This window comes from Arachis ipaensis, chromosome B10, assembly GCF_059453495.1.
Source record: "Arachis ipaensis isolate K30076 ecotype BB chromosome B10, ASM5945349v1, whole genome shotgun sequence".
Classification (NCBI taxonomy): Eukaryota; Viridiplantae; Streptophyta; class Magnoliopsida; order Fabales; family Fabaceae; genus Arachis; species Arachis ipaensis.
The window spans coordinates 84254743-84326831 of record NC_142435.1 but is presented as its reverse complement, the minus strand read 5'-3'; the positions used below and the strand labels follow the sequence as shown (position 1 = coordinate 84326831).

Below are 72089 nucleotides of genomic sequence, written 5' to 3'. Positions count from 1 at the left end.
CTGCGAATCCGCCATGTATCATGTGGACGTGTCTTTCTGGTGTCCAAGGTGACCGTTCAGCTCGTTCATCATCTTCGTCTCTCCGTCTTTTTCTTTGGTCATCATCTCGGGTGGCCAGAAATCGATCTAATTTTCCTTCTCTTACCAATTTTTCTATGATATTTTTCAAGTCGAAGCACTCGTTGGTAGAGTGCCCTTGAATTCGATGGTATTCACAATATTCCTTCCGGTTTCCTACTCCCCTTTTGCCTTTGAGTGGCCGCGCTGGGGGGATTTTTTCTGTATGGCAGACTTCTTTGTACACGTCGACCAGGGATGCTTTGAGAGGAGTGTAGTTGTGGTATTTTTTGATTTTCTCACCCTGTCGATCTTCTTTCCTTTTGGAGTCCTTGTCTTTGTCTCGGTAGGAGGCCCCAAATTTTGTAGTTGTGGTATTTTTCTGCTCGCTCCTGGACTTCGTCTAAGGAGGTAGGATACTTTTTAGATATAGATTGGCTGAAAGGTCCCTCTCGTAAGCCATTGATAAGCCCCATGATGGCGGCCTCTGTTGGTAAACTTTGTATGTCCATGCATGTTTTGTTGAATCTTTCCATGTAGTTGCGGAGGCTCTCCCGATCTCCTTGCTTGATCCCTAGTAAGCTGGGTGCGTGCTTGGCCTTATCTTTTTGGATGGAGAATCTGGCCAGGAACTTTTTGGCCAGCACGTCGAAGTTTGAGATGGACTTCGGAGGTAAGTTGTCGAACCATCTGATCGCCGTTTTCGTGAGAGTTGTTGGAAAAGCTTTGCAGCGAACGGCATCTGAAGCGTCGGTAAGGTACATTCTGCTTCTGAAATTGCTGAGATGATGGTTGGGATCTGTAGTGCCATCATACAAAACCATATCCGGGAGCATGAAATCTTTTGGGATTTTGGTCTTCATGATTTCCCTGGTGAATGGATCTTGTTCTTTGTGTGAATTTTCCTCAGGAGTGGTCCGAGGAGCTTTTGATTTGAGGTCGGCCTCTAATTGCTGTAGTTTTTCTTCTAGTTCTCGACGTCGCCGTACCTCTCTTTGTAGATCCTCTCCGATCTCCCGTTGTTGCTGTATTTCTTTCTCAAGTTGCTTTAAGCGATCTTGAAGTGCTTCCATGGCTCCCGGATTTGGTGAGTTTTTGTCCCCGTTGGATTCCGGAGTATCCTTTAGCGTAGTGTCCGCGTTCTTGTGCGGTGTTCTGTTCTCCAGATCCGAGTCGTGGTCGTTGGCATGGCCGTCCGCCATGGTTTTGGGATGACTTTCAGGTTCCCTGGCAACGGCGCCAATGTTCGGAGGGTTACCTGAAACTGGAGGTCGATCTCGGATGAGATCCTTGGTACTGGTCGGGGATGACGTGTCCGGCCGGCTGGTGGCGGCCGGAGCTGTTGTGTCCGACTTGTTGGACTTGTTGCACTGCTGATCCTTGGCCACCGGAGGGTGGGGGGTACCTGCAAGAGACTCCGATGCTTAAGTTAGCACGGGTATTAAGCAGGTTTTACGTAGAATCAGAGTATGAGTTATACCTGGGTGCTCCAGTGTATTTATAGTAGTGTGGGCTGACCTTTCTGATAAGATAAGTTAGTTATCTTATCTTATCTTATCCTATTTTGGATGAAGTCAGCTTATCTTCAAGGGAACCGCCTTTATCTCTATAGGCTGGGATTGCCTTTGGATTTGGGTCGTGTTCCTCTATTTGAGCCCTTTATTGGGCTTTCCTATCGGATAGCTCGACCCAGGGTATGAACAGAAAGTGAAACCATGCAATTTACATGAATAAGTAGGTGAAGGATTGAATAAATCACTTAAATTGAGCACAATATATATCATAAAATATGGGTTTATCAACCTCCCTACACTTAAACAGTAGCATGTCCTCATGCTAAGTCCAAGATAAAGAGTAAGGTAAGGTTAAAGTGGTGGAATCTCATGCAATGCAATCTATCCTAAATGCAACTACCTAAATGAATCATGCAATTCTAATTGTTATTCACTTGTATATAAAACTTACATGTAGTTAAATTAATTCACATTCTCAAGGAATCATATATGCATAGCCAAACCCTAGATAATGTTGAAGCACTTTTACAATTGAGATGGGTAAAAATATTTTGCAAACTTGCAAGACAATTAACAATTTAAGCAGAGATATATGGTGATGAGCTATTGAACCCTCACTGGATTTTGTGTTTATTCTCTAGTCACTCAGTGTTTATTGGGTTAATCACTCTATTCTTCTTTTTATCCTTACTTTCTATAACCTTGTTCTTCATCTAACCAATCAACAATTATAGAATACAGACATAGAAAAATCATGAGGTCTTTTTCAAGGTTGTAATGGGGCCAAGGTAAAGGTAAGGGTATATGTATAAGGCTAAGTGAGCTAATAAGTGAATCCTTGGTTAGTCTAAGATCTCACCTAACATACATATTTTGTAATTCAAAGTTTCTTAACCTATTTGCCCAACTTTTCTCACCTTGTATTGCAAGCTCATGCATTAACTTTAATTTTTTTATCCCATGTGCATTGATCCTTTTTTATTTTGCAATTGGGAAATTTTTGTATCCCCTTAATTAAATACCGAAAATAAATTTTTTTTAATGCACATGGTAATTCAATTGCTTTGATTTCACATGAGCATGGTTCCCAAATTGAGATATATTTTGAAACATCTTTATTCTTTTTAACTTTCTACCTTTGTTTCTATCATCCATGTTCCCATAAAGTTCCCACACTTAAACAATACACAATTTCTATCTTAAGCTAACCAAAGATTCACTTGGGGTTTTTATTTTATTTTTCTTCTTAAGGCTAGTAATGTGGTTTATAGAACAAGAGGGGATTAAAAAGCTCAAAAGGGCTAACAAGGGTGATTTAAAGGGTAGACTTATTTGGGATAAGTGAGCTAAACAAGTAATGGCCTCAATCATCTCTTAGTATGTATCTATACTCTATAATTGGACATATAGACTAAAACAAAGTAAAGAACACCAGAATAAAAAGGAAGGGCAAAACACACAGGAATAAAAATTATGGTTTGAATGTAACCATACAATTAAGCTCAAAACTCACAGGCTGTGTGTTCTCTAGCTCAAAAATCATATATCAATTATATATGTCATGCAAGTAGAAATTAAGAGTTCCCATTGTTCTCAATGTAAAATTTCTTGGGTGGCTTTAAAGTTTTAGTGTTCCTCCTTGATGAAATGTTGTTAACTAACTAACATGTTATGCTATATATACAAGGTGTGTGGATTGTTTTAAATTACTAAAGTCTCTAGTTTACTTCTTTTACTTCCACATATTCTATAACTAATAAGTTTAGAATTGCAAACTAAACTAAATGGCTAAAATATAAACTAAAGTGCAAAATGCGGAAATAAAGTAAAAATACATGGAAAAAACAATGTATAAGTACTGAAAGATAAAAATGAAGATAAAAATACAAGAAATAACCAAAATAAGATAAAAGAGTCTGTAGTGGTTCACCAAAAAGAAATATGCCAGGGATAGCGACCTCCCCACACTTAAAATAAAGCATCGTCCTCGATGCTCACTCAAGCTGGGTGTGAAGGAGTGTCATCACTGGAAGGATGGGCTGCTGGAGTCTCGGTGGTGGCCTGAGGGTCTGTGGACTGGATGAGGGTAGGAGGATCTGTCTGCTGCAGAGGAGACTCTGACTAGATAGGAATCTCTGCATTTGTAGCCTGTATCTGGTGTGGCACCTCCTGCTGTGGTGTAGTATGCTCTGGTCCTGCCAGTGCAGCCTGGGTAGGTGTCTCCTCCTCGTGATCGTCTGCCTCCACCTCAAATGTATCAGAAGGGGTGTCAGGCTGGAGGGGATGTCGCCGCCGGATCGGATCATCAACTTGACGTGCTCATAGCGTCGCTTGTTGCAACGCTCCATACGATCCAAGCGGGCGAAGAGTCGATGCACCAAATGATAAATAGGCTCAGGAGCAGGTGTGGGTGCAGTGGGTGGGGCTGGTGCAGCAGTGGAAGAAGAAGGGGCAGCTGAAGGCATGGCTGTCTCAGCAGAAGCGGTCAGGAATGGAGGTGTATAGCCTAAAGCCCGAAACTTCCTGCTGTGAGGGATAATCTTCTTGCAGTCCGCAGCAGGTGGCTTCTCATCAGCATCCTCCCAAGGCACGTCAGATCGACGGCCTAGCTGGGTGACCAGGTAAGGGAAAGGAAGGGTGCCTCTGACATGGATCCTGGCCATATAGTGCTGGATGAATCGTGGCAGATACAGGTCCTTACCCTCTAGCACACACCAGAGGAGGGTGATCATAGTTGCAGGCAGCTCCGTCTCATAAGTGCTTGGCATAACAAAGTTGCTTAGGATCTGGTGCCAGAGCCGAACCTCATCATTCAGATACATAAGCTTGATTCCTTTAGGCATTGTGGTGTTCTTACCCATGACCCATGGGACAGTAGGGTCAAGGGATATCCGCTCCATGACAGCATCCCAATCGAATCGCATAAACCTCATATCCTCTTCAACCGTTTGGTAACCGTCAGGCTGATCTGACTTAGGCTGAAGCTGCAGAATATCCTCAATGGCCTCTTCAGTGACCAATATCTGTTTCCCTCTGAGGTGCACTGCATCCAGGGAGGTCTTGAAATAATTGCAGTAAAATTCTCTTACCCAGGAAGCATTGACCTCTGTCAGGTTTCTCTCTAAGAAGAACCAGCCTCTTTGTTTGATCTGATCGGAGGTGTACTGCTGTAGTTCTTCTGGAATTTTTAGAGTTCGCCGCAAGTACGGGTTTCTGGAGGTGGCAAACACTAGATACTTCAGCTCACAGTATCGGTTTGCAAACATAATAGGATCATTGGCAGGGAGGAGCTGGTCAGCCTTCTCCTGCGGGGTAAAGTATTTTTCTCGCCAGGAGTCATCATGCATAATGTCCAGAATGGACATAGAGGATTCACCTCTTTTCCTTTTACCAGTGGTAGCCTTGCCCTTTCCTTTTCTTTGAGGGTTAGTGATGAGCAGATAATTTGTACGCTTTTTGGCATTGTTTTTACATAGTTTTTAGTATGATTTAGTTAGTTTTTAATATATTTTTATTAGTTTTAAAATAAAAATAACATTTCTAGACTTTACTATTAGTTTGTGTATTTTTCTGTGATTTCAGGTAATTTCTGGCTAAAATTGAGGGACCTGAGCAAAAATCTGATTCAGAGGCTGAAAAAGGACTACAGATGCTGTTGGATTTTGACCTCCCTGCACTCAAAGTAGATTTTCTGGAGCTACAGGAGTCCAAATGGCACGCTCTTAATTGCGTTGGAAAGTAGACATCCAGGGCTTTCCAGCAATATATAATAGTCTATGCTTTGTCCAAGTTTAGATGACGCAAATTGGTGTTCAACGCCAGTCCTCTGCCCTATTCCGGCGTTAAACGCCAGAAACAGGTTACAAGTTGGAGTTAAACGCCCAAAACAGGTTACAACCTGGCGTTTAACTCTAGAAACAGCCTAGGCACATATAAAGCTCAAGTCTCAGCCCCAGCACACACCAAGTGGGCCCCGAAAGTGGATTTATGCACTATCTATCATAGTTTACTCATTTTCTGTAAACCTAGGTTACTAGTTTAGTATTTAAACAACTTTTAGAGATTTATTTTATATCTCATGACATTTTAGATCTGAACTTTGTACTCTTTGATGGCATGAGTCTCTAAACTCCATTGTTAGGGGTGAGGAGCTCTGCTGTGTCTCGATGAATTAATGCAATTATTTCTGTTTTCTAGTCAAACACGCTTGTTTCTATCTAAGATGTTCATTCGCACTTCAATATGATAGATGTGATGATCCGTGACATTCATCACCATTCTCAACCTACACTACAAGAAAAACACCCATTCAAGTACACTTGAAAAGTGTAGCCAAAAGTGAAAAAAAATGATGCCTTAGGCTACGGCTATGCTTTTTGGGCTACGGCTACGCTTTTTGAAGTGATTCCTATTCGGCCGTTGCCTATTCTCAAAGGCTACGCTTTTCTGCACCAAGGGCTACGGTTTTGGCATTTGGGAATAGGATACGCTTTTCAAGTGATGCTGTCCAGGACCAAAGGCTACGCTTTTCAGCTTCCAATTTTGCCAGAATAGGCTACGCTTTTCAATGCTACTGCATCACCAGTAAAGCGTAGCCACATTGTATACCATGGCTACTTTTTATAAGTGTAGCCTTAGATCCCTCATTTTTTTTGTATACTATAGCTACTGTATATAAGTGTAGCCTTAGGTTTTGTTTTTTTTTTTCTATATATATATATATATCTAATAATTATTAATACAACATAATAGTTAATAATATGATTACATTTATAATAATTCTGCATTTTTATTTAAATGAGTTGAATATTATAAAATAAAAATAAATACATAATTATACTTATAATACACTTATAATAATTATAATTATAAATGCCTGGTAAGAGAAGTGGCGAATTACTACAAAGTTACGAGCTTCAAGAAATTCAAAGAAATAATACACTTATAATAAATTGCAAACCAGTATGTTCTTCTATTATCATAGAAATATCATGATGTTAAGGACATTTTTGTGTGTGTGTGTGGGGGGGGGGGACTATAAGCCAACTTGTTTAACTGTTGAGTTACTAACTTCAGTCAGCTCTTGGTCAGGGCTCCTCGCCAATAGAGACACTTCCAGTCTTGCATCATTGTTGTCAGCTAGTTCAGCTTCAAAATCTGCATCAAATGCAACTGACAGAGGTGATTTCAAATTCAGAATGATATATTGAAATTGATATTATAAAGCAAAAGATAGATAGCCAGGTAAATCAATTATACAGCAAAATAATTAAGTTTTGTACCTGAACCATAGAGAGACAGCAGCTTTAGCTCCTTTAGGTAAAAATTTATAATCCTAGGATTTACGAGCCACAATCCTGTTAAGTGCAGTGCAGCCAGACAAATTGTACGAGGACTCTTTGTTCCTTCCTCAAGAAGATTTTGAACAAACTGTTTACCAAGCATTAAAACTAATAGTCACTAGTTTCATGAAATAACATAGCAGAAGATCAGAAAGCTTGTTGAAGAGAATACAAACCCATTTCAGGGGTCCAGGTGCATTGCCTATTTGGTGCATTATTTCATCATTAAAAAACACAGGATGCAAAACAGATGACAAAAGAGCATCAATGGAAGAAAGTCTTCTCTTGTTGCAGCTTATATGCAGTATCCAAGAGGAACGGAACAAATTCCATATCAACTGATAAAAGATAGAAAGTCATTAGATCAGTGAACACTGCTTGTGAGATGTAGAGAAAATAAGCTCGCAATAAAAATACGTGTCACTCCAATAAGCCATTATGAAGCAGAAATTGTGTGCTTTCATGCCGGTTAAAAAACAAAACAAAACCAAGTTCAAAGTAACGCAATGAAACACAACTTGTCACATTTATCAGCCACATATATGCAAGGCCCTATGGGCAATCAAGCATATATGCAAGTATTGTAAGGAATTCCACATTTGGCATGGTGATTGTTAATTAACTTATATTTCAATGCAAGCTGATGTTCTTATCATTCAATAGCAATGTTCAATATTTTACTAAGACGGCATCAGATTACATGGCTACACACATTGGCCATCTAAGATAAAAACCAGGAGATATGCCATCAATATAATATAAACAACATGAGTGTCATGCTCATGCATCCTTCATGCCTTCAGTGACATGCTCATGCATCATTCATGCCTTCAATTTCAAGCCAAAAGACTTTTGCATGAGAAGTCTATGCAAGATATGCATCTGCTTAGGCTTTAATGAACGCATTGGTTGAGGAAGAGATAAACATGTTTTGATTCGGAGATCTCAATATCTCCTATACCCAATGAATTCCCCATTTCTGATTTCCACTTTCTCTTTACATTCTGCAACTCAATTCATGCAATCACCCCCATTCCCTTTTAATTTCAGCAATTTAGCTTCTGCTCTTTAATTCATGCAATTTAAGATTCCGCCATTTCAATTTCTTGTCATTTACTTTTCCCGCCAATTTTACATTCCGCAATTCTCATCTAAATCTTGATTCCGCTCAACTAGAACACACTTCTAATCCGAATTGCTCATTCAACCAATCCTTGTGGGATTCGACCTCACTCTATTGTGAGTTTTTACTTGACGATAACCGGTGCACTTGCCGGAAGAAATTTTGCCGATCGTGCAATTTCCTAAATCGTAGCATAACAAGTTTATGTGCATCAAGTTTATGGCGCCGTTGCCGGGGATTGGTTTTCGATTGACAATTCTCCAATTGGAAGTTAACTAGATTGAGCATTTTTTTTTGTTTTGATTAATTCAGTACAAGTTACTTGTTGAATTTTAATTTCTGCACTCTGTTATATGCTTTCTTTCTTTATGCCTTTAAATTCAAGCAACTAACTCACTGACTCACTAACTGTTTGAATTAATTCCTCAACTGCTCTAACCATACTCTTCCATTAACCAAGAGTATTTCACTTGTTTGTTGCCTGTGCTGTGTTCTTGTATGACAGGTAGGAGAGGAGAGACATCAACTCCTCCATATACCGAACCAGAGAGGACCCTTCATAGACTTAGAAGGGAAGCAAGAGGGAAGAGAGTACTGGGAGAAGAAGAATCTGAAGGAGAATCTGAGGACAATTTTGAGGAAGCTCTAGATCTCAACATGGATAGAGAAGTTCACAACCATGAGAGAGCTGATGGAAACAATGCCATTCCTGAGAGGAGGGTTCTTAGTTCATACATAAACCCAACCTCTGGGAATTGTGGTAGCAGCATTCAGAAACCACCCATTCAGGCCAACAATTTTGAACTCAAACCACAGCTAATATCACTTGTGGAGAATCATTGTTCATTTGGTGGGAGTGCTAATGAAGATCCCAACCAACATCTCACAAAATTCCTGAGAATTTGTGACACTGTGAAGTCCAATGGAGTCCAGGAAGATGCCTATAAACTGCTTTTGTTCCCATTTTCACTTAGGGACAAAGCAGCTAAGTGGCTGGAATCATTCCCAAGGGGGAGTCTAACAACATGGGATGAGGTGGAAAGCAAGTTTCTGGCACGTTTCTACCCCCCACAAAAGGTCAATAGGCTTCGTTCTGAGGTTCAGACTTTTAGACAACAAGATGGTGAAACTCTCTACGAGGCATGGGAGAGATTCAAGGATTTGACAAGGAAATGCCCACCAGACATGTTCCATGATTGGGTGCAATTGCATATTTTCTATGATGGACTCTCTTATGAATCAAGGAAGGCTGTAGACCATTCATCAGGAGGTTCATTGAACAGGAAAAAGACTGTGGAAGAAGCCATTGAAGTGATTGAGACAGTGGCTGAGAATGAGTACTACTATGCATCAGAGAGGCACAACACTAAGGGAGTCATGGAGCTGAACCATGTTGATACAATTCTAGCCCAAAACAAGGTGTTTGCCAAGCAACTAGCAGAGCTTACCAGGCAATTAGAAACAAAGCAAGTGGCTGCAATACACACACAAGATCAAGAGGAAGTAAGCATTGAAGGAGGTGATTGGGAAGAGGCCAACTATGTGGGAAACCAACAAAGGCAATCATATGATCCACATTCCAACACTTACAACCCAGGATGGAAAAATCACCCAAACTTTGGGTGGGGAAACCAACAAACCCAACCACAAAACCACAAGCCTTACAACCACAACCAACATAACAATTCCACATACCAAAACTCCAACCAAAGATCATACCAAGCCACACAAAACACTTACTCCCAACCATCATATCATGGCCAAAATAATCAACCTACCCAACCTAATCCAAACCAACAATTTCAAGATCAATTAAACCGGATAGAAGGAATGATGGCAACCATGAGTCAAGACATAACCGAATTGAAAAGCTTCAGGGATGATGTGAGAGCTACCTTAAGAAACCATGGTGAAAAACTCAAGAGGATGGAGTCTCAAGTAGGAGAGCTATCTCAACAGGCCCCCAAATCAACTGCAGTGTTCCCTAGTGACACAGAAAAGAATCCTAAAGGGGAACAAAAGAGAGTGAGATGGGAAGAATGCAAGGCCATCACCATATTGAAGGAAGTCTCAGAAGAAGAAGGAATCAGGCCCTCAGAGCAGGAGCCAGAAATCTTGAAGGAAGGTGTGGAAGAAGCTAAGCAGGAAAGTGGAACTGAGCAAGCCAAGGAGCTGCAAAAAGGCATGCTGGAAATATACCAACCAAAAGCACCATTTCCTCAGAGGTTAGGAGGAGGTGAAAAAGGGAAAACCTATTCAAAGTTTTTAGAGACATTTAAGTCTCTCCATATCAATATTCCCTTTCTTGAGATTCTCCAGCAGATGCCTACACATATCAAGTATTTAAAGGAATTGCTGAGCAAGAAAAGAGTTTTAAAGGGAGGACAAACTGTAATAATGAACAAAGAATGCAGTGCCCTCATCAAGAAGGATATAATCTCTAAGAAAACAGACCCAGGAAGTTTTCATATCCCTTGCATCATAGGGGAAACAAAAATTGACAGAGGATTCTGTGATCTAGGAGCTAGCATAAATGTGATGCCTCTAACTCTTATGAAGAGGCTACAACTGAATGAGGTGAGATCCACTGATGTAATCATACAACTGGCTGACAAAACTCAGAAGCAAGCTGAAGGGGTAGTTGAGAATGTGCTGGTGAAAGTGGGAGATTATTACTTCCCCACAGACTTTGTCATTTTGGACATGGAGGAAAGCTACCTACACCTTATCATTCTGGGAAGACCATTTCTAGCCACTACTAGAGCGCTCATAGATGTAGAACAAGGAGAGCTAATTCTGAGAATACATGATGAACAGCTCATTTTCAAAGTTTTCAAACCTGCATCTGAGCCTGAACCAGAACCTGAAAAGCCTAAGGATGATAGTAGCCATCTGTGTTTGGAGGAAAGTAATCCAGCAGCTGAAACTCTAAAACAGTCTTTGGAAGGCAAACAGGAGTTGCAAGAGTTAAAGCCACAAGAATCAATGGAAACAGATCAGAAGGATCCTCCTGGCATAAGGGTCAATGAAGAAAGCTTCAAGAGAAAGGGAAGAATTGTAAAGAAATTGCCAAGAGGGTGGAGAAACAAGAAAATTCCCACTGAAGGTTTTTCTCCGGGAGATAAAGTGATATCAAGTCATTATCTGCCAATCCCACCTGACCTCAAAACCATTCCTTCCCAGCTCCCTCAAGTGTTCACAATCAGAAAAGTTCTTTCTATGGAACATTTAGAGGTCATGAAGGAATCAAGTGGGGACGTTTGCATAGTGAGAGGAGAAAACGTCAAGCACTACAATCCACCCTAACAAGGGACAACCGTCAAGCTAGTGACGTTAAAGAAGCGCTTCATGGGAGGCAACCCATGTTTTTAATATCCTTACTTTTTTGTTTTGTTTTGCATCTAATAAAGCATGGTTTCTTATGCATGAACTTGAATCCTCAGGACAACTGCTGAAAGAGTGCACTAAACATTGCATATAAAATACAATTTGTCTCTAAGTTTGGTGTGCCTGAAGGCACCCCAAACTTTATTCAAAATGCATTCAATTTTTCATGCAAAGAGCACAACCAAACATTAAGTTTGGTGTTCCTCTTTGAACACGGTTCATGAAAAGCAAGAAGTTCCTCTGGATTTCGAAATTCATGACAAGTAGACCATTCGCATGTTTTAATACTTTGGTTTCAATTACTTAGGGTAGTAACTTTGTTTAGAATCAAAGAGCCAAAATGACTATGATTTATTAGAATTATGCACATTCATTAAGGACAACCAATATGGATTTCATGTCATTAGGAGACTTTACCAAACACTAAGTTTGGTGTCCAATAATAAGTGTGCATACATACAAAAGTCACGGCTATAAGCTCATGAAGTCAATCATTGATTTACATGTGCAAGTACTATTCATCATTCACATGGACCGAAAAATAATAGCAAACTTGTTTGTTTGTGCAGGTACAAAAGAAAAGACAAAAATGGAGGAAGCCACTTCTGCAACAAACCATTAGAGGCATTGCTTCTAAAATATGGAGTCAAACACAAGGTAGCCACACCATACCATCCACAAACAAGTGGGCAAGCCGAAATATCTAACAGAGAACTCAAAAGGATCCTGGAAAAGACTGTGGGAACTTCAAGGAAGGACTGGTCGATTAAGCTAGATGATGCTCTTTGGGCATATAGGACAGCTTTCAAAACACCAATTGGAATGTCTCCTTACCAACTAGTATACGGAAAAGCTTGCCATTTGCCACTGGAGTTGGAGCACAAGGCATACTGGGCCTTGAAACTTTTGAACTTGGACAGCAAAGCTGCTGGAGAAAGAAGGATGTTGCAAATTCAAGAGTTGGAAGAGTTCAGAGCTGAAGCTTATGAGAATGCCAAAATTTACAAAGAAAGAGCAAAGAAGAAGCATGACAGCAACATAGCCCCAAGGAAATTTGAAGAAGGACAAAAATTATTGCTCTACAATTCTAGGCTGAAGCTATTTCCAGGGAAGCTAAAATCAAGGTGGTCTGGACCATTCCTTGTCACCAAGGTCTCCAAATATGGACAAGTAGAAATCATGGAAGAAAAGTCACAACGAACCTTCATTGTGAACGGTCAAAGACTCAAACATTACTTGGGAGATGTGGAGGAGAAGGACAAGGTTAAATATCACCTCAACTGAGGAAGCTGACCGTCAAGCTAATGACGTTAAAGAAGCGCTTGTTGGGAGGCAACCCAACCTGAGGTAATACCCTTTTGCTGTTTCTTTATTTGTTTCAATAAAAAGGGTGAAGTAGTTTCTGTGCATTGCAAAGAATTAAGTTTGGTGTTTCACACCAAACAATGAATTCGTGGATCAATAATTCAAAGGGGAATGTGTGACTCTAAGTTTGGTGTTCCACCATAAAGATCAACTGAACACAACAACCTTTGAATTATATGAAAAGAACAACCATTCTAAGCAGTCACAGAAATGCTTAAAACCCTTAGCAGCAACTTCATTCCAAAGAGAACTCAAGGATTCAAAGAACAGAGAAGTAAGTGGGAGACTAAGTTTGGTGTTCACACACCAACTTAAGACTCAGATACTTACCCACACATAGTTGAGCTAACCACTCAAGTGCTTGAAGAGCAAGCAACTTCATCACTGTTTGCAGGAAAGGAAACAAGGATCTTAAAACATGAAGCAACAATTAGGAGAAGAAGGAGAAATTAAAGTGTTTCCTGGCAACAAAGAGAAAACAAGGAATTTCACAAGGTGGTATTGTTCCTTGATAATTCTTTAAAAAGGGCAAAACAAAAGCATGCTTGTTCTGGTTTAAACTGTAAATGTTGAATCTTTCTGGAATGTGAAGTTTTTAGTATATTTGTCTGTTTATTGCTTTGAATAAAGTGAATGCCTAGATGTTTGGATATAACTTCATCTTCTTAAACAAGTGCTTGCCATGCTTGTTCTGTTTCCAAAAATAAAAGAAAAGTTGAACAAAAGTGACTTGGCTCAATTAGTGACAAATCAAGTAGAATTAAGTGGTGGTATGCATGCTTGATTGTTTAAGTCAGATCACTGGAAATAGAGTGTAGAATTATCATTTTTTGTGTAGAAATTGAAAACTGTCTATGGATCTTGATGAATAAATGTCTTTGGCCATGAAAAAGAAAGAAAAAGAAGAAGAAAAAGCCACTGAAAAAGGGCAACCAAAAAGCAAAAAAATTGAGAAAATAAGCTAGGCACCAATGGTTTGAACTTCTGAGACAAATGCCTGTGGTGTTTATGTATTAAGGATATGCTTGGATGAATAGGTTCTGAGGAGTGTTTCAACACTCGGTAACTTGGGTTAACTAACCCGGGATTATCAAACAAAAGTCCATTATCAAGAGCAACCTAAATACAAAACATTTAGTCACACAAAGAGGTGCTGGGCACCAATGTCTCAAGAAGAAATGTGAACTAAAATGCCTAAAGTGGATATGTGTAGTGCACTGATAAGAAAAAGAAAATGCCAAAGGCTTGTGCAACACATGACACTAAGCAAACAAGAAGCAAAGGAGCTCTAAGAAAAAGAAAAGAAAAACAAAGAAGAGAAAAGTGCCAAGGACATAAGAATAACAAGAGGCCATAGCAGTGTTTGATGGATGCAATGAAAAAGTGATAATCTTATCTGATAAGTATGAAAAAGTGATGCTGCAACTTTCTGCATAAAACCCTTCTGATGAACTTCAAATGCTTGCTAATATAGCCAATGTAATTGCTTTCTGTTTCATACTTTCTTCTCAAATAACTCAGGACTTGCTTAGGGACAAGCAAGTATTAAGTTTGGTGTTGTGATGCCAAGGCATCTTAGGCTAGTTTCACTAGCATTTTTCTGTTAGTTTTAGTTGTTTTATGCACTTTCTTGAGCTTAAAGTAACCAAGAATGGTTAAATGAATAACAAAGCAATGAACCATCCAAACAGTATGATTTTAATGCAAAATCCATGAGTTTTAGTTATATTACTTGAATGCTATGAATGGAAGATTTCTCATGAAATTTTGCAAGACTTTGATGCAATTGTTTGGATGATTTCAGGGAAGAAGAGGCTAAGCAAGGAAGCAACAAAATCAATAAAGGAAGCTTGAATATCACATGTGGAGTTTAAGTTCCAGTTTAAGCCTAAACTGGAGCTTAAACGCCAGAATCAGGAAGGCTAAGAAATGCTGGAATTGAAGTTTAACCTCCAGTTTAACCTTAAACTGGAGGTTAAACGCCAGAATGAAAGTCTCACCAAAGAAGCATTTCCACGTTTAACCTCCAGTTTAACCTTAAACTGGAGGTTAAACGCCAGAAGTGAGAAGGACACCAAGGGGGGCAGTTCCACGTTTAACCTCTAGTTTAACCTTAAACTGGAGGTTAAACGCCAGAAAGGGGAAAAGCACCAGGGAGCCATTTCCACGTTTAAGCTCCAGTTTGACCTTAAACTGGAGCTTAAACGTGTTCGACCAAGTTTCTCCTCCAGGGTTGCTTTCTCCATTTCCACGTTTAAGCTCCAGTTTAACCTTAAACTGGAGCTTAAACGTGTTCGACACCCCAGGGCTACCTTTCTCAGCTTCCACGTTTAAGCTCCAGTTTAACCTTAAACTGGAGCTTAAACGTGTTCGACCTCCAGGATGCCTTCTTCCATTTCCACGTTTAAGCTCCAGTTTAACCTTAAACTGGAGCTTAAACGTGTTCGACCTCCAGGGCTGCCTTTTCTATCTCCACGTTTAAGCTTCAGTTTAACCTTAAACTGAAGCTTAAACGTGTTCGACTATATTACCCTCCAGGGCTGCCTTATTCCATTTCCACGTTTAAGCTTCAGTTTAACCTTAAACTGAAGCTTAAACGTGCTTCCACAAAAGGCATCACTGGAAGTGTCTGGCGTTTAAGCTGCAGTTTAAGCTTAAACTGCAACTTAAACGCCACTCTTGGAAAAGGGTTTCTGGGCCAAAAATATTGCGGTTTAAGTTAGTATTTGAGCACAAACATTAACTTAAACTTACTCTGGTATGAAACCCAATTGAATATCATGGTTTATAGGATTGGGCCTGAAGGATTGATGAGTCTGAAATTTCCATTTATTGAGTCATGTGTCATTATTTGATTATCACTAAGTTGGCTCAATGAATGTTACAGAATTTGGATCAACAGCCTCATCAAGATTATGGATCATAAACCCAAGGCAAAAGGAAAGCAGGAAGAGGCCTCAAAGCCCAAGAAACACAACAGAAGCTCAATATAGAAAGTGTATAAATAGGATAGAATTTAAGTTAGAGAGAACTTTTACCTTTTCATTTGGCTAGTTTTCATATCTTTGTAATTGAATTCAGAGCTATGACTCACTAAACCCCCTTTCATTGGGTTAGGGAGCTCTATTGTAATTCAATGAATCAATAATAGTTTATCTTCTTCTTCAATCTTTTCTCTTGAATTTTGTTAGAAAGCTTCTCGATCTAATTCCATTGGGTAGTTGTCTTGGGAAAGAAACTACCCATAATTGGAATCCTTCGGAACCTTGGGAAAGGAATGGAGGATTCATGCTAGAGAAGCTTTCTCACAGTGAATTGGATTGGGGTTTGGATGGATATTGTGACATGTAATCCTACCAAATTGTGGTTCATGAAACTGTGTGGTATAATCAGTGATCGAGCATCATCTCTTCTTATGAACATTTAAACCAAGGGATTGGGAATTTGTTTGTTTTTAGAGAGAATTGGTGAGCCAAGGGATTGGGATCCAATCATATAAGATTGCCAAGCAAAATTTAATGAACGCATTGGTTGAGGAAGAGATAAACATGTTTTGATTCGGAGATCTCAATATCTCCTATACCCAATGAATTCCCCATTTCTGATTTCCACTTTCTCTTTACATTCTGCAACTCAATTCATGCAATCACCCCCATTCCCTTTTAATTTCAGCAATTTAGCTTCTGCTCTTTAATTCATGCAATTTAAGATTCCGCCATTTCAATTTCTTGTCATTTACTTTTCCCGCCAATTTTACATTCCGCAATTCTCATCTAAATCTTGATTCCGCTCAACTAGAACACACTTCTAATCCGAATTGCTCATTCAACCAATCCTTGTGGGATTCGACCTCACTCTATTGTGAGTTTTTACTTGACGATAACCGGTGCACTTGCCGGAAGGAAATTTGCCGATCGTGCAATTTTCTAAATCGTAGCATAACAAGTTTATGCGCATTAGTTGGACCAAATAAATACAAAACAGAAGAATCTATTGCCAATATCTGACCTGCGATAGTGTCGCGTAGTTACGATCAGCAGTGGCAATGATTAGCACCTGACATGTTACGTAAGTGAATAAGTGTGAGTATCAAAATTGTTTAAGGTGGGAGTTAATGTCAAAAATAAAAACCAGACAAATTGATAAACATAATGACAATATTCTATTCTTTATCAGAAGGTAAGATAAACATAAAAAATCACTAATCTAACAATACTCATTAATCTGTTAAACCCATATTTCACAAATGGATGCAGGTCCACCAGATGAGTAAGAATTGACTGAGAGAGAGTAATCCAGCCGGCGAAGGAGTAGCGGAAGGTGGATCAGATTGGAGAAAAGATTCAGGAGAAGATAGAGGGACAATGAATGGCATTACAATGGTGGTTGAAGGATTTGGTGCCACAGTAGCAGCTAGACCTGCTGGTGTAGCAGGTTCAGGAACAAGGACAGCATGACCAACCTGCTTGTTGCTTTTATGAGTAGATCCAAAACACCAATATAGGCTCTACCAGCTTCCCCAATCTGCAGTTAGTGAAGAAACAATTCTAAATCAAATGTAGAAGCAGGACCAAAACATTAACATGAAACAATACAAACTAACTAACCAATCAAGGAAACCAAGATATAGAAATTGGCGTAAATCCTCACCTGAAGGAGTTCAGTAATGCTCCTCTGCCTACTCCCAAGTCCCAATCTGATCAGGCCATTGCCGCCACCTCCGCTGCCCCACTCCACTGCACCATTCCTCTACTAAATTACAGTTTCCTCCTTCCCCTCAAACCCACCAAGCTGCATTGAGAATAAAGACCAATTATTTTGCATAAACATTTGCAGGTGAATAGTAAGTTAAAAATTAAAATTTTTACAATTAACCAAAAATTCAGTTTTAAAATTACTTTTTAACCAAAAGGGTACCAAAAATTTTCAATCAATCCTACTCGAAAGACACAAGATTCTGCAAAACCACTATTTTTCAAACACAACATAATGATCAGAGAAATTAAAGCTGTATACTTACATTTTTCAGCGAGAGCTTGCTGGGCAGTCCCTTGCAAAAGCCCAAAATACCCACAGTTGTTACAGCTTCCACCACAGCTGTAGCAAGCACCATCACCACCGCCTCCTCCTCCTCTGTATCCACCACCACGTGCAATAACCGCGACCACCACTGCCATAGCTCTTGAATGGCTCTCACAAAAAGCTTTCCCTACAAAAATTTAAATTCAAAATAAGCATGATTACAAGAAAGGCATCAAGCTGATATCCATTTACATAGAATCAGCTTCATAATTCACAATGCATTACAATTTCTAAGAGTTGCATCAAAACCGAAGTTCATATTCTTTCTACAAAAGCACCACAAACAGAAGTCTTTTATGGAAAATAGCACAACTCAAATTTTATTATTTTTCTTACAACAATTATATTAAATCAAATGTAGTAGAAACACACCAGACCAGAAAAAACACCAGGCCATTCAGGATACAAATGAATACAAAAGTGCATTTCCATCCAGGATTGGTGTAAATAGAAGCTGCAAAATGAATATGAATTTTAATAACAAAAAGATAAAGCACCAAACCATGTTTTTAATTAATGCATGAAAATCAGTTCAATAGTTCATAGCGCCAGAAGTAAAGATAAGATATCCACGTTTTCTTTTTCTCTAAATTTGCTTCTTCAAAATTCAAAATGTGGACATTGCTTTTACACACATCAACCTTGATATGAAGACTATTAATCACAATCCCAACAGTTTCGATCAATGGCTTTACAAGCTTAGCAAACATCAAAATACTCATTTCATTTGTGTCCCAATCTAAACCCAGTTTTAGGACTCGCTGTGAAATACCAAGAAAATGCTCATTTCATTTGTGTCTGAATCAAAACCTAATCATGTGAAATATTCTTAATAAAATATCCAAAACTACTATTTTTCAGGTTATAATATTGAAATGTGAAGGAAGTAAAACCTGATCAACGATAATTGACCATCGCATCCCTTGAAGACCCATACTAGGAGGGCATGAAATCAATGAAAACTCCTTCAGCTCGACACTTTTCTACAGAATGATTTCCCTAGTTTAGCATGCACGTATGAAATTTCCAGCACCTATTGCTTCCGTTTATGCAAACACAGAAAGGAATCATAACAAATTGAGAATCAGAAGGCGAAACCCCCAAAATTAGAAGACCTAAAATTAGAACCCAAAACGCCCAAAAATTCATAGAACCAATTGAAAATTGATACATACCTTCTGTATCTCAATTAGCCATTGCAGTTCATCATCACTATCAAAATCATACACACCTTCAAACTACAAAGTGAGAGCGTGTTAGAGAATGAGCAAGAAAGAGAGGATGCAGAACAGAGAATATAATGCTTACCTGGTGACAGAGGATACGACGATGGTGTTGAGCAGTGACAGTGAAGAGATGAGCGGTGACGCAACAGCTTGGAGACGGTGCAGCAGCTCAACGGCGAGCTCCAGTCGACGGCAGCGCCGCGACAGAGCACGAAGGCGGTGATACATCCCTGCTTCCTCCCTTCGAGCTCCTCGGCGGGGGCACAGAAGCCCGACGGTGGCAGAACAATGACTGAAACAAGCCTTAGCAGTGGTGGTGGAGCTTCAGTGGCGACAGAGCACCTCATTTTTCTCTCCTCCATCGCGTTTCCTCTCATCCTCGAGCTCTCTCTCTCACTGGCGCTCGACGACAACGGCGATGGCGGCGGAGCCCTAGCGGCATCGTCCTCTCTTTCCTTCCTTCACTTCTCCTCTCTGATTTCTTCTCTCTTTCGTATTTGTGTATGTTGAGTGAGGATGAGAGTGTGTGCTGCACTGCTGCGTGAGTGAGGGAGAGGGCCAACAAATTTTTTTTACTAAGTGTTTATTGAGGATTGTCATATTAGGAGACATTTTAAAAGCGCACCTGAAACAGAATAAATAAGCTACTCTTTAAAAGCGTTTTCTTTGATGAGAAAAGTGTATTCATAGATATTTAGATAAGGCTACGCTTTATAAGTGATTTCTAAAATACTTAAGGCTACACTTTTTAAATGATACCATAATTGTGTATCCTTTTCTCATATAAAAAGGCAACACGGAGAAAAGCGTAGCCTATTCATAGAATAGGCTACGCTTTTCAACTGTAGCTTAAAAAAAGTGTGGCTGAATGGGTATTTTTTTTGTAGTGCTATGAACGCGTGCCTGACAACCACCTCCGTTCTACCTTCGATTGAATGAGTATCTCTTGGATTCCTTAATCAGAATCTTCGTGGTACGAGCTAGAATCCATTGGCAGCATTCTTGAGAATCCGGAAAGTCTAAACCTTGTCTGTGGTATTCTGAGTAGGATTCAGGGATTGAATGACTGTGACGAGCTTCAAACTCACAAGGGTTGGGCATAGTGACAGACACAAAAGGATCAATGGATCCTATTCCAGCATGAGTGAGAACCGACAGATGATTAGCCGTGCGGTGATAGAGCACTTGGACCATTTTCACTGAGAGGACGGATGGTAGCCATTGACAACGGTGATCCACCAACACACAGCTTGCCATAGGAGGAACCTTGCATGCATGAAGAAGAAGACAGGGGGAAAGCAGAGATTCAGAGGACAAAGCATCTCCAAAACTCCAACATATTCTCCATTACTACATAACAAGTACTATTTAATTTATGCTTTTTACTCTTCATAAATATAATCATTCTTATTATTGATTTCCTGACTAAGAATTACAAAATAACCATAGCTTGCTTCAAGCCGACAATCTCCGTGGGATCGACCCTTACTCACGTAAGGTATTACTTGGACGACCCAGTGCACTTGCTGGTTAGTGGTACGAGTTGTGAAAAGTGTGATTTACAATTTGTGCACCATGTTTTTTGCACCGTTGCCGGGGATTGTTTGAGTTTGGACAACTGACGGTTTATTTTTCTCTGTTTAATCCTTGCATTTATTGAATGTGTCTATGTTCTTGTTAATAGTTGCTCCTTTGAGTCTTTCTTTCTAAAATCTTTTCAAAAATAATTTTTCTTTGATTAAATCTTGTGTCAAGTTTTAAGTTTGGTATTTTCTTGTTAGTTTTTATTTAATTTTCGAAAATTTATTTTTGATTTTCTAAAAATTTTAAGTTTGGTGTTCTTTTTTTTTTTTTATGTTCTTGAGTCCTTTGAGTCTTTGAATTTTTGTTCTTCCTGTTCTTGTGAATCTTCAAGGTGTTCTTGAGTCTTGCTTATGTTTTGATCTTAAAATTTTTATGTTTTGTGTTCCTTGGTGTTTTTCCTCAAAATTTTCGAAAATAAGGAGCATTAGATCTAAAAAAATTTTAAGTTTTGTGTCTTTTTATTGTTTTTCTCTTTCATCATTAAATTCAAAAATATTTTCCCTTTTTATTCTAATTGATTTTCGAAATTTTCCTTTAAAAATTCAGATTTTTATTTTAAAATTTCTATTTTATCTTATCATAGTTTCAAAAATTTCGAAATTCAAATCTTTTTCAGAAAAAAAAATCATATCTTTTTCAAAAACTTATCTTATCTTATTTCAAATTTCAAATTTCAACTTCTAAAATTCAAATTTCAAATTTCAAAATTCAAATTTTAAAATTTAAAATTTAAATTTCAAATTTAAAATTTAAATTTCATAATTTTTTAATTTAAATTCCTTATCTTCTCTTACCTAGCTTATCTTATCTTTTCTAATCTCAAATCTTAAAATCAAATCTTTTTCATATCTTTTCTTTTTATTTATTTATTTTATTTTATTTTCTTACAAGTATCTTTAATTTTAAGGCATATCTTTTTCAAAACTTCCTAACCAATTTCTTTCTCTTGAATTTTTTCAAAAATCCTCACCCACATCTTTTTCAAATCTTTTTAATTAATTAATTTAGTTTTCAATTTTCTTTTATTTATTTTTCTTTAAATTTTCGAAATTATAGTCAATTTTTCATTTATTTTCTTTTATTTTATTTTATTTTAATTTCGGTTTTCAAAAAAAAAAATTATTTGCAATCCATCATCTCCCTTTCTCCATCATGGACCTAAGTGGAAATGAACAGTGTAGAAGAACTTTGGGGTCATATACTAACCCCATTACTGCTACATATGGAAGTAGCATCTGTATACCTCCCATTACTGCCAGTTTACTAGGGATCAAGCAAGGAGATCGGGAGAGCCTCCGCAACTACATGGAGAGATTCAACAAAACATGCATGGACATACAAAGCTTACCAACAGAGGCCGCCATCATGGGACTCATCAACGGCCTACGAGAGGGACCTTTTAGCCAGTCTATATCAAAAGAGTACCCGACCTCCTTAGACGAAGTACAGGAACGAGCAGAAAAATATATCAACATGGAAGAAAACGCTCGGTTAGGAGAAACCTCTAAATCTGGGGCCCCTACCGAGATAAAGACAAGGAAACCAAAAGGAAAGTGGATCGACAAGGAGGGAAAATAAAAAATTCCATAATTACACTTCTCTCAGGGCATCCCTGGTCGACGTATCCAAAGAAGTCTGCCATACAGAGAAAATCCCCCCAGCACGGCCACTCAAAGGCAAAAGGGGAGGAGGAAACCGGAAGTAATATTGTGAATACCATCGAGTCTGAGGGTACTCCACCAACGAGTGCTTCGACTTAAAGAATATCATAGAAAAATTGCTGAGAGAAGGAAAATTAGATCGATTTCTGGCTACCCGAGATGATGACCAAAGAAAGAGACGAAGGGACGAAGATGACGGACGAGCTGAACGATCACCTCGGACACCAAAAAGACACGTCCACATGATACACGGCGGATTCGCAGGAGGTGGGATCTCCAAATCATCCCGAAAAAGATATCTCAAAGAAGTATATCACATCGAGGGAAATGAGGAAGCACCCGACATCCCTGCGATAACATTCACTAAAGAGGACGCATCCGGCATCATCTCGGGACACGACGATCCCATGGTCATCACTATCATACTGGCAAATGCCAATCTACACCGCACATTAGTAGACCAAGAGAGTTCGGCCAACATCTTATTCAAAACAGCCTTCGACAAACTCGGCTTAGACGAAAAGGAGCTTAGAGCATACCCGAACAGCCTGTTCGGACTAGGAGATACCCCGGTACAACCACTGGGATACGTATCGCTACACACAACCTTCGGAAAAGGCAACCAATCCAGGACCCTCAAAATAGACTACATTGTGGTCGACGTAAGTTCAGCCTACAATGCTCTAATAGGTCGGACAACACTCAATCAACTCGGCGCAATAATCTCAACCCCGCATCTATGCATGAAATTCCTAACTACAGAAGGGATAGCTACAATAAAAGCAGATCAAAAGATAGTGCGCCGCTGTTATAACGAAAGCCTAAACCTTAGAGGCAGAGGAGAAGAGTTTCATACAATTGAACTTGGTGGAGTTCAGCAACGAGAAGAACTCCGTCCGCAGCCAGAAGGTGAGATAGAGAAGATTCAGATCGGAGACACCTCGGATAAAACAACTAATATCGGCACGATCCTAAGAGGAGACTCAAAAAAGAATTACTGATACAATTCTTACGAGATAATGTTGATCTCTTTGTATGGAAAGCCGCAGACATGCCAGGCATAGACCCTAAGTTAATGTGTCACAAGTTAGCGGTCTACCCAGGATCTCGGCCGGTGCAACAGAGACGAAGAAAACTTGGGACAGAGCGATCCCAAGCGGTGGAAGAACAAGTACAAGCACTACTAAAGGCAGGATTCATAAGAGAAGTCAAATACCCACTATGGCTAGCCAACGTCGTCTTGGTGAAAAAATCAAATGGGAAGTGGCGAATGTGCACCGATTACACCGATCTCAACAAAGCCTGCCCAAAAGATCCATACCCACTCCCAAGTATCGACGCTCCGGTAGATGCTTCCTCCGGATATAGATACCTCTCGTTTATGGATGCATACTCGGGATACAACCAAATCCCCATGTATCCACCAGATCAAGAAAAGACCTCGTTCTTAACACCGAAAGCAAATTACTGCTACATCGTGATGCCTGTCGAACGCAGGAGCTACTTATCAAAGGCTAATGAATAAAGTCTTCTCAGATCACATCGAAAAAATCATGGAAGTCTATGTGGATGACATGTTGATAAAGACACAAAGTGAAGATACACTATTGTCCGACCTGGCTCAAGTGTTCGACACTATAAGGAAGCACGACATGCGACTCAATCCCGCAAAATGCACCTTTGCAGTAGAAGCAGGCAAATTCTTAGGGTTCATGCTCACACAAAGAGGAATTGAAGCAAACCCGGATAAATGTCAAGCAATACTCAACATGAAGAGCCCCACCTGTGTCAAAGAAGTACAGCAACTCAACGGGAGATTGGCCGTCCTATCCAGATTCTTAGTAGGAGTAGCGATAAGGTCTCTCCTCTTCTATGCCACTTTAAGGAAGGGAAAGCAGTTCGAATGGACGACAGAATGTGAACAAGCCTTCCAAGACTTCAAGGAACTTTTAGGACGGCCGCCTACCCTATCTCGACCCGAAAAGGAGAACCGCTCAATTGTATCTCGCAGTAGGAAGCCGGGCAATAGCCTCAGCACTAGTCAGAGAAGACGAAAGTGGGCAACAACCCGTCTACTTCATAAGCAAAGCGCTACAAGGATCCGAGCTGAACTACCAGAAAATAGAAAAGTTTGCCTACACCCTCATTCTAACATCTCGACGACTTCGCCTGTACTTCCAGGCTCACACCATTAAGGTTCGAGCTAACCAGCCCATAAAAGGAATATTGCAGAAAATAGATTTAGCAGGCAGAATTTTACAATGGGCAGTAGAGTTATCAGAGTTCGACCTCCAGTACGAACCTCGGACGGCCATCAAATCGCAGTATCTGGCCGACTTCATCGCAGAATTCACAAATGCCCTGGAAACTCCCACAGAAAGGAATCTCTATGTGGACGGTTCTTCAAATAAAACTGGAAGCAGCGCAGGCGTGATAATAGAAAGTAATCAAGGAACCCAAGTTGAGCTCTCCCTCAAGTTTGGATTCCCGGCCTCAAACAACCAGGCGGAATATGAAGCATTATTAGCTGGTTTGAAGCTGGCTAAAGAGTTTGGAGCTTAGAAACTCAACATTTACAGCGATTCATAAGTAGTCACCTTACAGATAACAGGGAGCTATCAAGCCAAAAACCCTACCATGAAAAAATATTTGGATAAAACCAAGGAACAGCTCGGACAGCTCGAGGAATATAAGATCTGCCACATACCCTGCGAACAAAATGCCCGAGCTGATGCACTCTCGAAACTAGCCAGCACCAAACCAGGGGGTAACAATAGAAGCCTCATACAGGAAATGCTACAGAACCCGTCAATCTCGGAAGAGGAAAAAGTCCTGGCCATAACAAGTCAGGACCAAGGATGGATGACCCCCATAATCAACTACCTCAAAGCAGGAACACTCCCCACAGAAGAAAAGGAGGCAAAGAGGTTAAAAAGGGAGGCACAGTACTACACCATCATAAACAACATCCTATACAAAAGAGAAATCTCAATACCATTACAAAAATGCGTGCCGACCTCCAACACAAGGGAAGTGCTAGAAGAAGTACACGGCGGCATTTACGGTAATCATCTCGGAGCATGGGCTCTCGCCAAAAAAGTACTCCGGGCAAGGTTTTATTGGCCAACCCTACAGAAAGAAGCTACAGAATTTGTAAAGACATGTCCACCATGTCAGAAACATGCCAACTTTCACATCGCCCCGCCAGAAGAGCTCATCAGCGTGACTTCGCCTTGGCCGTTTGCAAAATGGAGACTTGATCTTCTCGGACCCTTTCCCCAGGGATCAGGACAAGTAAAATTTCTCATAGTCGGAGTAGACTATTTTACAAAATGGATTGAGGCAGAGCCTCTAGCCAACGCCATTGCTCAAAGAAGCCGGAAATTCCTATACAGGAATATTGTCACAAGGTTCGGGGTTCCATATTCAATAACCACAGACAATGGCACTCAATTCACAGATGCAGGCTTCAGAAAACTAGTAGCCGACTTGAATATAAAGCACCAGTACACCTCCGTTGAACACCCACAAGCCAATGGACAGGCCGAAGCTGCCAACAAAGTCATATTTGCCGGGTTAAAACGGAGATTACAAGATGCAAAGGGAGCCTAGGCAGAGGAGCTTCCACAGGTCCTATGGGCATATCGAACGACGCCGCATTCCACCACGAAGGAATCCCCCTTCCGGTTAGCATATGGAATAGAAGCAATGATTCCAGTAGAGAACGAGGAAGGATCGCCTAGAGTGGTTCATTACAATGAGGGAGCAAACTCCCAACTTCAGAGGGAAGAGCTTGACCTACTACTACCTGAAATCCAAGAAAGAGCTCGGATCAGGGAAGAAGCACTAAAGCGTCGAATGGCTTCCAGATATAATCAAAGGGTAGTGCCGAGAAGTTTCATGGAGAATGACCTCATCCTAATCCGAAATGATATCGGAACAACTCGACCAGGAGAAGGAAAGCTAGCAGCAAACTGGAAAGGACCCTACCGAGTCATAGAAGTACTTGGGAAGGGCTTGATGGGATATTTTTGTGGAAAAACGAATTTCTCCAAAACACCCAAATCTAACCGGCAAGTGCACCGGGTCGCATCAAGTATTAATAACTCACGGGAGTGAGGTCGATCCCACAGGGATTGAAGGATTGAGCAATTTTAGTTTGGTGGTTGATTTAGTCAAGCGAATCAAGATTTGGTTGAGAGATTTGTGATTTGCAGAATTTAAATTGCATGGAAAGTAAGGGGAATGGGTAATTGGCATGAAATTAAAGAGAACTGAAATTTAAAGTGCTGAATCTTAAAGAACAAGAAATTAAATGGCAGAAACTTAGAACGCAAGAAATGTAAATTGCAGAATCTTAAAGTGCAAGAAATGTAAATGGCTTGAATTGTAAAGGGAATTGGGAATTGGATTTGCAAAATTTAAACAAGGAAAAGTAAATTGCAACAAACAGAGAAGTAAAGGATGAATGGAATTGAACCGGATCTTAAACAGAATTGTAAATGAGTGTGAAAACAGTAAACAGGGAATGGGAAATGGGAATTCTGGATCTCAGGACCCAAGAGACTAGAAAACCAAGTCTAGATCTCAATGCCTTCCTAGATCCAACAAGAACAATTGCAAAGGAAATGTAGATTGCAAAGAAAGTAGATGAAAAGCAATTAACCGAAACTGAATTCAATTGTGCAGTAAAATAAAGCAGAGAGGTCTCAGGATAAGATTGAAACAGAATTTCTTCAATTCTCCAACCCAAGATCCAAGACAATTGTAATTGAAATTGAAAACAAGAAAACTAAGAGGAAGGGAATTCAATTCTCCTTCCCCGAGACTTAGAAATTAAAATTCACTCAATACCAAAAGCTCTCCGAAAACTCTTTCTGAAAACTCCAAGGAAAAGCTCTCTGAAAAACTTAAATCCTATGCTATTTATACACTTTCTTCAAATGGTCTTCAAGCCTTCAATTGGGCCTTTGCTCTTGATGGAATTGGGTTGATAGAGGCCTTGGTTGATTGCTCTTGGAGTTTGGAGAAGAACCAAATTGAACCGGGTTGGAATCATGAAAGCTTGAGTAAAAGTTGGAGTAAAAGTTGGAGGCTAACTTTTACTCCAACTTTTCACATCAGCCACCCTTCTTTGCTGATACCAACGTTGGGGCAAAAGTTAGGGGTCTAACTTTTGCTCCAACGTTGGCCTCCCCTTGCATACTCATGGCGCCAACGTTAGCCAAAAAGTTAGGGGCTAACGTTGGCGCAAACTTTTGCTCATCCAGGGAGTGTTTTTCAGCGCCAACGTTAGCCAAAAAGTTAGGGGCTAACGTTGGCGCAAACTTTTGCTCTCCAGGGTGTGTTTTGTGATGCCAAAAGTTAGCCAAAAAGTTTGAGGCTAACTTTTGCTCCAGCTTTTGCCCAAAAGTTAGCCAAAAAGTTTGAGGCTAACTTTTGCTCCAACTTTTTGCTTCCTGGTTCATTTTCAATTAATCCAAAAGTTTGAGCTAAAGTTTGAGGCAAACTTTTGCTCAAACTTTTTGTCCTCTCTTCCTTCTAACCATTCCTTCTTGCTTCAACCTTTCTCCAAGCTTTCTTCATCTATCATTAATCAACCAAACACATCAAAGCTATGCTCAAAATCATGAGATATTCATTCTTTCATAATATGTGACAATTATAGCATAAAACCTCATGAAATAGCATGAATTCATACATGGTTGATTAAATCAAAGGAAACATGAAAATATACCCAATTGGCTTGCTTATGGTTCAAGAAAGTGCATAATTCAATTAAAAACTAAAGAAAAAAGCTAGTGAAACTAGGCTAAGATGACTTGTCATCACAACACCAAACTTAAAGCTTGCTTGTCCCTAAGCAAGAAATGATTTATTGAGAAGAAAGAATGAAATGGAAGAGGATGTTCATGCTAGTAGAGTGTTATTGGTAGTTCATGGGGTTTTATTGTCTTTGTACCTTTTTGGCACCTTTTGCATGTAGCTTGGATCCTTTGAGGTTGTAGATGTGTGGATCCAACTTGTATTTCAGTTTTCTGGCTCTTACTTGTATTTATTTCTGGCCGTCCATAACCGATTTCTTTTCGTTGGTCCTCTTTCTAGTTATTTTTGTAGTCCTCTTTTTTGGACCTTTGTCGGGTCTCTTTCAGGGATTACTTTTATAACTTGTTTGTTGTAGGAGACCGACTTCTTTATGTCGATTTCTTATAAGTTATTTTGTAATCCTCTTTCTTGGACCTTTGTTAGGTCTCTTTCAGGGATTACTTTTATAACTTGTTCGTTGTAGGAAACCGACTTCTTTATGTCGATCTCTTCTAAGTTATTTTTGTAATCCTCTTTCTTGGACCTTTGTTAGGTCTCTTTCAGGGATTACTTTTATAACTTGTTTTTCGTAGGAGACCGACTTCGTCATGTCGATCTCTTCTAAGTTATAGCAATTCCTCTTTTATAGGGTTGGCCAGACCACTTTCCAGGGATTTGCTGATAACTTGGGTTGACTTGGTCCGACTTTTTAACGTCGGCCAGTCTTTAAGTTAATATTTAGCAATCCATAAGACTTCGTCAGGTTCTTTTTCCAGATCACTTTCGATAACTTCTTGCATTATTTTGTGTTCATCTTTGCCGATTTGTAGAAGGTGGTTTCTATCTTTGTTTGGTTGACCTTTAGATGAATCGCGTTTTCATCTCTATTGGTCTTTATCGTGATCGTGCAGTGAATCTGTTTTTCACTTTTCTGCCGATCTGTTGCTTTATAATCGGACGATGAATGCTTCAGATTAATACGTCTTGAGAATTTGTAGAATATCTAAAATATGCTTTATTTAAAAAATGCAAATATATACATGTGGGAGTTTTTCATCCCTTTAAGTCGGATAATTTCTGAATCTCATCTTGGTGTCTCATTAAAAAACCTTTTCAGGAAAAAGAGTGCATCCTATGATGAGATCTTTTACTTTTCCTAGCTATAGTACCTTCTTAGGTTGCAGGCGTGCCATGATCTGGGAAGCTCTCGTCCCTCGAGTTCGGACAGTTTGTAGTAGCCCTTCCCAAGTACTTCTATGACTCGGTAGGGTCCTTTCCAGTTTGCTGCCAGCTTTCCTTCTCCGGGTCGAGTTGTTCCAATATCATTTCGGATTAGGATGAGATCATTCTCAGTGAAACCTCTTAGCACTACCTTTTGATTATATCTGGAAGCCATTCGACGTTTTAGTGCTTCTTCCCTGATCCGAGCTTTTCCTTGGATTTCAGAGAGTAGGTCGAGCTCTTCCCTTTGAAGTTGGGAGCTGGCTTCCTCATTGTAATGAACCACTCTAGGCGACCTTTCCTCGACCTCTACTGGGATCATTGCCTCCACTCCGTATGCTAGTCGAAATGGTGATTCGTTTGTGGTGGAATGTGGCATTGTTCGATATGCCCATAGGACTTGTGGAAGTTCTTCGGCCCAGGCTCCCTTTGCATCTTGCAGTCTCCGTTTCAGCCCAGCCAATATGACTTTGTTAGCCGCTTCAGCTTGTCCATTGGCTTGGGGATGTTCAACGGAGGTGAACTGGTGTTTTATGTTTAAGTCGGCTACTAACTTTCTGAAGCCCGCGTCTGTGAATTGGGTGCCATTGTCTGTAGTGATGGAGTATGGAACCCCAAACCTTGTGACAATATTCCTATATAGGAATTTCCGGCTCCTTTGAGCAGTAGCGTTGGCTAGGGGCTCTGCCTCGATCCACTTTGTGAAATAGTCTACCCTGACTATGAGGAATTTAACTTGTCCCGATCCTTAGGGAAAGGGTCCGAGAAGATCGAGTCCCCATTTTGCAAATGGCCAAGGCGAGGTTACGCTGATGAGCTCTTCTGGCGGGGCGATGTGAAAGTTGGCATGTTTCTGGCATGGTGTGCATGTCCTTATAAACTCTGTAGCTTCCTTTTGTAGAGTTGGCCAATAAAATCCCGTCCGGAGTACTTTTTTGGTGAGAGCTTGTGCTCCGAGATGATTACCACAAATGCCACTGTGTACTTCCTCTAAAACTTCCCTTGTGTTGGAGGTCGGCACACATTTTAATAGTGGTATTGAAATCCCTCTTTTATATAGGGTGTTGTTTATGATAGTGTAGTACTGAGCCTCCCGTTTTAACCTCTTTGCCTCTTTCTCATTTGTGGGGAGTGTTTCTGTTTTGAGGTAATTAATTATGGGGGTCATCCATCCTTGATCCTAACTTGTTATGGCTAGGACTTTTTATTCTTCCGAGATTGACGGGTTCTGCAGCATTTCCTGGATGAGGCTTCTATTGTTGTCCCCTGGTTTGGTGCTGGCTAGTTTTGAGAGTGCATCAGCTCGGGCATTTTGTTCGCAGGGTATGTGACAGATCTTATATTCTCCGAGTTGTCCGAGCTGTTCCTTGGTTTTATCCAAATACTTTTTTATGGTGGGGTCTTTGGCTTGGTAGCTCCCTGTTATTTGTGAGGTGACTACTTGTGAATCACTGAACATGTTGAGTTTTTGAGCTCCAACCTCCTTAGCCAGCTTTAAACCAGCTAGTAATGCTTCATATTCCACCTGGTTGTTTGAGGCCGGGAACCCAAATTTGAGGGAAAGCTCAATTCGGGTTCCTTGGTTGCTTTCTATTATCACACCTGCGCCGCTTCCAGTCTTATTCGAGGACCCGTCCACGTAGAGATTCCATTCTGTGGGGGTTTCCAAGGTATCTATGAATTCTGCAATGAAGTCGGCCAAGTATTGTGATTTGATGGCTGTCCGAGCTTCATATTGGAGGTCGAACTCGGATAACTCGACTGTCCATTGTAAAATTTTGCCTGCTAGATCTGTTTTCTGCAATATCCCTTTTATGGGCTGGTTGGTCCGAACCTTAAAGGTGTGAGCCTGGAAGTACGGGCGAAGTCGTCGAGATGTCAGTATGAGAGTATAGGCGAACTTTTCTATTTTTTGGTAGTTCAGCTCGGATCCCTGCAGCACTTTACTAACGAAGTATACAGGTTGTTGCCCTTTGTCGTCCTCTCGAACCAGTGCTGAGGCTACTGCCTGACTTCCTACCGCAAGGTACAATACGAGTGGTTCTTCCTCTCGTGGTCGAGTTAGGATAGGTGGTTGTCCCAGGAAATTTTTGAAATCCTGGAAGGCTTGCTCGCATTCCATTGTCTATTTGAACTTCTTTCCTTTCCTTAAAGTGGCATAGAAGGGGAGAGATCTTATCGCTGATTCTGCTAAGAATCTTGATAAGGCTGCCAATCTCCCGTTGAGTTGTTGTACCTCTCTGACACAAGTTCGACTCTTCATGTTGAGTATGGCCTGGCATTTGTCCGGATTTGCTTCAATTCCTCTTTGTGTGAGCATGAAAACTAAGAATTTGCCCGCTTATACTGCAAAGGTGCATTTTACGGGATTGAGTTGCATGCCATGCTTCCTTATAGTGTCGAACACTTGAGCCAAGTCAGATAATAATGTCTCTTCGCTTTGTGTCTTTATTAACATGTCGTCCATGTAGACTTCCATGATTTTTCCGATATGATCTGAAAAGACTTTATTCATTAGCCTTTGATAAGTAGCTCCCACATTCTTGAGACCGAAAGGCATCACAATGTAGCAGTAATTTCCTTTTGGTGTCAGAAACGAGGTCTTTTCTTGATCTGGTGGATTCATGGGGGTTTGGTTGTATCCAGAATATGCATCCATAAATGAGAGGTATCTATATCCGGATGAAGCATCTACCAGAGCGTCGATACTTGGGAGTGGGTAAGGATCTTTTGGGCAGGCTTTGTTGAGATCGGTGTAGTCGGTGCACATTCGCCATTTTCCATTTGATTTTTTCACCAAGACGACGTTAGCTAGCCATAGTGGATACTTAACTTATCTTATGAATCCTGCCTCCAGTAGTGCTTGTACCTGTTCTTCCACGGCTTGGGATCAGTCTGGCCCAAGTTTTCTTCGTCTCTGCTGTACCAGCCGAGATCCTGAGTAGACCGCCAACTTGGCACATTAGCTTGGGATCTATGCCTGGCATATCTGCAGCTTTCCATGCGAAGAGATCGACATTATTTCGTAAGAACTGTACTAGTAATTCTTTTGCATCTCCCTTCATGATCGTGCCAATATTACTTGTTTTGTCTGAGGTATCTCCGATCTGAACTTTCTCTATTTCTCCTTCAGGCTGTGGACGTAGTTCTTCTCGTTTCTGAACTCCACCAAGCTCAATTGTATGGAACTCTTCTTCTCTGCCTCTGAGGTTTAAACTTTCATTATAACAGCGGCGTGCCATCTTTTGATCTGCTTTTATCGTAGCTATCCCTTCTATAGTTAGGAATTTCATGCATAGATGTGGAGTTGAGACTATTGCGCCGAGTTGATTTAGTGTTGTCTGACCTATTAGGGCATTGTAGGCTGAACTCACGTCGACCACGATGTAGTCTATCTTGAGTGTTCTGGATTGGTTCCCTTTTTCGAAGGTTGTATGTAGTGACACGTATCCCAGTGGTTGTACTGGGGTATCTCCCAGTCCGAACAGGCTGTTCGGGTATGCTCTAAGCTCCTTTTCTTCTAAGCCGAGCTTGTCAAAGGCAGTTTTGAATAAGATGTCGGCGGAGCTCCCTTGGTCTATTAATGTGCGGTGGAGATTGGCATTTTCCAGTATGATGGTGATGACCATGGGGTCGTCATGTCCTGAGATGATACCGGATGCATCTTTGATGAGCGGATAATTTATACGCTTTTTGGCATTGTTTTTACATATGATTTAGTTTGTTTTTAGTATATTTTTATTAGTTTTTAATTAAAAATCACATTTCTGGACTTTACTATGAGTTTGTGTGTTTTTCTGTGATTTCAGGTATTTTCTGGCTGAAATTGAGGATCCTGAGCAAAAATAAGATTCAGAGGTTGAAGAAGGATTGCAGATGCTGTTGGATTCTGACCTCCCTGCACTCAAAGTGGATTTTCTGGAGCTACACAACTCTAAATGGCGCGCTTTCAATTGCGTTGGAAAGTAGACATCTAAGGCTTTCCAGAAATAAATAATAGTCCATACTTTTCTCGAGTTTAGATGACTTAAACTGGCGTTGAACGCCAGTTCCATGTTGTAGTTTGGCGTTCAGCGCCAGAAACAAGTTGCAAAGTGGAGTTCAACGCCAGAAACACGTTACAAACTGGCGTTCAATTCCAAAAATGACCTCTCCACGTGTAAACATCAAGCTCAGCCCAAGCACACACCAAGTGGGTCCCGGAAGTGGATTTCTGCATCATTTACTCATTTCTGTAAACCCTAGTAACTAGTTTAGTACGTATAAATAGGACTTTTTACTATCTTTGTAGGGGATCTTTGATTAGTTTTATGCTATCTTAGGCTTTCATGGGGGCTGGCCATTCGGCCATGCCTGGACCATTATCACTTATGTATTTTCAATGGTAGAGTTTCTACACACCATAGATTAAGGTGTGGAGCTCTGCTGTTCCTCATGAATTAATACAAAGTACTACTGTTTTTCTATTCAATTCAACTTATTCCACTTCTAAGATATTCATTCGCACTTCAACATGAATGTGATGATCGTGACACTCATCATCATTCCCTATGAACGTGTGCCTGATAACCACTTTCGTTCTACCTTCGATTGAATGAGTATCTCTTGGATTTCTTAATTAGCATCTTCGTGGTATAAGTTAGAACCCATGGATGGCCATTCTTAAGATCTGGAAAGTCTAAACCTTGTCTATGGTATTCCGAGTAGGATCCGGAAAGGGATGGCTGTGACGAGCTTCAAACTCGCGAGTGCTGGGCGTAGTGACAGACGCAAAAGGAGGATGAATCCTATTCCAGTATGATCGAGAACCTCCAAATGATTAGCCATGCAGTGACAGCACATCGGACCATTTTCCCAGAGAGGATGGGAAGTAGCCATTGACAACGGTGATGCCCTACATACAGCTTGCCATGGAAAGGAGTAGGAAGGATTGGATGAAGACAACAGGAAAGCAGTGGTTCAGAGGGACGAAAGCATCTCTATACGCTTATCTGAAATTCTCACCAATGAATTACATAACTACCACTATCCTATTTTATATTTTATTTATTTTCATCCACTATAATTTCTTAAAACAATTTAATCCGCCTGACTGAGATTTACAAGATGACCATAGCTTGCTTCATACTAACAATCTCCGTGGGATTCGACCCTTACTCACGTAAGGTATTACTTGGACGACCCAGTGCACTTGCTGGTTAGTTGCACGAAGTTGTGAAGTTATGTTTGGACCATGGTATTGTGCACACGTTTTTGGAGCCATTGCCAGGGAATCAGTTTCTAACTTCTTTTCTAACTTCCTATCTTTTTAAAATTTAATTTTCAAATATTTTTCAATCAATCTTATCTTTTTGTTTGTTTCTTATCTTTTTCAAAACTGCCCAACTAACTCTCTACCTTTAATTTTCGAAAATACCTCCCTCTTTTTCAAAAATTCTTTTTAATTAATTAATTATTTTAAATTTTAATTTTAATTTTATTTCCCCTTTAATTTTTGAAAATCATCAACTCCTTTTCAAAAATTATTTTCGAAAACTTCTCTCTCTCATCTCCTTCTATTTATTTAATTACTTACTAACACTTTTCTTCATCTCATATCTCTGCTCCTATCCTCACCCTTGTGTTTGGATTATCCATTCTTTTTCACTCTAATTCATTTTCTTTTTCTACTAACAATAAGGAACCTCTTTACTATAACATAGAGGATTCCTCTTCTTTTCTTGTTCTCTTTTCTTTCATATGAGCAGGAACAAGAAAAAGGGCATTCTTGTTGAAGCTGATCCAGAACCTGAAAGGACTCTGAAGAAAAAACTAAGAGAAGCTAAATTACAACAATCCAGAGACAACCTTACTAAAATTTTCGAACAAGAAAAGGAGATGGCAGACGCACCTAACAATAATAATGCAAGGAGGATGCTTGGTGATTATACTACACCTACTTCCAAGTTCGATGGAAGAAGCATCTCAATCCCCATCATTGGAGCAAACAATTTTGAGCTGAAACCTCAATTAGTTGCTCTAATGCAACAGAACTGCAAATTCCATGGACTTCCTTCAGAAGATCCCTACCAGTTTTTAACTGAGTTCCTGCAGATCTGTGAGACTGTTAAGACTAATGGAGTAGATCCTGAAGTCTACAGGCTCATGCTGTTCCCTTTTGCTGTAAGAGACAGAGCTAAAACATGGTTGGACTCACAACCTAAAGATAGCCTGAACTCTTGGGATAAGCTGGTCACGGCCTTCTTGGCTAAGTTCTTTCCTCCTCAAAAGCTGAGCAAGCTTAGAGTGGATGTTCAGACCTTCAAGCAAAAATATGGTGAATCCCTCTATGAAGCTTGGGAAAGATACAAGCAGATGACCAAAAGGTGTCCTCCTGACATGCTTTCAGAATGGACCATTTTGGATATATTCTATTATGGTCTGTCTGAGTTCTCCAAGATGTCACTGGACTATTCTGCAGGTTCATCCATTCACCTAAAGAAAATGCCTGCAGAAGCTCAAGAACTCATTGACATGGTTGCTAATAACCAGTTCATGTACACTTCTAAGAGGAATCCTGTAAGTAATGGGACGCCTCAGAAGAAGGGAGTTCTTGAAATTGATGCTCTGAATGCCATATTGACTCAGAACAAACTATTGACTCAGCGAGTCAATATGATTTCTCAGAGTCTGAATGGAATGCAAGCTGCATCCAACAGTACTCAAGAGGCATCTTCTGAAGAAGAAGCTTATGATCCTGAGAACCCTGTAATAACAGAGGTGAATTACATGGGTGAACCCTATGGAAACACCTATAATCCCTCATAGAGAAATCACCCAAATCTCTCATGGAAGGATCAACAAAAGCCTCAACAAGGCTTTAATAATGGTGGAAGAAACAGGTTTAACAATAGTAAACCTTTTCCATCATCTTCTCAGCAACAGACAGAGAACTCTGAACAAAATACCTCTAATTTAGCAAACTTAGTCTCTGATCTGTCCAAGGCCACTCTAAGTTTCATGAGTGAAACAAGGTCCTCCATAAGAAATTTGGAGGCACAAGTGGGCCAGCTGAGTAAGAAGATCACTAAAACTCCTCCTAGTACTCTCCCAAGCAATACAGAAGAGAATCCAAAGAGAGAGCGCAAGGCCATTGATATAACCATCATGGCCGAACCTACAGGGGAGGAAAAGGACGTGAATCCCAGTGAGGAATACCTCCTGGGACGTCTAGTGATCAACAAGGAGTTTCCCTTTGAGGAACCAAAGGAATCTGAGGCTCATCTAGAGACCATAGAAATTCCATTGAACCTCCTTATGCCCTTCATGAGCTCTGATGAGTATTCTTCTTCTGAAGACAATGAGGATGTTACTGAAGAGCAAGTTGCCAAGTACCTTGGTGCAATCATGAAGCTAAATGCCAAATTATTTGGTAATGAGACTTGGGAAGATGAACCTCCCTTGCTCATCAATGAACTAAGTGATCTGGATCAACTGACATTACCTCAGAAGAAACAAGATCCTGGAAAGTTCTTAATACCTTGTACCATAGGCACCATGACCTTTGAGAAGGCTCTATGTGACCTTGGGTCAGGGATAAACCTCATGCCACTCTCTGTAATGGAGAAATTGGGAATCCTTGAGGTATAGGCTGCCAATTTCTCATTAGAGATGGCAGACAAATCTATGAAAATGGCTTATGGACTAGTAGAGGACGTGTTAGTAAAGGTTAAAGGCCTTTACATCCCTGCTGATTTCATAATCCTAGACACTGGGAAGGATGAGGATGAATCCATCATCCTTGGAAGACCCTTCCTAGCCACAGCAAGAGCTGTGATTGATGTAGACAGAGGAGAATTGATCCTTCAACTGAATGAGGACAACTTTGTGTTTAAAACTCAAGAATCTCCTTCTGTAACAATGGAGAGGAAGCATAGAAAGCATCTCTCAGTACAGAGTCAACTAAAGCCCCACAGTCAAACTCTAAGTTTGGTGTTAGGAGGCCTCAGCCAAACTCTAAGTTTGGTGTTGAACTCCCATATCCAAACTCTAAGTTTGGTGTGGGGAGTCTATAAAATTGACCTGATCACCTGTGTGGCTCCATGAGAACCCACTGTCAAGCTATTGACATTAAAGAAGTGCTTGTTGGGAGGCAACCCAATTTTTATTTATCTAATTTTATTTTTATTTTTATTATTCTTTCATGTTTTATTAGGTTCATAATCATGTGGAATCACAAAATAAATACAAAAATTAAAAACAGAATAAAAAATAGCAGAAGAAAAATCACACCCTGGAGGAAGGACTTACTGGCGTTTAAACGCCAGTAAGGAGCATCTGGCTGGCGTTCAACGCCAGAACAGAGCATGGATCTAGCGTTGAACGCCAGAAACAAGCAACATCCTGGTGTTCAAATGCCAGGAATGCACCCTGAGAAGAGCTGGCGCTGAACGCCAGAAACATGCTGCATCTGGGCGTTGAACGCCCAGAACAAGCATCAATTCAGCGTTTAAACGCCAGAATTGCATGCAAAGGTGTTTTACAGGCCTAATTGGTGCAGGGATGTAAATCCTTGACACCTCAGGATCTGTGGACCCCACAGGATCCCCACCTAGCTCCACTCATATTCTTCCCTTTTCTCAACATTCATCCTCTCTTCCCAATAAAAACCCTTCCCCAAACCCCTTCATCTCCTCCATATTTTCTCTTCTTCTTCTTCTTTTCTTTCTTCTCTTGCTCGAGGGCGAGCAATATTCTAAGTTTGGTCTGCTAAAAGCATAAGCTTTTTTTTTTCCATTACCATTGATGGCACCTAAGACCGGAGAAATCTCTAGAAAAGGGAAAGGGAAGACAAAAGTTTCCACTTCCGAGTCATGGGAGATGGAAAGATTCATCTCCAAAACCCACAACTAAGGGTGGAACATCAAGGGGACTCCATCATCCTTCATGAAATTAGAGAAGATCAAAGAGCAATGAGAGAGGAGCAACAAAGACAAGAAAGAGACATAGAAGAGCTCAAGGACATCATTGGTTCCTCAAGAAGGAAACGCCACCATCACTAAGGTGGACTCATTCCTTGTTCTTAAATTTTCTGTTTTTCATTTTTTTTATGTTAAATGTTTATCTATGTTTGTGTCTTTATTACATAATCATTAGTGTCTAAGTGTCTATGCCTTAAAGTAGTGAATATGAATCCATCACCTCTCTTAAATGAAAAATGTTTTAATTACAAAAGAACAAGAAGTACATAGTTTCGAATTCATCCTTGAAACTAGTTTAATTATTTTGATGTGGTGACAATACTTTTTGTTTTCTGAATGAATGCCTGAACAGTGCATATGTCTTTTGAAGTTGTTGTTTATGAATGTTAAATATGTTGGCCCTTGAAGAATAAGGAAAAAGGAGACATGTTATTTGATAATCTAAAAAATCATAAAAATGATTCTTGAAGCAAGAAAAAGCAGTGAATACAAAAGCTTGCAGAAAAAAAATGTGAAAAAAATAGCGAAAAAAATGGGAAAAAGAAAAAGCAAGCAGAAAAAGCCAAAAGCTCTTAAAACCAAAAGGCAAGAGCAAAAAGCCAATAACCCTTAAAACCAAAAGGCAAGGGTAAATAAAAAGGATCCAAGGCTTTGAGCATCAGTGGATAGGAGGGCCTAAAGGAATAAAATCCTGGCCTAAGCGGCTAAACCAAGCTGTCCCTAACCACGTGCTTGTGGCGTGAAGGTGTCAAGTGAAAACTTGACACTGAGCGGTTAAAGTCAAGGTCCAAAGCAAAAAAAAAAGAGTGTGCTTAAGAACCCTGGACACCTCTAATTGGGGACTTTAGCAAAGTTGAGTCATAATCTGAAAAGGTTCACCCAGTTATATGTCTGTGGCATTTATGTATCCGGTGGTAATACTGGAAAACAAAGTGCTTAGGACCACGGCCAAGACTCATAAAGTAGCTGTGTTCAAGAATCAACATACTGAACTAGGAGAATTAATAACACTATCTGAACTCTGAGTTCCTATAGATGCCAATCATTCTGAACTTCAATGGATAAAGTGAGATGCCAAAACTATTCAAGAGGCAAAAAGCTACAAGTCCCGCTCATTTGATTGGAGCTATATTTCATTGATAGTTTGGAATTTATAGTATATTCTCTTCTTTTTATCCTATTTGATTTTCAGTTGCTTGGGGACAAGCAATAATTTAAGTTTGGTGTTGTGATGAGCGGATAATGTATACGCTTTTTGGCATTGTTTTTACATAGTTTTCAGTATGATTTAGTTAGTTTTTATTATATTTTTATTATTTTTTAATTAAAAATCATATTTCTGGACTTTACTATGAGTTTTGTGTGTTTTTCTATGATTTCAGGTATTTTCTGGCTGAAATTGAGGGACCTGAGCAAAAATCAGATTCAGAGGTTGAAGAAGGACTGCAAATGCTGTTGGATTCTGACCTCCCTGCACTCAAAGTGGATTTTCAAGAGCTAGAGAACCCCAAATGGCGTGCTTCAAATTGCGTTGAAATGTAGACATCCAGAGCTTTCCAGAAATATATAATAGTCCATACTTTTCACGAGTTTAGACGATGCAAACTGGCGTTGAACTCCAGTTACATGTTGCAGTCTGGCGTTCAGCGCCAGAAACAAGTTGCAAAGTGGAGTTCAACGCCAGAAACACGTTACAAACTGTCATTCAACTCCAAAAATGACCTCTCCACGTGTAAACTTCAAGCTCCACCCAAGCACACACCAAGTGGGCCCCGGAAGTGGATTTCTGCATCATTTACTCATTTCTGTAAACCCTAGTAACTAGTTTAGTATAAATAGGACTTTTTACTATCTTTGTAGGGGATCTTTGATTAGTTTTATGCTATCTTAGACTTTCATGGGGGCTGGCCATTTGGCCATGCCTGGACCATTATCACTTATGTATTTTCAACGGTAGAGTTTCTACAAACCATAGATTAAGGTGTGGAGCTCTGCTGTTCCTCATGATTAATACAAAGTACTACTGTTTTTCTATTCAATTCAACTTATTCAGCTTTTAAGATATTCATTCCCTATGAACGTGTGCCTGACAACCAGATTCGTTCTACCTTCGATTGAATGAGTAACTCTTGGATTTCTTAATCAGAATCTTCGTGGTATAAGTTAGAACCCATGGATGGCCATTCTTGAGATCCGAAAAGTTTAAACCTTGTCTGTGGTATTCCGAGTAGGATTCGGGAAGGGATGGCTGTGACGAGTTTCAAACTGGCGAGTGCTGGGCGTAGTGACAGACGCAAAATGAGGGTGAATCCTATTCCAGTATGATCGAGAACCTCCAGATGATTAGCCATGCAGTGACAGCGCATTGGACCATTTTCACAAAGAGGATGGGAAGTAGCCATTGACAACGGTGATGCCCTACATACAGCTTGCCATGGAAAGGAGTAGGAAGGATTGGATGAAGACAGCAAGAAAGCAGAGGTTCAGAGGGACGAAAGCATCTCTATATGCTTATCTGAAATTCTCACCAATGAATTACGTAAGTACCACTATCCTATTTTATATTTTATTTATTTTCATCCACTATAATTTCTTAAAACAATTTAATCTGCCTAACTGAGATTTACAAGATGACCATAGCTTGCTTCATACCAACAATCTCTGTGGGATTCGACCCTTACTCACGTAAGGTATTACTTGGACGACCCAGTGCACTTGCTGGTTAGTTGCGCGAAGTTGTGAAGTTATGTTTGGACCATGGTATTGTGAACACGTTTTTGGAGCCATTTCCAAGGAAACAATTTCGAACAACAATTTCACATCTAGATCACAATTTCGCGCACCAGTCTTCTTCGGTGAATGTGATTGCAGGGATGTCGGGTGCTTCCCCCTTTCCTTCGACATGATATACTTCTTTGAGATATCTTTTGCGAGATGATTTGGAGATTCCTCCTCCTACAAATCCTCCGTGTATCATATGGACATGTCTTTCTGGCGTACGAGGTGATCGCTCGATTCGTCCGACATCTTCATCCCTTCTTCTCTTTCTTTGATCATCATCTCAGGTGGCCAGAAACCAATCTAGTTTTCCTTCTCTCACTAATTTTTCTATGATATTTTTTAAGTCGAAGCATTCGTTGGTGGAATACCCTCGGACTCGGTGATATTCACAGTATTCGTTCTGATTTCCTCCTCCTCTTTTGTCTTTGAGTGGTCGAGCTGGGGGTATCTTTTCCGTATGGTAGACTTCTTTGTAGACATCTACTAGGGATACCCTAAGAGGGGTGTAATTGTGATATTTTTTTTAATTTTCTCCCCTTGTCGATCTTCCTTCCTTTTGGATTCTTTATCTTTGTCTCGGTAGGAGAATCCGAATTTTGAGGTTTCTCCCAACCGAGAGTTTTCTTCCATGTTGATATATTTTTCCGCTCGCTCCTACACCTCATCCAGAGATGTGGGATATTTCTTCGATATAGATTGGCTAAAAGGTCCCTTTCGTAGACCATTGATGAGGCCCATGATGGCAGCCTCTGTTGGCAAGCTTTGTATGTCTAGGAATATTTTGTTGAATCTCTCCATGTAGTTGGGAAGACTTTCCCGATCTCCTTGTCTGATTCCAAGTAGACTGGGGGCGTGCTTGGCCTTGTCTTTTTGGATGGAGAATCTGGCCAGAAATTTTTTAGCTAGGTCGTCAAAACTTGAGATGGACTTAGGAGGTAAGTTGTCGAACCATCTAATTGCTGTCTTCGTGAGGGTCGTTGGAAAAGCTTTGCAGCGAACAGCGTCCGAGGCGTCGATGAGGTACATTCTGCTTCTGAAGTTGCTGAGGTGATGGATGGGATCTGTAGTGCCATCATACAGAGTCATATCTGGGAGTTTGAAGTCCTTAGGAATTTTAGTTTTCTTGATGTCCCTAGTGAATGGATCTTGATCTTTGCGTGAATTGTCCTCAAGGGTGGTCCGGGTAGCCTTTGCTTTGAGATCGACTTCAAGTTATAGGATTTTATCTTCTAGCTTTCGACGTCTCCTTACCTCTCTTTGTAGATCCTTGCCAACTTCTCGTTGATGCTGGCTTTCTTTTTCAAGTTGCTTTAAACGATTTTGAAGTGCTTCTATTACTCCTGGATTTGATGAGTTTTTGTCTCTGTTAGATACTGGAGTATCTTTTGGTGTAGCATCTGCGTTTTTGTGCGGTGTTCTGTCTTCTAGATCTGAATCGTGGTCGTTGTCATGGTCGTCCGTCATGGGGATGGGATGACTTCCAGGTTCCCCGGCAACGGCGCCAATGTTCCGAGGGTTACTTGAAAATGTAGGCCGATCTCGGATGAGATCTTCTGTACTGGTCAGAGATGACGTGTCCGGCTAGCTGGTGGCGGCCAGAGCTGTTGTGTCCGACTTGTTGGACTGGCTGCACTTCTGATCCTTGGTCACCGGAGGGAGGGGGTACCTGCAAGAGACTCCGATGCTTAAGTTAGCATAGGTATTAAAAAGGTTTTTAATAGAATCAGAGTATGAGTTATACCTGGGTGCTCCAGTGTATTTATAGTGGTTGTAGTGTGACCTTTCTAGATAAGATAAGTGATGCACATAAACTTGTTATGCTACGATTTAGGAAATTGCACGATCGGCAAAATTCCTTCCGGCAAGTGCACCGGTTATCGTCGTCAAGTAAAAACTCACAATAGAGTGAGGTCGAATCCCACAAGGATTGGTTGAGTGAGCAATTCGGATTAGAAGTGTGTTCTAGTTGAGCGGAATCAAGATTTGAGATGAGAATTGCGGAATGTAAAATTGGCGGGAAAAGTAAATGACAAGAAAATTAAATGGCTGAATCTTAAATTGCATGAATTAAAGAGCAGAATGTAAATTGCTGAAATTAAAAGGGAATGGGGGTGATTGCAAGAATGGAGTTGCAGAATGTAAATAGAAAGTGGAAGTCAGAAATGGGGAATTCATTGGGTTTAGGAGATATTGAAATCTCCGAATCAAAACATGTTTATCTCTTCCTCAACCAATGCGTTCATTAAATTTTGCTTGGCAATCTTATATGATTGGATCCCAATTCCTTGGCTCACCAATGCTCTCTAAAAACAAACAAATTCCCAATCCCTTGGTTTAAATGTTCATAAGAAGAGATGATGCTTGATCACTGATTATACCACACAATTTCATGAACCACAATTTGGTAGGATTACATATCACAATATCCATCCAAACCCCAATCCAATCCACTGTGAGAAAGCTTCTCTAGCATGAATCCTCCATTCCTTTCCCAAGGCTCCGAAGGATTCCAAGTATGAGTAGTTTCTTTCCCAAGACAACTACTCAATGGAATTAGATCGAGAAGCTTTCTAACAAAATTCAAGAGAAAAGATTGAAGAAGAAGATAAACTATTATTGATTCATTGAATTACAATAGAGCTCCCTAACCCAATGAAAGGGGGTTTAGTGAATCATAGCTCTGAATTCAATTACAAAGAAAAGGAAAACTAGCTAGAAGTGAAAGTAAAAAGTCCTCTCTAACTTAACTTCTATCCTATTTATACACTTTCTATATTGAGCTTCAGTTGTGCTTCTTGGGCTTTGAGGCCTCTCCTTGCTTTCCTTTTGCCTTGGGTTTATGATCCATAACCTTGATGAGGTTGTTGATCCAAATCCTGTAACATTTATTGAGCCAATTTAGTGATAATCAAATAATGACACATGACTCAATAAATTGAGATTTCAAACTCATCAATCCTTCAGGCCCAATCCCATAAACCATGATATTCAATTGGGTTTCATACCAAAGTAAGTTTAAGTTAATATTTGTGCTCAAAGACTAACTTAAATCACAATATTTTTGGCCCAGAAACCTTTTCCAAGAGTGGCGTTTAAGTTGTAGTTTAAGCTTAAACTGCAGCTTAAACGCCAGACACTTCCAGTGAGGCCTTTTGTAGAAGCACGTTTAAGCTTCAGTTAAGGTTAAACTGAAGCTTAAACGTGGAAATGGAAGAAGGTAGCCCTGGAGAGTCATGTAGTCGAACACGTTTAAGCTTCAGTTTAAGGTTAAACTGAAGCTTAAACGTGGAGATAGGAAAGGCAGCCCTGGAGGTCGAACACGTTTAACCTCCAGTTTGAGGTCAAACTGGAGGTTAAACGTGGAAAAGGGTGGAGGCATACTGAAGGTCGAACACGTTTAACCTCCAGTTTGAGGTCAAACTGGAGGTTAAACGTGGAAGCTTGGAATGGTGGCCCTGGAGGTGTCGAACACGTTTAACCTCCAGTTTGAGGTCAAACTGGAGGTTAAACGTGGAGATGGAGAGAGCAACCCTGGAGTAGAAAAGCTATCGAACACGTTTAAGCTCCAGTTTGAGTCAAACTGGAGCTTAAACGTGGAATGGCTCCCTGGTACTCTTCCTGGTTCTGGCGTTTAACCTCCAGTTTGAGGTCAAACTGGAGGTTAAACGTGGAACTCCTCCCTGGGTGGCATACTCATTCTGGCGTTTAACCTCCAGTTTGAGGTCAAACTGGAGGTTAAACGTGGAATGCTCCTTAAGTGAGGCTTTTCATTCTGGCGTTTAACCTCCAGTTTGAGGTCAAACTGGAGGTTAAACTTCAATCCCAGCATTTCTTATCCTTCATGATTTTGGCGTTTAAGCTCCAGTTTAGGCTTAAACTGGAACTTAAACTCCACATGTGATATTCAAGCTTCCTTTATTGATTTTGTTGCTTCCTTGCTTAGCCTCTTCTTCCCTGAAATCATCCAAACAATTGCATCAAAGTCTTGCAAAATTTCATGAGAAATCTTTCATTCATAGCATTTAAGTAATATAACTAAAACTCATGGAATTTGCATCAAAATCATATTGTTTGGATGGTTCATTACTTTGTTCTTCATTTAACCATTTTTGGTTACTTTAAGCTCAAGAAAATGCATAAAACAACTAAAACTAACAGAAAAAATGCTAGTGAAACTAGCCTATGATGCCTTGGCATCACAACACCAAACTTAATACTTGCTTGTCCCTAAGCAAGTCCTGAGTTATTTGAGAAGAAAGTATGAAACAGAAAGCAATTACATTGGCTATATTAGCAAGCATTTGAAGTTCATCAGAAGGGTTTTATGCAGAAAGTTGCAGCATCACTTTTTCATACTTATCAGGTAGGATTATCACTTTTTCATTGCATCCATCAAAAATTGCTATGGCCTCTTGTTATTCTGATGTCTTTGGCACTTTTCTCTTCTTTGTTTTTCTTTTCTTTTTCTTAGAGCTTCTTTTGCTCCTTGTTTGCTTAGTGTCATGTGTTGCACAAGCCTTTGGCATTTTCTTTTTCTTATCAGTGCACTACACATATCCACCTTAGGCATTTTAGTTCACATTTCTTCTTGAGACATTGGTGCCCAGCACCTCTTTGTGTGACTAAATGTTTTGTATTTAGGTTGCTCTTGATAATGGACTTTTGGTTGATAATCCCGGGTTAGTTAACCCAAGTTACCAAGTGTTGAAACACTCCTCAGAACCTATTCATCCAAGCATATCCTTAATACATAAACACCACAGGCATTTGTCTCAGAAGTTCAAACCATTGGTACCTAGCTTATTTTCTCAATTTTTTTGCTTTTTGGTTGCCTTTTTCCGTGGCTTTTTCTTTTTCTTTTTCTTTCTTTTTCATGGCCAAAGACATTTATTCATCAAGATCCATAGACAATGTTCACTTTCTACATAAAAAAATGATAATTCTACACTCTAATTTTAGTGATCTGACTAAACAATCAAGCATGCACACCACCACTTAATTCTACTTGATTTGTCACTAATTTAGCCAAGTTACTTTTGTTCAAACTTTTCTTTTATTTTTGGAAACAGAACAAGCATGGCACGCACTTGTTTAAGAAGGTGAAGTTATATCCAAACATCTAGGCATTCACTTTATTCAAAGCAATTAACAAACACACATACTAAAAAAAACGACTCATAAAAAAAACTCCACATAACACTTAAATGACTTATGATGAAAACACGTTCATAAAGACAATTCACCAATTATCATTTGATTATTAAGGAACGAGACCACCTCTTATTTATTGCTTGGTTCTTCTTAATTCTTGGGATCCTGCTTCTTCTTGCTTCCTGCCTCTTTTTGACCACTTGTGCCTCCCTTGTCTTTTCTTATGAGCTTTTTCTTTTGTACCTGCACAAACAAACAAATTTGCTATTATTTTTCGGTCCATGTGAATTATGAATAGTATTTGCACATGTAAATCAATGCTTGTCTTTATGAGCTTATAGCCGTGACTTCTACATGTATGCACACTTATTATTTGGACACCAAACTTAGTGTTTGGTTAAGTCTCCTGATGACATGAAATCCATATTGGTTGTCCTTAATGAGTGTGCATAATTCTAATAAATCATAGTCACCTTGGCTCTTTGATTCTAAACAAAGTGACTAACCTAAGTAATTGAAACCAAAGTATTAAAACATGTGAATGGTATACTTGTCATGAATTTTGAAATCCAGAGGAACTTCTTGCTTTTCATAAACTGTGTTCAAAAAGAACACCAAACTTAATGTTTGGTTGTGCACCTTGAATGAAAGATGGAATTCAATTCGAGTAAGATTTGGGAGTGCCATCAAGCACACCAAACTTAGAGACCCATCGTAATTTACATGCAAGGTTTAGTGCACTTAATCAATAGTTGTCCTGAGGATTCAAGTTCATGCATAAGAAACCATGCTTTATTAGATGTAAAACAAAACACTAAAGATTAAGGATACTAAAAACATGGGTTGCCTCCCATGAAGCGCTTCTTTAACGTCACTAGCTTGACGGTTGTCCCTTGTTAGGGTGGATTGTAGTGCTTGACGTCCTCTCCTCTCACTATGAAAACGTCCCCACTTGATTCATTCATGACCTCTAAATGTTCCATAGAAAGAACTTTCTTGATTGTGAACACTTGAGGGAGCTGGGAAGGAATGGTTTTGAAGCCAGGTGGGATTGGCAGATAATGACTTGATATCACGTTATCTCCCGGAGAAAAACCTTCAGTGGGAATTTTCTTGTTTCTCCATCCTCTTGGCAATCTCCCTATCACTCTTCCCTTTCTCTTGAGGATTTCTTCATTGACCTTTATGTCAGGAGGATCCTTCTGATCTGTTTCCACTGATTCTTGTGGCTCTAACTCTTGCAACTCTTGTTTGCCTTCCAATGACTGTTTTAGAGTCTCAGCTGCTGGATTACTTTCCTCCAAACACGGATGGCTACTATCATCTTTAGGCTTTTCAGGTTCTGGTTCAGGCTCAGATGCAGGTTTGAAGACTTTGAAAATGAGCTGTTCATCATGTATTCTCAGAATTAGCTCTCCTTGTTCTACATCTATGAGTGCTCTAGTAGTGGCTAGAAATGGTCTGCCCAGAATGATAGGGTGTAAGTAGCTTTCCTCCATGTCCACAATGACAAAGTCTGTGGGGAAATAATAATCCCCCACTTTCACCAGCACATTTTCAACTACCCCTTCAGCTTGCTTCTGAGTTTTGTCAGCCAGTTGTATGATTACATCAGTGGATCTCACCTCATTCAGTTGTAGCCTCTTCATAAGAGTTAGAGGCATCACATTTATGCTAGCTCCTAGATCACAGAATCCTCTGTCAATTTTTGTTTCCCCTATGATGCAAGGGATATGAAAACTTCCTGGGTCCGTTTTCTTAGAGAGTGTGTCCTTCTTGATGAGAGCACTGCATTCTTTGTTCATTGTTACTGTTTGTCCTCCCTTCAAAACTCTTTTTTTGCTTAACAATTCCTTTAAATACTTGATGTGTGTGGGCATTTGATGAAGAATCTCAAGAAAGGGAATATTGACATGAAGAGAGTTAAATGTCTCTAGAAACCTTGAGTAGGTTTTCCTTTTTTCACCTCCTCCTAACCTCTCAGGAAATGGTGCTTTTGGTTGGTATATTTCCATCATGCCTTTTTGTAGTTCCTTGGCTTGCTCAGTTCCACCTTCTTGCTTAACTTCTTCCACACCTTCCTTCAAGATTTCTGGTTCCTGCTCTGAGGGCCTGATTCCTTCTTCTTCTGAGACTTCCTTCATTATGGTGATGGCTTTGCACTCTTCCCATCTTACTCTCTTTTGTTCCCCTTTAGGATTCTTTTCTGTGTCACTAGGGAACACTGCAGTTGATTTGGGTGCCTGTTGAGATAGCTCTCCTACTTGAGATTCCATCCTTTTGAGTTTTTCACCGTGGTTTCTTAAGGTAGTTCTCACATCATCCCTGAAGCTCTTTAGTTCAATGATGTCTTGACTCATGGTTGCCATAATTCCTTCTATTCGGTTTAATTGATCTTGAAATTGTTGGTTCGGATTGGGTTGGGTATGTTGATTATCTTGGCCATGATATGATGATTGGGGGTAAGTGTTTTGTGTGGCTTGGTATGATCTTTGGTTGGAGTTTTGGTATGTGGAATTGTTTTGTTGGTTGTGGTTGTAAGGTTTGTGGTTTTGTGGTTGGGTTTGTTGGTTTCCCCACCCAAAGTTTGGGTGGTTTCTCCAGCCTGGGTTGTAAGTGTTGGAATGTGGATCATATGATTGCCTTTGTTGGTTTCCCACATAGTTAGCCTCATCCCAATCACCTCCTTCAATGCCTACTTCCTCTTGATCTTGTGTGTGTATTGCAGCCACTTGCTTTGTTTCTAATTGCCTGGTAAGCTCTGCTAGTTGCTTGGCAAACACCTTGTTTTGGGCTAGAATTGTATCAACATGGTTCAGCTCCATGACTCCCTTAGTGTTGTGTCTTTCTGATGCATAGTAGTACTCATTCTCAGCCACTGTCTCGATCACTTCAATGGCTTCTTCCACAGTCTTTTTCCTGTTCAATGAACCTCCTGATGAATGGTCTACAGCCTTCCTTGATTCATAAGAGAGCCCATCATAGAAGATGTGCAGTTGCACCCAATCATGGAACATGTTTGGTGGGCATTTCCTTGTCAAGTCCTTGAATCTCTCCCATGCCTCGTAGAGAGTTTCACCATCTTGTTGTCTAAAAGTCTGAACCTCAGATCGAAGCCTATTGACCTTTTGTGGAGGGTAGAAACGTGCCAGAAACTTGCTTTCCACCTCATCCCATGTTGTTAGACTCCCCCTTGGGAATGATTCCAGCCACTTAGCTGCTTTGTCCCTAAGTGAAAATGGGAACAAAAGCAGTTTATAGGCATCTTCCTGGACTCCATTGGACTTCACAGTGTCACAAATTCTCAGGAATTTTGTGAGATGTTGGTTTGGGTCTTCATTAGCACTTCCTCCAAAGGAACAATGATTTTCCACAAGTGATATTAGCTGTGGCTTGAGCTCAAAATTGTTGGCCTGAATGGGTGGTTTCTGGATGCTACTACCACAATTCCCAGAGGTTGGGTTTATGTATGAACTAAGAACCCTCCTCTCAGGGATGGCATCGTTTCCATCAGCTCTCTCATGGTTGTGAACTTCTCTATCCATGTTGAGATCTAAAGCTTCCTCAAAATTGTCCTCAGATTCTCCTTCAGATTCCTCTTCTCCCACTACTCTCTTCCCTCTTGCTTCCCTTCTAAGTCTATGAAGGGTCCTCTCTGGTTCGGTATATGGAGGAGTTGATGTCTCTCCTCTCCTACCTGTCATACAAGAACACAGCTCAAACACAAACAAGTGAAATACTCTTGGTTAATGGAAGAGTATGGTTAGCTCAATTGAGGAATTAATTCAAACAGTTAGTGAGTCAGTGAGTTAGTTGCATGAGTTTAAAGGCATAAAGAAGGAAAGCATGTAACCAAGTGCAGGAATTAAAATTCAACAAGTATCTTGAACAGAATTAACAAAGCAAGAGAAAATTGCTCAATCTAGTTAGCTTCCAATTTGAGAATTGTCAATCGAAAACCAATCCCCGGCAACGGCACCATAAACTTGATGCACATAAACTTGTTATGCTACGATTTAGGAAATTGCACGATCGGCAAAATTCCTTCCGGCAAGTGCACCGGTTATCGTCGTCAAGTAAAAACTCACAATAGAGTGAGGTCGAATCCCACAAGGATTGGTTGAGTGAGCAATTCGGATTAGAAGTGTGTTCTAGTTGAGCGGAATCAAGATTTGAGATGAGAATTGCGGAATGTAAAATTGGCGGGAAAAGTAAATGACAAGAAAATTAAATGGCTGAATCTTAAATTGCATGAATTAAAGAGCAGAATGTAAATTGCTGAAATTAAAAGGGAATGGGGGTGATTGCAAGAATGGAGTTGCAGAATGTAAATAGAAAGTGGAAGTCAGAAATGGGGAATTCATTGGGTTTAGGAGATATTGAAATCTCCGAATCAAAACATGTTTATCTCTTCCTCAACCAATGCGTTCATTAAATTTTGCTTGGCAATCTTATATGATTGGATCCCAATTCCTTGGCTCACCAATGCTCTCTAAAAACAAACAAATTCCCAATCCCTTGGTTTAAATGTTCATAAGAAGAGATGATGCTTGATCACTGATTATACCACACAATTTCATGAACCACAATTTGGTAGGATTACATGTCACAATATCCATCCAAACCCCAATCCAATCCACTGTGAGAAAGCTTCTCTAGCATGAATCCTCCATTCCTTTCCCAAGGCTCCGAAGGATTCCAAGTATGAGTAGTTTCTTTCCCAAGACAACTACTCAATGGAATTAGATCGAGAAGCTTTCTAACAAAATTCAAGAGAAAAGATTGAAGAAGAAGATAAACTATTATTGATTCATTGAATTACAATAGAGCTCCCTAACCCAATGAAAGGGGGTTTAGTGAATCATAGCTCTGAATTCAATTACAAAGAAAAGGAAAACTAGCTAGAAGTGAAAGTAAAAAGTCCTCTCTAACTTAACTTCTATCCTATTTATACACTTTCTATATTGAGCTTCAGTTGTGCTTCTTGGGCTTTGAGGCCTCTCCTTGCTTTCCTTTTGCCTTGGGTTTATGATCCATAACCTTGATGAGGTTGTTGATCCAAATCCTGTAACATTTATTGAGCCAATTTAGTGATAATCAAATAATGACACATGACTCAATAAATTGAGATTTCAAACTCATCAATCCTTCAGGCCCAATCCCATAAACCATGATATTCAATTGGGTTTCATACCAAAGTAAGTTTAAGTTAATATTTGTGCTCAAAGACTAACTTAAATCACAATATTTTTGGCCCAGAAACCTTTTCCAAGAGTGGCATTTAAGTTGTAGTTTAAGCTTAAACTGCAGCTTAAACGCCAGACACTTCCAGTGAGGCCTTTTGTAGAAGCACGTTTAAGCTTCAGTTAAGGTTAAACTGAAGCTTAAACGTGGAAATGGAAGAAGGTAGCCCTGGAGAGTCATGTAGTCGAACACGTTTAAGCTTCAGTTTAAGGTTAAACTGAAGCTTAAACGTGGAGATAGGAAAGGCAGCCCTGGAGGTCGAACACGTTTAACCTCCAGTTTGAGGTCAAACTGGAGGTTAAACGTGGAAAAGGGTGGAGGCATACTGAAGGTCGAACACGTTTAACCTCCAGTTTGAGGTCAAACTGGAGGTTAAACGTGGAAGCTTGGAATGGTGGCCCTGGAGGTGTCGAACACGTTTAACCTCCAGTTTGAGGTCAAACTGGAGGTTAAACGTGGAGATGGAGAGAGCAACCCTGGAGTAGAAAAGCTATCGAACACGTTTAAGCTCCAGTTTGAGTCAAACTGGAGCTTAAACGTGGAATGGCTCCCTGGTACTCTTCCTGGTTCTGGCGTTTAACCTCCAGTTTGAGGTCAAACTGGAGGTTAAACGTGGAACTCCTCCCTGGGTGGCATACTCATTCTGGCGTTTAACCTCCAGTTTGAGGTCAAACTGGAGGTTAAACGTGGAATGCTCCTTAAGTGAGGCTTTTCATTCTGGCGTTTAACCTCCAGTTTGAGGTCAAACTGGAGGTTAAACTTCAATCCCAGCATTTCTTATCCTTCATGATTTTGGCGTTTAAGCTCCAGTTTAGGCTTAAACTGGAACTTAAACTCCACATGTGATATTCAAGCTTCCTTTATTGATTTTGTTGCTTCCTTGCTTAGCCTCTTCTTCCCTGAAATCATCCAAACAATTGCATCAAAGTCTTGCAAAATTTCATGAGAAATCTTTCATTCATAGCATTTAAGTAATATAACTAAAACTCATGGAATTTGCATCAAAATCATATTGTTTGGATGGTTCATTACTTTGTTCTTCATTTAACCATTTTTGGTTACTTTAAGCTCAAGAAAATGCATAAAACAACTAAAACTAACAGAAAAATGCTAGTGAAACTAGCCTATGATGCCTTGGCATCAATAAGTTAGTTATCTTATCTTATCTTTATCTTTGAGTTGAGGTCAGCTTATCTTCAAGGGAACTGCCCTTATCTCTATAGGCTTGGGCGGCCTTTGGATTTGGGTCGTGTTCCTCTATTTGGGCCCTTTATTGGGCTTTCCTGTCGATTTGGCCGACCTCTTTGAGAAGAGGTCGGATAGCCTGACCTGAAGAGGTCGATCGCTTTGTCACTGAATATCTCGGGTCGGATAGCTCGGCCCTGGGTGTGAACAGTTACCAAGGAATGAACGACCACGATTTCGTGCACCAAGTTTTTGGCGCCGTTACCGGGGATTGTTCGAGTTTGGACAACTGACGGTTCATCTTGTTGCTCAGATTAGGTAATTTTATTTTAATTTTAAGTTTTTGTTTTTATTCTTTTTATTTTCGAAAAATTTTCAAAAATTTTTAAAAAAAATTAAATTATTCTATGGCTTCAGAATTTTTAAGAATGAATTCTAGAGTTTCATGATGATCTATTGAAATCTGGCTGGCTGTGAAGCCATGTCTATCTTATGGACCGAGGTTTTAACTCATCATCACAAGAGCTTTTTGATTCTCATCAATTCAGCTGTTGTATGCTTGATTTGTATCTTAAAGCTTGGCTGGCCATTGGCCATGTCTAGTGTTTTAGACCGGAGCTTTCACTGAAAGCTTGGCTGGCTAGTAAGCCATGTCTAATTCCTGGACCGAAGCTTTAGACTAACATTGCATGATTCCTGGAATTCTTATTAAAAATCTTGAAATCCTTATTTTTCTTTTTCCAAATTAATCTTCGAAAAATACCAAAAAAATTTTAATAAAATCATAAAACCAAAAATAATTTTGTGTTTCTTGTTTGAGTCTTGTGTCAAATTGTAAGTTTGGTGTCAATTGCATATTTTTCAAACCTTCTTGCATTTTTCGAAAATTCATGCATGTGTTCTTCATGATCTTCAAGTTGTTCTTGATGAATTTCTTTGTTTGATCTTTAAAATTTTCTTGTTGGTGTCTTTTCTTGTTTTTCATGTGCATTTTCAAATTGTTGGTGTCTAAAGTTTGAAAATTTCTATGTTTGGTGTCTTGTGAGTTTTTCTTTTCTTAAAAATTTTCAAAAATAAGTTCTTGGTGTTCATCTTGACATTCAAAGAGTTCTTGGGGTTCATCTTGACATTCAAGGTGTTCTTGCATGCATCATGTATTTTGATTCATAATTTTCATGTTTTGAGTATTTTTTTTGTTTTTCTCCTTCTTCATTAAAAATTCAAAAATCAAAAATATATCTTTCCCTTATTCACTCATAAATTTTCAAAAGTTTGAGTTGACTTTTTCAAAACTTTTTAAAATTTAGTTGTTTCTTTTGAGTCAAATCAAATTTTCAATTTAAAAATTCTATCTTTTTCAAATCTTTTTCAAAAATCAAATCTTTTTCATTTTTTCTTTCATAATTTCAACATTTTCAAAAGTTATTTTCAAAATCTTTTTCTTATTTCTATTTCATATTTTCAAAATTAATGCTAACAATTAATGTGATTCATTCAAAAATTTTAAGTTTGTTACTTGCCTAGTAAGAAAGGTTCAATCTTTAAATTTTAAAAAATCATATCTTTTTGTTTCTTGTTAGTCAAGTAATCAACTTTAATTTTCAAAATGAAATCTTTTTAAATTTCTTTTTCAAATCTTTTTCAAAACAAATTTCAATCACATCTTTTTCAAAATCAATTTCAAAATCTTTTCTAACTTCTTATCTAACTTCTTATCTTTTCAAAATTGATTTTCAAATCTGTTTTTTTTCAATTAGTCTTATCTTGTTTGATTCTTATCTTTTTCAAAACTACCTAACTAATTCTCCCTCTCTAATTTTCAAAAATCACTAACCTCTTTTTCAAAATTCCTTTTTAATTAACTAATTGTTTTAAAAGAAATTTAATTTCATTTTTCTTTTTAAAATTTTCGAATTCTAACTAATTTTAAAGTAAAAAAAACAACAAAAATATTTTTATTTTATTTTATTTAATTTTCGAATTCTTTCCTCTTTCATCTCCTTCTAATTATTTATTTATTTACTACCACTTCTCTTCATCTTAAAATTTGAACCCTCTCTTTCTCTTGGTGTTCGAATTCCTCTTCTTCTATTCTTTTCTTCTTCTACTCGCATAAAGGAATCTCTATACTGTGACATAGAGGATTCTTCTTCTTTTCTGTTCTCTTCTTTTTCACATGAGCAGGAGCAAGGATAAGAACATTCTTGTTGAAGCTGATCCGGAACCTGAAAGACTCTAAAGAGGAAGCTACGAGAAGCTAAAACACAACACTCTGAAGAGAACTTTACTGAAATTTTCGAAAAAGAAGTTGAGATGGCCTAAACCAATAACAATGATGGAGGTGCAAGGAAGATGCTTGGTGACTTTACTGCACCAAATTCCAACTTACATGGAAGAAGCATCTCAATCCCTGCAATTGGAGCAAACAATTTTGAGCTAAAGCCTCAATTAGTTTCTCTGATGCAACAGAACTGCAAGTTTCATGGACTTCCATCAGAAGATCCTTTCCAGTTCTTAACTGAATTCTTGCAGATCTGTGATACTGTTAAGACCAATGGGGTTGATCCCGAGGTCCACAGGCTTATGCTTTTCCTGTTTACTGTAAGAGATAGAACTAGAATATGGTTGGACTCTCAAGCTAAAGATAGCCTGAACTCTTGGGATAAGCTGGTCACAGCTTTCTTAGCCAAGTTCTTTCCTCCTCAAAAGCTTAGCAAGCTTAGAGTGGATGTTCAAACCTTTAGACAAAAAGAAGGTGAATCCCTCTATGAAGCTTGGGAGAGATACAAGCAACTGACCAAAAAGTGTCCTTTTGACATGCTTTCAGAATGGACCATCCTGGATATATTCTATGATGGTCTGTCGGCATTATCAAAGATGTCATTGGACCATTCTGTAGGTGGATCCATTCACCTAAAAAAACACATGCATAAGCTCAGGAATTCATTGACATGGTTGCAAATAACCAGTTCATGTACACTTCTAAAAGGAATCCTGTGAGTAATGGGACGCCTCAGAAGAAGGGATTTCTTGAAATTGATGCTCTGAATGCCATATTGGCTCAGAACAAAATATTGACTCAGCAAGTCAATATGATTTCTCAGAGTCTTAATGGATTGCACGCTGCATCCAATAGTACTAAAGAGGCATCATCTGAAGAAGAAGCTTATGATCCTGAGAACCCTGCAATAGCAGAGGTGAATTACATGGGTGAACCCTATGAAAACACCTATAATCCCTCATGAAGAAATCATCCAAATTTCTTATGGAAGAATCAATAAAAGCCTCAACAATGCTTTAATAATGGTGGAAGAAACAGGTTTAGCAATAGCAAGCCTTTTCCATCATCCACTCAGCAACAGACAGAGAATTCTGAGCAGAATCCATCTAGCTTAGCAAATATAGTCTCTGATCTATCTAAGGCCACTCTAAGTTTATGAATGAAACAAAGTCCTCCATCAGAAATTTGGAGGCACAAGTGGGCCAACTGAGTAAAAGAATCACTGAAACTCCTCCTAGTACTCTCCCAAGCAATACAAAAGAAAATCCAAAAAGAGAGTGCAAGGCCATAACCTTACCTAGTGTGGCCGAACCTAGAAAGGAGGAGAAGAACGTGAATCCTAGTGAGGAAGACCTCCTGGAATGTTCACTGACCAATAAGAAGTTTCCCTTTGAGGAACCAAAGGAATCTGAGGCTCATCTAGAGACCATAGAGATTCCATTGAACCTCCTTTTACCATTCATGAGCTCTGATGATTATTCTTCCTCTGAAGAGGATGAAGACATCATTGAAGAGCAGGTTGCTAAATATCTAGGAGCCATCATGAAGTTGAATGCCAGTTTAGTTGGTAATGATACTTGGGAGGATGAACCTCCCTTGCTCACCAATGAACTAAATGCATTGGATAGGCAGAAATTACCTCAAAAGAAACAAAATCCCAGTAAATTACTAATTCTCTGTAACATAGGCACCATGACCTTTGAGAAGGCTCTGTGTGACCTGGGGTCAGGCATTAACCTTATGCCACTCTCTGTAATGGAGAAACTTGGGATCTTTGAGGTGCAAGCTGCCAGAATCTCATTAGAGATGGCAGACAACTCAAGAAAATAGGCTTATGGACTAGTAGAGGACGTGTTAGTAAAGGTTGAAGGCCTTTACATCCCTGTTGATTTCATAATCCTAGACACTGGGAAGGATGAGGATGAATCTATCATCCTTGGAAGACCCTTCCTAGCCACAGCAAGAGCTGTGATTGATGTGGACAGAGGAGAGTTGGTCCTTCAACTGAATGAGGACTACCTTGTATTTAAGACTCAAGGATCTCCTTCTGTAACCATGGAGAGGAAGCATGAAAAGCTTCTCTCACTGCAGAGTCAACCAAAGCCCCCACAGTCAAACTCTAAGTTTGGTGTTGAACCCCCATATTCAAACTCTAAGTTTGGTGTTGGGAGGTTCCAACAATGCTCTAAACATCTGTGAGGCTCCATGAGAGCTCACTGTCAAGCTATTGACATTAAAGAAGTGCTTGTTGGGAGGCAACCCAATGTTATTTAATTATATCTATTTTATTTTTGTTGTTATTTTGTGTTTTATTAGGTTGACGATCATGTGAAGTCACAAGAACAACTGAAAAATTAAAAACAGAATCAAAAACAGCAGAAGAAATAGTCACACCCTAGAGGAAGAGCACTCTGGCATTTAAACGCCAGAAACAAGCACCAAGCTGGCGTTTAACGCTAGAAACAAGCATCAACCTGGCCTTAAACGCCAGAAACAGGCTATATTTGAGCGTTTAACGGCAAAAACAAGCAGTAGTCTGGCGTTAAATGCCAGTATTTCATACAAAGGGCGTTTTACACGCCTAATTGGAGCAGGGATATTAAGTACTTGACCCCACTGGATCTGTGGACCCCACAGGATCTCCACAGGATTTATGGACCCCACAGGATCCCCACCTACCCTAACTCTCTCTCTTCACACCTTTTCATAACCCTCTTCTCCAAATACCCTTCACCAATCACCTCAATCACTCTTTCCTATCACCTCTTCACCACTCACATCCATCCTCTCTTCCCTATAAACCCCACCTACCTCTAAAATTTAAATTCTTTTAAGTTTGGTGTGGTAAAAGCATTGCTTTTTGTTTTTCCATAACCATTAATGGCACCTAAGGCCAGAGAAACCTCAAGAAAGAGGAAAGGGAAGGGAATTGCTTCCACCTCTGAGTCATGGGAGATGGAGAGATTCATCTCAAAGGTCCATCAAGATCACTTCTATGAAGTTGTGGCCAAGAAGAAAGTGATCCCTGAGGTTCCTTTCAAGCTCAAAAAGAATGAGTATCCGGAGATCCGACATGAGATCCAAAGAATAGGTTGGGAAGTTCTCACCAACCCCATTCAACAAGTCGGGATCTTAATGGCTTAAGAGTTCTATGCAAATGCATGGATCACTAGGAACCATGATCAAAGTGTGAACCCGAATCCAAAGAATTAGCTTACCATGGTTCGGGGGAAATACTTAGATTTCAGTCCGAAAAATGTAAGGTTGGCGTTCAACTTACCAATGATGCAAGAAAACGCATGCCCCTATACTAGAAGGGTCAACTTTGATCAAAGGTTGGACCAAGTCCTCATGGACATATGTGTAGAAGGAGCTCAATGGAAAGTTGACTCAAGAGGTAAGCCGGTTCAATTGAGAAGACCGGACCTTAAGCCTGTAGCTACAGGATGGTTGGAGTTTATTCAACGCTCAATTATTCCTACTAGCAACCGGTCTGAAGTTACTGTAGACCGAGCCATCATGATCCATAGTATCATGAATGGGGAGGAAGTGGAAGTTCATGAAATTATACCTCAAGAACTCTACAAGGTGGCTGACAAGTCCTCCACTTTGGCAAGGTTAGTCTTACCTCACGTCATTTGCCACCTATGTAATTTGGCTGGGATTGACACAGAGGGAGACATCCTCATTGATGAGGACAAGCCCATCACTAAGAAAAGGATGGAGCAAACAAGAGATCATGGACCCCAACAAGAGCATGAGGAAATTCCTCACCATGAAATCCCTGAGATACCTCAGGGGATGCACTCTCCTCCACAAAACTATTGGGAGCAAATCAACACCTCCCTAGGAGAATTAAGCCCCAACATGGGACAACTAAGGATGGAGCACCAAGAGCACTCCATCATTCTCCATGAGATTAGAGAAGATTAAAGAGCTATGAGGGAGGAGCAACAAAGGCAAGGAAGAGACATAGAGGAGCTCAAGAGCACCATTGGTTCTTCAAGAAGAGGAAGACGCCACCCTTACTAAGGTGGACCCGTTCCTTAATCTCTTTGTTCTTATTTTTCTGTGTTTCGTTTACTATGCTTTATGTTTTATTTATGTTTGTGTCTTCACTATATGATCATTAGTGTTTAAGTGTCTATGTCTTAAAGCTATGAATGTCCTATGAATCCATCACCTTTCTTAAATGAAAAATGTTTTTAATCACAAAAAGAATAAGAAGTACATGAATTTCGAATTCATCCTTGAAATTAGTTTAATTATTTTGATATGGTGACAATACTTTTTGTTTTCTGAATGAATGCTTGAACAGTGCATATGTCTTTTGATATTGTTGTTTATGAATGTTAAATATGTTGGCTCTTGAAAGAATGATGAAAAGGAGAAATGTTATTTGATAATCTAAAAAATCATAAAAATGATTCTTGAAGCAAGAAAAAGCAGTGAATACAAAAGCTTGCGGAAAAAAAAATAGAGAGAGAAAAGAAAAATGGCGAAAAAAAAAGAAAAAGAAAAAGCAAACAGAAAAAGCCAAAAGCTCTTTAAACCAAAAGGCAAGAGAAAAAAAAGCCAATAGCCCTTATAACCAATAGGCAAGGGTAAAAAGGATCCAAGGCTTTGAGCATCAGTGGATAGGAGGGCCTAAAGGAATAAAATCCTGGCCTAAGCAGCTAAACCAAGCTGTCCCTAACCATGTGCTTGTGGCGTGAAGGTGTCAAGTGAAAACTTGAGACTGAGCGGTTAAAGTCGAGGTCCAAAGCAAAAAAAAGAGTGTGCTTAAGAACCCTGGACACCTCTAATTGGGGACTCTAGCAAAGCTGAGTCACAATCTAAAAAGGTTCACCCAATTATGTGTCTGTGGCATTTATGTATCCGGTGGTAATACTGGAAAACAAAGTGCTTAGGGCCACGGCCAAGACTCATAAAGTAGCTGTGTTCAAGAATCAACATATTGAACTAGGAGAATCAATAACACTATCTAAATTCTAAGTTCCCATAGATGTCAATCATTCTGAACTTCAAAGGATAAAGTGAGATGCCAAAACTGTTCAGAGGCAAAAAGCTACTAGTCCCGCTCATATAATTGGAGCTAAGTTTCATTAATATTTTGGAGTTTCTAGTATATTCTCTTCTTTTTATCCTATTTGATTTTTAGTTCCTTGGGGACAAGCAACAATTTAAGTTTGGTGTTGTGATGAGCGGATAATTTATACGCTTTTTGGCATTGTTTTTAGATAGTTTTTAGTATGATTTATTTAGTTTTTAGTATATTTTTATTAGTTTTTAAATAAAAATCACATTTCTGGACTTTACTATGAGTTTGTGTATTTTTCTGTAATTTCAGGTAATTTCTGGCTAAAATTGAGGGACTTGAGCAAAAATCAGATTCAGAGGCTGAAGAAGGACTGCAGTTGTTGTTGGATTCTAACCTCCCTGCACTCAAAGTGGATTTTCTGGAGCCACAGGAGTCCAAATGGTGCGCCTTTGATTGCGTTGGAAAGTAGACATCCAAGACTTTCCAGCAATATATAACATTCCATACTTTTCCTGAGTTTAGATGATGCAAACTGGCATTCAACGCCAGCTTTTTGCCCTATTCTGGCGTTAAACGCCAGAAACAGGTTGCAAAGCAGAGTTAAATGCCAGAAACAAGTTATAAACTGGCGTTAAACACCAAGGAAGACCTCTACATGTGAAAGCTTCAATGCTTAGCCCAAGTACACACCAAGTGGGCCCAGAAGTGGATTTCTGCATCATTTACTCATTTCTGTAAACCCTAGTAACTAGTCTGATATAAATAGGACCTTTTACTATTGTATTAGGCATCTTTTGATCATCTTTTGATCATTTTAGATCTCTAGACCTCCATGGGAGGCTGGCCACTCGGCCATGTCTACCCTATTTTTACTTTATGTATTTTCAACGGTAGAGTTTCTACACACCATAGATTAAGGTGTGGAGCTCTGCTGTTCCTCATAAATTAATGCAAAGTACTATTGTTTTTCTATTCAACTCAAGCCTATTTCTTCTCTAAGATATTCATTCACACACAAGAACATGATGAATGTGATGATTATGTGATGCTCATCACCATTCTCACTTATGAACGCGTGCCTGACAACCACTTCCGTTCTACATGAAAATAAGCTTGAATGCATATCTCTTAGCCTTTTGATTCACGATCAGAGTCTTCTTGGTATAGGCTAGAATTATTGGCGGCCGTTCTTTAGATCCAAAAAGTCTAAACCTTGTCTGTGGTATTCCAAGTAGGATCTGGGAAGGGATGGCTGTGACGAGCTTCAAACTCGCAAGTGCTGGGCGTAGTGACAGACGCAAAAGGATCAATGGATCCTATTCCAACATGATCGAGAACCGACAGATGATTAGCCGTGCGGTGACAGCGCATTTGGACCATTTTCACTGAGAGGACAGGAAGTACCATTGACAACGGTGATGCCCTACATAAAGCTTGCCATGGAAAGGAGTAGGAATGATTGGATGAAGACAGCAGAAAAGCAGAGATTCAGAAGGAACAAAAGCATTTCTATACATTTATCTGAAATTCTCACCAATGAATTACATAAGTATCTCTATCCTGTTTTATGTTTTAATTATATTTTAATTATCAAATATCCCTAACCATATGAATCTTTCTGACTGAGATTTGCAAGATGACCATAGCTTACTTCAAGCCGAAAATCTCCGTGGGATCGACCCTTACTCACGTAAGGTTTATTACTTGGACGACCCAGTGCACCTGCTAGTTAGTTGTGCGATGTTGTTACAAAGAACTAAGATTATGAACGTGCGTATTAAGTTTTAGTGCCGTTACCAAGGAATGAACCATCACGATTTTGTGCACCAAATTTATTATTTGATCGATGTTCAATTGTTGGGTTTGGACTATACTTGCAACGGACAAATTCTACTTTTAGTGTAAAAATCCAGACTCGTACCATTGGGCATACGTCACGGATCCACCTTGTAGAATCACCTTAAGGGAAGCCGAAGCTCCTGATATTAACTTGCAACCGATACAAATCCGGTATCCAGCTTTGGATCCAAATTTTGAGCTTAAGACCGGCACAATCAACTTGCTCCCCAAGTACAATGGACTACCCGGGGAAGATCCTCTTAAGCATCTTAAGGATTTTCAAGTTGCATGCTCCACTGCGAGAAGACATGGTGCAGATGAAGTAGCAGTTTTGATGTTCGCTTTCCCTTTCTCTTTGGAGGGAAAAGTGAAAGAATGGTTTTATACTCAACCAGGAGATGTGATTTCCAATTGGGACTTGTTGCGTAAGGAATTTATGGAAAAGTTCTACCCACCACAAAAGATAGACAAGCTGCGAAAGGAAATCTCTTGCATTATGCAGTGAGATGGGGAGACTCTTTATGAGCACTGGGAGAGATTCAAGAAGTTATTGGAAGCTTGCCCCAATCACCATATTGAGGAGTTGGTACATATTAGCTATTTTTGTCAAGGGATGAACCCCCAAGATAAGCTTCTCCTAGATGCCTCTAGTGGAGGATCCCTCACCAAAAACAAGACCGCCGAAAAAGCTTGGGAGATTATAGCGGACTTGGCGGAATCCACTCAACACTCAAGGGCAAGAAATCCACAACCAAAAGCTTTAAGTGATGTTTCTCCCTCCGGAGATGCCATTTTGACAAAGATCCTCGGTGAGATGACAATTTTATTGAGACAAATCACCCAAGGGCAACAAATTCTCCAAGCCTTAATAGCTCCTCCACCTCAACCTCCAAAAATTGAAGGACCACCAAGATCATGCGGTATTTGTGCTTGTAACAACCATTACACTTATGAGTGCCCTCAACTCCAAGAGGACACTACATTAGCAGTAGCAAATCCATACCTACAAAGACCCAACTACAATCAACATGGAGAAACTCAAAATCAAGGGTGGAGGGATAACTCTAATCAAAGGTGGAACCAAGCCCCACAAGCTCAACCTTACCCAAGCCAACAAGCCTACTATCACCAAGCTCCTCAAGGTCAACCACAATACCAACAATCCTACCAACAACCTTCACAATCTCAACCTCAAGGGAGGTATCTGATAAACCCCCTTTGTAGGGTTTATCTTGTGTTGATTTTAGAGCATGTTGATAACCTTTTCTCATATTTATCCAATGAAATAGCATGATTTTGTGATTGATCCATTATTTGTGCTTAAATGTGAAAACATTCTTTTAGACCTATAATTAGATGAATTTCTATTTCCCTTTGATTCTACTAGATGCCTTGATGTTGTTGTTAGTGATTTCAGGATTAAAACAAGGCTAGGAATGGATCAAGGGAGAAAGGAAGGAAGCATGCAAGTGGAGAAGATCATGAAAAGCCAAAGAATTAAACTCGCCCATGGACGCGCGCGCGCACAAGGTGCTTACGCGCACCTCGCGAAGTCGCCCAAGGATGCATACGCGTGCTGTGCGCGTATGCGTCGGTGCTGATATATAATTTTTTAATAGAACACGTGCCTGGTGATTTTGGAGGTTTTCCAAGCCCATTTGGAGTTGAGTTTTGGCGGGAAAAGGATTAAAAGACCAAGGAATGAAGGGGAAATCATCATAAGTCTATACACACACATTAGGCTAGTTTAGTTTTTAGTTTTAGAGAGAGAAGCTCTCACTTCTCTCTAGAATTAGGATTAGGGTTAGGTTTAGTTCTTAGATCTAGGTTTTAATTCATGCTCTTTTCTACTTCTTCTTCTTAATTTCTTGTTGCCACATTCATCATTCTTCTATTGTTGTTATTACTTTCTTCTACTTTGTTTGTAGATTTACCTTTGTTCATTTTATTTTGTTTTAATGCAATTTGAAGTAATTCATGTAGATCTTGTTTTCTTTGATTGTTGTTGTTGATTTCCTACATTCGATTGTTGTTAGATTTTATCCTTGTTATCAATTTACTATGCTTTTCTTTTGTGCCTCCCAAGTGTTTAATGAAATGCTTGGTTAGATTTTAGTATAGATTTTCATTCCTCTTGGCCTAGGTGGAGTAATTAGTGACGCTTGAGTTATCTAATTCCTTTGTTGGTCGATAATTAGAAGTTGCTAATTGATTTGGATACCACTAATGCAAGTCTTTCCCTTGGGAGTTGACTAGGACTTGTGGAATCAAGTTGATTCATCATTTGACTTTCCTCCATGGTTAGAAGTTAACGAAGTGGTAGCAATGGACAATTTATGATCACAATTGAGGAGGATAACTAGGATAGGACTTCTAGTTCTCATATCCTTGCCAAGAGCTTTTTATAGTTATTAGTTTACTTTCATTGCCATTTACATTTCAGGTCTTTTATCTCAAAATCCCTAAAACATACTTCATAACCAATAACAAGGACACACTATTGTAATTCCTAGGGAGAACGACCCGAGGTTCAATACTTCGGTTTATAAATTTAGGGGTTTGTTACTTGTGACAAACAAATTTTTGTATGAGCGGATTATTGTTTGGTTTAGAAACTATATTGCAACGAGCTTTCATTTGTGAAATTCTAAACCGTCAAAAGTTCTTATCATCAGGATCAATATCCAAATAGTAGATCCAACCCTCCTCAAGTTAATCAAGGTCCTCCTCCTAATCAACCCTACATGAATGACACACTCCAAACCTTTATGCAAGAGCAACGGGAATTCCACAAGAAACAAGAAGCATATATGGCTACAATTGCCAAAGCACTCACCCGTTTGACTCTTTCTCCTCTGACTACACAAAATGCCCAACAAGCCTCAACTTCTAGTGGTTTGCCCTTGATGCCAGGGCATTTTGGCCAGTTTCACTGACCTTTTCTTTACTATTTTAGGGTAGTTTCATGCATTTTCTTAGTAAATAAGCAAGTTTTGGGTGAATATACACTTACATCTTGATTCAAGCAAACATTGTGAACTTTACATGATTTCATGAGAATTATGCATGAATTGAATGACAATAAAGATGATGCATAATCTCATGACTTGAAACAAAGCTTTGATGCACCTTGTTTGTTTGATTTAAGGACAAAGGAAGCAAAGAAGAGCCACGTTAGGAGACACGTTAGTCTCACTAACGTGACCACTAATGTGGAATGGGAGCAAGCTTGCAACGTTAGTGGTAAAGTTACCACCAATAACGCCCTCGAAAGCCATCATAAGCCACGTTAGTTACACTAACGTGGGAGCTAACGTGGAAGGAAAAAGAAGCTCCAACGTTAGTGGTGAAAGTAAGCACCACTAACGTTCCAAAATGCCACACTACGCCACATTAAGAGCCACGTTAATCCAATTAACGTGGACTCTGACGTGGAGTAAAGAGATTTCCAACGTTAGTAACACTCACCTTTGTCACTAACGTTGGATCAGGCCAAGATTGCCTACGTTAGTGGTCACATTAAGACCACTAACGTGAAGGGTAACGTGGAGCAAGAGATGATGTGCCAGTGTTAGTGACACCAACCTTTGTCACTAACATTGGAGATGGCTAGCATACCCACGTTAGTTGCCACGTTAGTTACACTAAAGTGGAGAACTAACGTGGGAAAAAGGGGGCACTTTGAGACGTTAGTGACAAAGGTGAGTGTCACTAAGGCTCTCGAAGCTGGAGAATGAAACATCTCCTAAGCCCAATGAATTCCCCATTTCTGATCTTACCCATTCTCTTTATCTTCTGCCATTTACTTTTCTGCTCATCTCCCCAAATTCCCATTTAAGATTCTACAATTTACTTTATGCCATTTACATTCTGCCATTTATTTCCAGCATTTACATTTTCTGTTATTTACTTTCCCGCCATTTAATTTTCTGCAATTCCTCAATTCAATTTCTGCTTAGCTCAACTAGAACATTCCTCTAATTAAAGTTGCTTGACCAATCAATCCCTGTGGGATTCGACCTCACTCTATTGTGAGTTTTTACTTGACGACAATTCGGTATACTTGTCGAAGGGAAATTTGTTGAGAGACAAGTTTCCGTGCATTAGCCCTCACAACCTCAGCCGAATCCTAAGGGGAGCATCAATGCTATCACCCTTCGGAGCGGCACCAAGTTAGATGAAATTGGTGTTCTGCCTACAAGCTTGAGTGAGGAAACCCACGAGGAAGAGGTAGGAGAGGATGCGGAAATGATGAAGGATGAAGAGGAAGATGTTGGGAAGGATGATGAGGAACCACTCAAGGCCAAGGAGCCAAAGAGGAAAATTCCAATTGAAGACCCTATGGCCATTCCATTTCCAACCTTGGCCAAAAAGGCCAAGAAGCAAGAACAACTTGACCCCAACATGGTGTAAATTTTTAAGAATGTTGAAGTCACCGTCCCTCTATTTTAGGCCATTCAACAAGTACCCAAATATGCCAAGTTCCTCAAAGACGTTTGTACCCATAAGGAGAAAATTGGAAAACTCAACAAAAGGCTGGTAGATGATTCTATCTCTTCTTTAATTCCTAAAAAATGTAATAATCCCAGCCCATGTTTGATTACTTACTTGATTGGTGGGATAAAGTTCACGAACTGTATGTGCGATTTGGGGGCATGCGTAAGCTTTATGCCACTCCCATTTATGAGAGATTGAACTTGTCACCCTTAAAGAAGTCTGGGGCGAGATTCGTGTTGGCCGATAAGAGCATTGTATCAGTTGTGGGGATTGCAGAAAATGTTCTGGTTGACATCCAAGATTTACTCTTCCCGGTATATTTCCACATTTTGGAGAATCCTCCCATTGACTCAGACAAGCCATCATCCATTTTACTTGTAAGGCCATTTCTAAAGACATCCCGATTCAAGCTTGATGCACATTCCGGAGTCTATTCTTTTGAGGCTGATGGCAAGGTAGCAAGATTCACATTGGAAGAATCAAGGAAACCCATCCTCGAAGACTATTCTATCTTTGGCTGCGATATAATCGAAGATGAAGTGATTGAGGTTGGCAAGGAGCAAGAAGAAGAAAAAGTTGCCAAGAAGTCTGATTCAAGAGATCACACTCAACCCAAGAATGCCAAGGAGTTTGAGATTTTCCTCCTTGGAGAAGTTTCAAGTGACCAATGAAGCCATGCAAAGTCCAACTTAGAACTCTAAACCAAAGTACTTGGTGGGAGACACCCCACCATGGTAATATTGTTCCAACTTTATCTTTTGTTTATAGCCTTTTGAATTAGTTGTTTTCTTATGGTATGATGATTAGCTTAGTTTTGATTTAGTAATTTTGGATTGAACAAGTTGAACTACTTGTGGAACATGAATTTATGCTTGTTTGAATGATTTGGGGTTGGTATGTTGCTATGCTATAGGAGGGAACCTTAGTTTTGAAAAGAAAATTTTTTGTAAAACAGGGCACCTGTGCGTGCGCACCACCCTGTACGCGCGCACAAAACTGTATTTTTCACCTCCTATGCGAGCGCACACCCCTGTGCGTCCGCACACCCCTCGCAGTACCCTCTGGTCGCAGCGCTAGCACTGCCTGTGCGTGGGCGCTACCCTATTTTCTGAGCCCTGTGCGTGCATGCGCATGAGGCAGTGCGCACGCACGCAGTCCCTTTATTGTGCTTCTTGTGCGGCCGCACAGACGTGTGCGTCCACATGCCAATTGACGACCCCTCTGGTGGGAGCGTCATCACGAGTTGTGCGCGTGAACAACCTCCCCCTATCTTTGTCCCTGTGCGTGCGCACGGACCTGTGTGCACACGCACGCCTGACTCTTTACCTCAAGCATTCTTCAAAAAAAAAAAAGTGAAGCTTTCTGTGCGAGCACACGCCATTGTGTGCCCGCATGCGTTGTTATCACCACTCTGGTGGGAGCAATCGCACGCTCTATACGCCTGCATCCCATTCCTTTCCGCATTCTGTGCGTGTGCACCAGCTTATGCGTACACACACACCCCTCTATCTTGTGACCTCTGTACGGACGCTTCCTACTGTGCGTCCGCACACGCTTATACACCCACTCTGGTCGCAGCGATCGCATGCTGTGTGCATTCACAACCCTTCTAATTCTTGCTCTCTGTGCGTCCACACAGGCCTCGGTGCACCCGCATGTGACCCGTTTTGGGAGTTAACAGGGCAACCTACCCTGTTGAGCAGCAGTTTTGTTTTCCTCTTCTTTCCACTGCTGCTGCTCTTCCTAGCTCTAGCCCCAGTCCAGGAGACCCTGCCGCCGGCCACCGCCGCCGCCATTCAGCTACCACCTCTCTCTCTTACTTCTCTTTCCTTTTCTTTCTTTCTTTCCTTTCTCTTTTCTTTCTTCACCACTGGTGAGTTTTGCCTCTCCGGCGTTTTTCCGGCAAACCCAACCGCCTCAAATTCGCAGTGGCTATAAGAAGTGCCATTGTTTTTTTTCCCATTCTTGTTTGCTTCAACCTTCAATTTTCAGGTTCTTATTTTCCTTTTTGTTGAATTTCACAATTGTTTTGCTTTTCTTTTCATGTTGCTTAGATTAGATTTAATGCTTTTCTTTGTCTCTTTGTATTGCAACTGTTGATATTTGATTATGGGTTGATTATGATTGAATTTGAGCATCAATTGTGATAAGCTTGCACATTGCATACCACATGTTTCATTAAATGCCTCAATGAATATTTTGTTTGATTCATATGACTTGGCCATCATATGTGTTCAATTTATCTCTTGTTAGGCATATTGTATGAATTGTGCAACTTAAATTATGACTTTTGATGGAAGTTAAGTGAATTCACCAATGCATTTCCTTGTTTGTTGATATGCAATTTTGGTTATAAATACATTGTGTTATGTGACACTCAATTGTCATTGCTCATCTCGCAATTTTAATTCGGTAATCACTTTACAATTGTTCAACTTTAGATGATGTCTTGATCACACATCTTTTGGCCCTAACTTAGAACATTGCATATGTGGTTACCACTTCTTGATGATGAGCAATTGACACTTTACTTTGAGTGAATGGTTATTGTTGTTGTACACTCTTTTGCTAATGAAATTTCTTGCCAACAACCTTAATGACCATTACATTCAAAGGGTGTTAATGAATCAATTGGTGCGAGCGTGAAGTTGCTTTTATGTCCATCCTTTAGACTTGCAACTTAAGCACTTATTTGAGAAGCAGTGAGCTTTGACTAATAAATAGTGTGGTTGCCGTGGTATCCGGCCGGTGTGTGTTTTCCAACGGCACGCATCATTGGAATATACATACTGTGTTTTTTTTTTTTGTAAACCACATTATTTTAAAAGCTTCTTTTGACCTTGAAAGTGCTTCCTCAGTGGTTTTATATTATTGTTGCCTGATGAACCCACATTTCATGGTATTTATTTGCTTTATTTGGGTGGATTTCATCGACTTTTCTTGCACTTATCCATTGAAATAGCTTAGTTTTGTGATTTCTTCCTAAATTGTGCTTGAAAGTAAAAACATGCTTTTTAGGCCTTTTAATAGCTAAATTTTATTCACTTTAATCCCATTTGATGCCTTGATGTGTTCGTTGAGTGATTTAAGATTTTGAAGGCAAGAATGGCTTGAGAAAGTGGAAGGAAAGCATGCAAAGTGGAAGAATTCAAGAAATGAAGGATTTGGAAAGCTGTCCATCCTGACCTCTCGGTACTAAATTGGTCATAACTTGAGTTACAGAGGTCCAAATGAGGCAGTTCCAGAGGCATTGGAACGCTAACATCTGGGGCTTCAAAATAATATGCAATTTGCTATAGTGGACATAAGTCTAAGTGTGCGTATGCATAGGTACTTGTGTGTACGCACAAGTCAGGATTCAACATGTGTGCGGATGCACACATCTGTGCGTCCACACAGGTCCCTGCACGTGACCTCATTAATTGCAACTCACTGGCAGCGATTTTTGGGCTTCCAAAACCCAATCCAACTCATTTCTGAAGCTATTTCAAGCCAAATTAAAGCTTGGAGAAGGGGGGAGCACTTAGGTTTATATTTTTACATGTTTTCGCTTAGTTTTCTAGAGAGAGAAGCTCCCCCCTCTCTCTAGAATTAGGATTTTTAGCTTAGTTTTCTTTTAATTTCAGCACTTTAATTCTTGCTTTAATGTAGTTTCCTTTATGTTTTTATGCTTTCTTGTCTTTATCTTCTTCATCTCTTTTGTTATTTTCTCTTTATGGCAATTTTCATGTTATAAACACTTTTGTTATTTTAATTCCAATTAATACAAATTTATGTTTTCATGTCATTTATTGCTTTCTTGAGTTGTCATTGTCATTTCTTTACTTTGGTAGTTTTAGAATTTATTTTAATGTAATTTAATATTATTTTATTCTCATGCACACCAAGTGTTTGATAAAATGCTTGGCTTAGTTTTCACTTAGTTTTTCTTATCTCTTGGCTTGAAATTATTGACTTTGGTGATCCTTGAGTCATTGATGTCCATTCTTGTTTGATATATTAGAGTAGTTAGTTGATTTGGTCTCCCTTGACTCTATGTGACCCCTTAGTGGTGACATAGGACTTATGGATTGAAATTAACTATGCCTATTTGACTTATCTTCGATGTAAGGTTGACTAAGTAGGATTAACTCTTCATAATTATCATGTGTTTGTGGTCAATGGCTACGATAGGTAACCTTAGATCTCAGCATTTGAAATTTCCTTTTCTTGCACTTAATTGCTTTAACTTTTATTGCTTTGATGTTTAATTTCTTGCATGTTTAGTTTTCACACTCTTGGTTGAGAAATTGGGTATCTAGGTGAAATTGAGTTGTGGATGTCCATTCTGCATTGTGTGAGAATAGCTAATTGGTATGATTTTCATTAACGCTAGTCTTTCACTAAGTAATTAGTGAGTTGACTAGGACTTATGGATTGAGATCAATTATGCTCTTTTGACTAATTCTCAAGGAGGATTGACTAATTTGGATTGATTCCACACAATTTTCATGTTTGTGGTCCATAACTAGGATAGGAATCCTAAATTGCTCAATTCTTGCCAAGAGTTGCCATTTACATTCCTTGCATGTTTATTTTCTTCCTTGCTATTTACATCTCTTGCTCTCTTACTTGCTTTCCCAATTCCCCATGCTCTCTCTCATAGCCAATAATTGTACATTTCATTGCAACTCTTAGGGAAGACGACCCAGGAGCTAAATACTCTCAGTTTTATTTTGTATTGACTTTATTATTTGATCATGAGAATTCATTATTGGTTTGGACTATGTTACTAACGAATTGATGCTTGTCTTGATTGATTCTAAACCGGTAATAATTTTCTTTATCATTGCCCTATAATCTCAAAAATCTTTTATTTCTATTTTGAGGATGAGAAAGAAGGGTAAGGCACTTTACTTCGCTGGTTGAGCAAACTACCACTCAGTTTCCTAATGTTTGGTGGGATCGCCAGGGAGATAAACCGGATACCTTGGTTATTCGAAGAGCTGACTCTCAATACAAGGCTATTGAGAAGCGCACAATCCATTGGGAGTGGCTGTTGAAGGTTCCAAGCCAGTACAAGGTGACTATTCACCAAAGGATTGCCTCGCTTCAGTGGGAGTTTCTCGAGCGAGAACCCATTGAAGTCAATGAGACCATGGTGTGCGAATTCTATGCGAACTACCAAGCTTGGGAACCGAAGTCAGTATTCCTCCGGGGAAGAATGTTGGATACATCCAATCAAGCTCTAGAAGCTATTTTGAACATCCCCACATTCCGCTTGAGAAGGATGATTATTTCAAGATAAAAGTAGATCTGTTTAAAGGAAGAATATCTCTGACTCCCATTCTTGAGAGAATAGGCCGTCCTGGTGCATCTTGGGAGTATAGGAACGGGAGAAATTATATTCCCACTAGTATTGCATACTCTGATTTGAATCTTGAAGCTCGTATATGGCATCAGATTGTGGCGGACTACATCATCCCGAGCACCCACACTACCCATGTGAGATTTAGAACTGCTTTGCTACTATGGGCTATTACGGAAGGGAAGCATATAGCCATTGTACCTTTGTTGCACAAATCAATTTGGAAGTTAGTTGAGAAGAAGAATATCAACATTCCATTTCCGTCGATAGTGATGCGCTTAGCAAACGCAGCGGGGGTAGAGAGGCAACCAATGGGTATAATGTTAGAGTTTCCAAGAGGCAACAAGTTCATTCCAAGGGGAGAATTGGATGGATCATTAGAGAATACACACTCGA

General features: G+C 39.8%; 1 protein-coding gene and 4 non-coding genes across 5 annotated transcripts; 1 reads left to right on the top strand and 4 right to left on the bottom strand.

Moving 5' to 3' along the window:
• Window positions 1-9119: 9119 nt before the first annotated feature.
• LOC148580674 (small nucleolar RNA R71) lies at window positions 9120-9223 on the bottom strand. Its single transcript, XR_015899288.1, has one exon. It is a non-coding gene; the product is annotated as a small nucleolar RNA R71 (small nucleolar RNA).
• Window positions 9224-17545: 8322 nt separating this feature from the next.
• LOC148580673 (uncharacterized) lies at window positions 17546-19473 on the bottom strand. The gene is made up of 4 exons (XM_088487496.1): window positions 19326-19473; window positions 18764-18852; window positions 17809-17997; window positions 17546-17584 (listed from the first exon to the last, which is right to left on the bottom strand). Exons 1-4 carry the CDS (start codon window positions 19471-19473, stop codon window positions 17546-17548), a joined length of 465 nt encoding a protein of 154 aa, XP_088343622.1.
• A 29801-nt stretch (window positions 19474-49274) lies between these two features.
• LOC148580672 (small nucleolar RNA R71) lies at window positions 49275-49378 on the top strand. Its single transcript, XR_015899321.1, has one exon. It is a non-coding gene; the product is annotated as a small nucleolar RNA R71 (small nucleolar RNA).
• Window positions 49379-55403: 6025 nt separating this feature from the next.
• Window positions 55404-55511, bottom strand: LOC148580671 (small nucleolar RNA R71). Its single transcript, XR_015895520.1, has one exon. It is a non-coding gene; the product is annotated as a small nucleolar RNA R71 (small nucleolar RNA).
• A 6807-nt stretch (window positions 55512-62318) lies between these two features.
• LOC148580670 (small nucleolar RNA R71) lies at window positions 62319-62425 on the bottom strand. The gene has a single exon (XR_015896653.1). It is a non-coding gene; the product is annotated as a small nucleolar RNA R71 (small nucleolar RNA).
• Between the last annotated feature and the right edge of the window lie 9664 nt (window positions 62426-72089).

Bases quoted from the DNA above. Each gene is read 5' to 3' on its own strand.
- LOC148580673 (XM_088487496.1), bottom strand. From the start codon at position 19,473: ATGAGAGGAAACGCGATGGAGGAGAGAAAAATGAGGTGCTCTGTCGCC. The intron at 18,853-19,325 runs GATGTATCACCG...TCATTCTGTAGA, and splicing joins GCTCGAAGGGAGGAAGCAGG to AAAGTGTCGAGCTGAAGGAG. The intron at 17,998-18,763 runs GTTTTACTTCCT...AAATTTTTGTAG, and splicing joins GGTCAATTATCGTTGATCAG to GGAAAGCTTTTTGTGAGAGC.